This window comes from Camelus dromedarius, chromosome X (genome assembly GCF_036321535.1).
Source record: "Camelus dromedarius isolate mCamDro1 chromosome X, mCamDro1.pat, whole genome shotgun sequence".
NCBI classification, from domain to species: domain Eukaryota; kingdom Metazoa; phylum Chordata; class Mammalia; order Artiodactyla; family Camelidae; genus Camelus; species Camelus dromedarius.
This window is the reverse complement of record NC_087472.1, coordinates 98273938-98346026: the sequence shown is the minus strand read 5'-3', so window position 1 is coordinate 98346026 and position 72089 is coordinate 98273938. Positions and strand designations below refer to the sequence as shown.

At 38.3% G+C, this 72089-nt stretch overlaps 2 protein-coding genes and 2 pseudogenes across 5 annotated transcripts; all 4 read left to right on the top strand.

The window, feature by feature from the left end:
- Window positions 1-22231: 22231 nt before the first annotated feature.
- On the top strand, window positions 22232-22668 carry LOC105095319 (large ribosomal subunit protein uL24-like; annotated as a pseudogene).
- A 3087-nt stretch (window positions 22669-25755) lies between these two features.
- MBTPS2 (membrane bound transcription factor peptidase, site 2) lies at window positions 25756-63186 on the top strand. 4 transcript variants are annotated; one of them, XM_064483325.1, is made up of 12 exons: window positions 25761-25977; window positions 28917-29065; window positions 31740-31959; window positions 39243-39346; window positions 41035-41162; window positions 48352-48470; window positions 49381-49561; window positions 52403-52497; window positions 52865-53060; window positions 54894-54969; window positions 56065-56283; window positions 62683-63186. In XM_064483325.1, exons 1-12 carry the CDS (start codon window positions 25903-25905, stop codon window positions 62717-62719), a joined length of 1599 nt encoding a protein of 532 aa, XP_064339395.1. In that variant the 5' UTR covers window positions 25761-25902; the 3' UTR covers window positions 62720-63186. The 4 variants fall into 4 exon arrangements, 2 of the variants coding, with proteins under 2 accessions (XP_064339395.1, XP_031301578.1); XR_004134541.2 differs by lacking the exon at window positions 62683-63186 and adding an exon at window positions 58522-58969 and having other exon boundaries at window positions 25762-25977; window positions 56065-56689; XM_031445718.2 differs by lacking the exon at window positions 62683-63186 and having other exon boundaries at window positions 25762-25977; window positions 56065-56824.
- Window positions 30371-31062, top strand: LOC116150789 (glycine cleavage system H protein, mitochondrial-like; annotated as a pseudogene).
- On the top strand, window positions 42950-45327 carry YY2 (YY2 transcription factor). The gene has a single exon (XM_031445719.2). It carries the CDS (start codon window positions 43177-43179, stop codon window positions 44338-44340), a length of 1164 nt encoding a protein of 387 aa, XP_031301579.2. The 5' UTR covers window positions 42950-43176; the 3' UTR covers window positions 44341-45327.
- Window positions 63187-72089: the final 8903 nt, after the last annotated feature.

Sequence of the window (72089 nt, the reverse complement as noted above, 5' to 3'; positions counted from 1 at the left end):
CAATCTCCTTCTTTATAAAATAAGAGAATTAAGTGACAATTCATAAAGAATGTTTAGCACAGTGTCTGGTGCATAGCAGAAACTCAAAAATATTAGACTAAAAATGCATGTCTGTTTAACTGAATGGAACTGTAAAGGGATTGGTAGTTGAATCTATAAAATGAACGCTTGTACTTCTCTGAGCAATCCGAGCCTAACGTCTACGTGGAGTTCAGAAGGAAATATTTGCCCCCAGAGAATCCATCGTAGCTGAGATGTATAATGAACTCTTTGGGGGAGGTGAACTTCCTTTGCTTCAGACTCAGCCTCTGAGGGGAGAGATGTGAACTGTTTTCACTGCGGAGTCCCTTCCGTCCCCTCCTTCTGGATAAAGGCGAACTACTGTGCAGAGGCTGGTGGGTGGCACTGGGCCTACTGAGGGGTATTGATTTGTTCTTTCCAGGAAGAAATGCACATTATTCATTTTTTAATAGGCTGTCTTGTTCTGGAAGGCAACTCCTGTGACTTTGAAATAACTCAGTTGTGTGGTTTAGGTGCTGGCTGCTTTGGAGGGGAGGTGTGCTGTTTTGATTAAGTGGGTACACAGGAGAGCTCTGTTCTGCGGCCCATGATTAATGGAGGAAATGTCCTTAGTCCTGCTCTCTGCCTGTTCCTCGCAAAACTCATGGTGCACAGTCTCCCCAGAGCTCATTATGGCTGATAACTTCTTCTATGGCCCTGTCTTCCCCCAGACAGTCAAATGTGTCATTCTACACAGTCTTTTGAAAGGTTCCTGGTCCAGGATCATTTTGCCTGGCACTGATCGCTTTTCCAAACATTTCGAATCACTGTATTATTTTGTGTTCACAATGTCAACCTCGTGAGGTAACATACAGACCTATTTCACTGCCGAGAAAACTAAGGCACAGGCAGTAGAAAACGGAGGACGGAAAGGAGGAGTTCGCCAGCCTGAAGAAGGAGGAGCTGCGGACGCATTTAGGACCTAATTAATCATTTAATTAATTAGTTAAGTAATACTACGCAGCAGATGGTGCTTTTTCTACTAAGAAAAAGGCAGGGGAAAAGTAGATATATTGAAACACTGGGCATCTAAATCAGATACTTAGGAACTCTTTCCCAAAATATACTAGCACAATTGTATGGAATAGGGATTCCAAAAAGTTGTGCTAAATATAATTTGCTTCTATATTCATGAATTTATTCAGGAAATATCTCTATAAATATCTCCTGCATGCCTCTTAACTGCAAGGCATACTGGGGAAATGGAAAAATGAAGGAAAAAGCATGTGACCTCAAGAAGTTTACCAGACAGTGGAGGAGATTTTAAGGTACACAAATAAAACGAAATATGGAAAGTGACTAGGTTTTCAGAGGAGAGAGAAGACTGTGGGAGCAGCAAGCAATCCCAGGGAGAGTTTCATAAAAGTCATCTCTGAGCCTAGAGGAGCTCCGATTTGCACAAAGTGGGAGGGTGTGAGACCCCACCAGAGAAAGGGGCTGGCCTAAAAAAACACATCAGATGCCGGAAGGCACAGGACTTTCTGCAGCTGAACCCATTCCTCTTGCGGCCTGTTTTAGAATGCCTGAGGGAAGGAACACGAGCTAAATTCTCTCATAATGTACATTCTCTCTGCTTGGCTTATGCATTGTGAAAATTCAAAGCAGCATTCGGGTGCTTTCTGGAAGCACTGCTGCGATTCTCTGTAGCAGGGATGTGGCAGAGGAACCTTTCCTAATATCTGGATACTCTTTTTAGTATAAATTAGTCGCAATAAACCTGACAGATAGGGCCTGATTGGGCTTTGCAACTTCTGACCCCAGAAATAATTTGATCTAGAAGGCCACTTCGAAAACCACCTGAGGTTTCCAGCCAAGCAGGTTTTGTACCATCCAGGATTTATGTAGCGTCGCTCAGTGTGCCCGAACGTGCAGAGCTGTACAGTTCTGGCTGAGCGCTCGGCTCCCCAGGATTTGTCCGGGGCATCTGTTCTCCTGGCTGTCTTCACTAGATGACCTTTTCTATTGTTGCCCCTGCCCCAGGGATGAACCTGGAGATGAGGGTGTGAACTCCTTTCCCAGCAGGCTGTACGGCAGGGGATTAGGCTGCCACCTGCTTTGTGCCCTCATGGAATTACTGACCGCAATGGCAATGGCCTGGAATGGCCTCTGTAGTTATCTTTAAGCCAAGTAGTTGAGAATTAGTCATCACCTAGAATTCAGTATGTGTGTCTCTTGGCCTCCTAAAAGAAAATTTGCTTGGTACAGATGCAATATACTTACCCTTGGGTGCAATCTGGCATAAAAACATACTGTTTTGTAGTAGTTGTTCATATCACAGTCCAGGGTGGTGGGTCATCCTGACCTTTAGCTGCTCACTTTAGTCTCCAAAAGGAAAGTGCTTTGGAGACCCTTTCCCACTGGAAAGCTTAGGTCAGGGTCTGCCCTTATCTACATACCCTCCCCCACCAGCCAAAAGCCATCAGTGCTTTCTCCCTGTAACAGCAGGAGGGATAGAAGAGGCTTTCTAGCTTGGGGGGAAATGCCCACAGGATCAAGGCTTGTCTGTTTCCCGGGCCCATATTGCTTCCTGGACAGCTAGTGTGGCCTCTGACCCCCACTGTCCCTGTCACTTGGTTCCTGTGGATTCTCTGGTTCTTTACTACATGGCCACCCTTTGACCCTCTGCATCTGGCCTTCCTGGCTGCTCAGTCTTCCTGTCTGCTCTGCTCCACCCTCCCTGGAGCTCTTGCAGTCTTTCTACAAAGGGACACTTCACCTGGCTGCTTCTGGCTTCACTGTGGGCCTAACTGAATCTCAGCATCTTATAGGAGAACATCATGACTCCTCTCTTCCAGCAATTTCTTCTTGCACTTGGCTCTGATCCTTGCCTCAGCCCTCTGGATGTGGCTGGATGTGGCTACGTGTCCTGTCTTGGCAAACCCTTACTGCCTGTGTGGGTACTACTGACACCGTGTCAACATGTAAAAACCACATGACTCAGCAGGCCCACTCCTAGGTATATACCCCAAAGAACTGAAAGCAGAGACTCAAACAGATCTCTGTGCACAAATGTTTGTAGCAGAACTATTCGTAATAGCCAAAAGGTGGGAACAGCCCAAGTGTCTATCGGCAGATAAATGGGTAAACACAAGGTGACCTTACCATACAATGGAACATTATTCAGCCATAAAAAGGAATGAAATCTGACAGATGCCACAACATGGATGAACCTTTAAAACATTATGCTAAGTGAAAGAAGTCAGACATAAAAGGACAAATGTATGATTCTACTTATGTGAAATAACTAGAATAGGTAAATTCATAGAACGAGAGCAGAATAGAGGTTACCAAGGGCTGCAGGAAGGAAAGAACAAGGAGCTATTGTTTAATGGGTACAGAGTTTCTATTGGGGATGATGAAAATGTTTAGGGTGTAGATCATGGTGATGGGTGCACAGTATCCTGAATATAATTAATGCCAGTGAATTGTACACTTGCAAACGGTTAACATGACCAATATTATGTTACATATATTTTGCCATAACTTTAAAACCTGTTTTAAAAAAAAGCAGTCTCCACGGACATAGAAAACAAACTTATGGTTACCAAAGGAGAAAGGGCGGGGAAGGGATAAATTAGGAGCTGGGGATTAACAGATACACACTGCTATATATACAGTAGAAAAACAACAAGGACCTACTGTACAGCACAGGGAACTATATTCAATATCTCATAATAACATAATAGAAAAGATATGAAAAAGAATTTATGTGTGTGTATAACTGAATCACTTTGTTGTACACCTGGAACTAACATTGAAAATCAACTACACTGCAATAAAAAACAAAATTAGAAAAAAAAAGTGGTCTCCATCACCAGCACAATCTGAGTTACCCCAAATGGGCTTTGTTTTTTTGGTGCCCTGCACCCGCTGTGCATTTCAGGACATCTGTGGACCATAACTGGCGCATGGAAACGCTCAGATATGAAAAACAGATGAGCTTACATAAGGATAATTGACTGTACACTAAAGGCCTTGCCATTTCCAGCAGAGTTTATTCAGCAGGACTGCCACGGTCCTGCAGAGTTACAAAGACAAATACAGTCATAAGGAAAAGAGTCAGGGCCTGCGTTCCTTACAACAGTGAAGAGAAGGAGCAGAGTACATTGAAAAAGGGATAAGGCACCTTGCATTACAACGTGGCAACACAGAGCTTGTGCCTCCACCCCCATTCCTCAAGCTTCTTCCTTGGATCAGCACAATCATGGGAGAAATTTCATCCCTGAACAGCCATTCTTTCCCTGGCACTGGTGCTTCCCCAAGAAGGCAGTGTCTCTGGAATTTATCCAAGAGCAAAACAGATTTTTAGGGATCAAAGACTTAATTCACAGGAAAAGCAAGGTTTACAGCTGGGAAGAATTACTGGTTAGTGCTATTTTTCTTCTCCTTTCTGTAATTTATTTCTGGTGTGTTAGAAAACCCTGGGAGGAAAATTAATGTGATTTTTGAAAAATTAAGATGGGCTCCAGTGAAATTTTCATTAATACTCCCCAAACCTCAAATTTAGAACGACACTGTGAATAGTTATGGAAAGGTCCCTCAATGTTCTAAGTAATTTCTTTAAGGTGTACTCTATAATTTTTATTGTGTCTCTAAGTTTGCAATTCACTTCCTAGAATATGTAAATAGCAGTGTCAGTCAAAGGCTCGCTGCTCCATTTTGTACACGGCAAATAGAAGCCCAGAAAGGATCAGTAGCAGCCTAGTTTGGTTTGTTTGTGGAAGAGACAGGACTAGAGCCAAATCCTCCTCAGTCTTAAAATCCAGGCCTCTTTTCCAAAATACCACGCTGAACAGATGCAGTGCAGGGATTAAGATCAGGTTTCTTGGCCAAGGTCAAAATGAAGTCAGTAGCATGAGAAATTCGAAGGAGCAGGGCACTGAGAACCCAGATTTTCAGCACTGAGAGGAGCTGTTTCTGGGCCTTAACTTTCCAGGTCGTATGAGTCCCAGCAGCTATGCTGGGATGTCACCCTGGCCAAAGGTTTATCAGGGAGGTATGCAGAAGACAGAACTGGGCAAGCCTGGAACTAAGGGAGCTGGTCTTGCCTTGGGTGGCCTGTAGTTCAAATCACAATGTTCCAAATAAAAGGAAAGTCTTGGATCTGGAAGGACATCAGCACAGAAAGGGTGCGATTCAGTGAATGGGACACCACGGCGAGAATGGCCAGATTCTGCACCTGAGTGTAGGTAAGCGGAGCACCCTTGGGTCTTGGTTAGTGGCTGAGGATAGTCAACTCCAGCACCTTGGAGAGAGGGAAATTCAAGAGCTGGGAAGGCTACCAACACCTGGTCAAACAAGGGCCCAACTCAGAGCCAAAGGATATGCAAATCAGGAGAAAAGACAGCAGTTCAGGTACACAAACTAGACACACAGACTGAAAGTTAAGGTATCATTTGGAAATGCTTCTGGCTGTAAGTGACAGGAAAACAGCTAACAGTGGCTTACATCTGAAGAGCATCTACTGTTTAAAATAGAGTCCAGAGGTAAGCAGTCCAGGATTCATTCAGCAGCTCATTAAGGACATAGAGATTTCAGGTTTTTCCATCCTTCCCCTCTACCATTCCTCAGCATATTGGCTTTTTTGCCCTTGGACTTGCTATCTAATGGTCACAAAATGGTTATCACAGCTGTAAGCATCATATCCTCACATAAATGTCCCCTAAGGCAGAAAGCAGGGGAAAATATTTTTCTGAAGAGTTCTCCTTATGTCTCCTTGGCCAGAGCTGTATCACCTGACTACCCACAAGAACACGTGGTGTTTGACTTTGCACTTCTACAGTGTGAGGTAGGCAAAGGATAAAGAGGAATGGTTCTAGGATAACCAGCCAACAGTATCTGTCACATTGTGGCAGGGAGACTGCAGTTTGATGGAATATACTGGGGTCCAAGTTCTCCCCACTCAGCAGCACCCCAGATTCCAGGCTTGGGCAGCCAGACAACTCCAGATCCCCATTTCCAACAAGGCTGGGGCTTCTAACACTCCTGTTCAGATGGGTCAGGGCCTGTACAGGACTAAAACGTTGGTTGAAGGTCTTTAGCACAGACAAATGTTTTTGGAACAATCCTCTTAACCTCAAACTGTGTGCATGAAATACTCTCTTCATATAAGAAATAATGGTGAAGTCCATCATCATCCCCTTCCAGGAGCTTAGCTGCTGCTACCTGTTCACTGTCCATCCTTGCATCGATGTCAGGAACTCCTGCCCTGGCCCCAGTCAGGTGATGGGGGTGCCATTACCATGCTGGGGCTACCAGGCCCTACCCAGCAACAAAGTTTAGTGAAACTGCCCCTAAAATGCTGGTCTCCTCAGTTGTCCCTGAGGAAGCCAGGGCCTCAAATTAGTTCCAGTGATAGGCTTTCTAGGTGTCCTGGCAACTGAATGTCCTGATAAACCAGATAGACCCTTTCCTGACAGATGCAATTCCAAATCACAGCAAATGTCACCAGAAGCAATGACAGCTAACCAGTGATAGCTGACACTTAGGTAGCATTTACTATGCGCCAGGAACAGCATGCTCTGTGCCCTTTAGATGCCCAAACTCATTTAATCGTCATAACGACCTTATAAGTGTACTACTCATTTTCTGTACAAGGAAACTGAGACACAGAAAGGTTAAGGAACTTGCTCAAAGGCACACAGCTCATAAATGGCAGAACCAGGATTTGAAGCAGGGCAGCCTGGCCCCGGAATCCATGCTCTTAAGCACTATGCTGTCTCTTATCCAAGTAAACTTTGCAGTCCTTTGAACCAAACATGGCAAAAATGCAGCTCACAGAGGCAGTAGGAAGCACGTGGGTAAAGAAGGAATGCTGGGCACTGTCATTCATTCAGTCCTTGGCCCCCAGTGTCTGGTGCCTTTCCCTAGTGCTGTGGTGGAAGGTCGTGGTGGCACCCATCGGGCAGTGACGACCACTTCATCTGGACATGACACACTGTGTTAGTTAGAAGCCCAAATGGAGAGTGTCTAATCCAAATATTTGTGAAAAGAGTAGTCCCCATGGCTGGGCTGCTCCGGGCCAGGCAAGATCAGACATGGCGTATGTTAGGATAGAGCTGTCACTTGGATTATACTTAACATTCCCACGTGATGGAGTCTTCATGAACTTCTAACAGTACATAAACAAAACATCTTATTTCTTATGCAGTTACTTCAGAGAGATTTTATGGCTGCCTGCCCAGTGCTGCCGAGAAATAGCTTTGGTCTTAACTGCTGGAGTCAGGAGGTGTCGATATTTGAAACACAAAGCTTGCTCCTGTCTGTTTTAATTGCTTTGTGCCTTTCTCGTCCGTGAAGTACCAAATATAAAATTCATTTTAAGAAGGCTTTTTATACATCTTGATTTCCTTCAGGGCTCCTTTTAAACGTTACTCCTGACTTCTTAAAATATATAAAATTTGGGTTAAAATATGAGGACTGTTTAATGACCTAGGGTTTTGAAGTTGTAATAATGAAAGTGAATCACCCTCTGACTTTGGGGACACCTTTAGGTAACTCGGCCTCTGACAAGGGGAATTACCAAAATTCTAAAAGCTCAGAAATAGTATTTTATCTAAATTGGGTGTTTGGGATTTGCTTCTGGATAATGTGTGAGTCACAAGGCAGGTGTACAATATTTTCAGCCAAAGAGTGACTCTCTGATGACATAATTCAATTCTAGGGTCACCATTACCTCACCTTAAGCTGATTCACTTTAATGACACACATGGGTGACATTAATGACACAACGTGATAAGTAATAACCAATGACTACCCTAATTCAACCTCTGTGATAATTTAAAATTGATTATGAAACAATGAGCAATATAGAATACATAAAAAGTTTTGGACTGCTAGGATGGAAATTGAAATGTAATGTTTAAGATAGAGTCCCAAAGCCACCATCTCAAAATTTCCTTCTGCCCCTGACTAGGGATTAGGAACGGCCTCCTGAGAGATGGTGGGCCACATGGTATCAGGTAAGGAAGAACCTTCTAAGGCTCGGGTACAGAGCTAACTCTCAAGATTGGCCCTACACCAAAGTATAAAGTCAGGAAATTTGGCCTGTCTGCAATCCCCCACTCCCTTTCTTGGCCTGGCCCTCTTCTCCTCACCCTCCTACCTCTCTCCCTTGCTTTCTCTCTAGTGGAGGAAGGGATAGTCAGGAAAGGCTTCAAGGTCACTCTCTCTTTTCTAAATTCCTGGCTCTGATGCTTCAGTTAACCAGATTGATTAGATCCATTCAGATCTAACCTAGACTCATAGGAGATGATTTTGTAGCAGCATTCCAAATCAATAGCTTGAATGGAAATGTAGTTTCCAGGCAGGCCAATGGATAAGACATTCCCTCACTTGCAAGTCAGCTTGCTTATAAGGCAGAAGGAAATTGCAATAGTCAGGATAGGCTAGGTTAGCCTGTGGTAAAAACAAGTCCAAAACGTCTGTGGCTTACAACTGGCAAAGGCTATGTCTCCTCATACTACATGTCTAGCACAGGACTGCTCCAAGTCCTAGTCACTAAGGCTGGTGAGGTAAAAGGAAAAGAGACCATGAACCACAGGGGAAGGGTACTGAAGGGAGAGAAGAAAAGAGAATATTAGGGGAGCAGTAATATAATCTACCACAAGTACATGAAATTATTTCTCAGAAGAGCCCTAGAATTAGAGTCAAAAAGCAAGGTTTCCTTACCAGCTATGCTGCGTAACCAGCTCTTGACCTTGGCCAAGTCACTTCACCTCTCTGAGCTTCACTTTCACAATCAGGAAAGTAAAGGACTGAATTCCATGGCTCTCAAGGTGCCTTCCAGCTTAGAGACCAGAAGTTCCTGCCAGCTAGAATAGGGACCCTCTCACTAGCCAGGGTCTGGAGCACACCACCACATGGTGTGAATACTGTCATTCTTTTTTTTTTTTCTTTTTTTCAGTTTTATTATGTAGAATTATTACAGTTCGACTGCACATACACATTATATTGCATGTAAATACATATATACAGTATATTGCACTTTTTTTTAGTTTTCATATATGTACTAATTATGGTTTCTAAAAACAGATTAGATCTCTAGCTTTTTAAACTTACATAGTTATCAAAGGAATAAAGCCAACTACAAAATAAGAATCAACAGAATGTGGTAATCTAATCATAAAGGAGAGTCAAATGTGTTTATACATATTCAAGGAATCAAAATAATAATTAGTTCATTTGTGTCCTTATTATTATTATTATTAATTAGATTCTTCATATAAATAATGTCATATGGCATTTTTCTTTCTCTTCCAGCCCACTTCACTTAGAATGACAGTCTTCAGGTCTATCCATGTTGCTGCAAATGGCATTTTTATTCTTTTTTATGGCTGAGTAGTATTCCATTGTGTATATATACCACATCTTCTTTATCCAGTCATCTGTCGATGGACATTTGGGTTGTTTCCATGTCTTAGCTATCGTAAATAGTGCTGCGATGAACATTATCATTCTTTCTTTTTAATAGTCACCTGAATATTTTTCAGGTGAACACTTGTTCTGTTTACTTTGACTCCCTTGATTTTCCAAATGTATACTTGAATTGCTTTTCGAAGTTGTGCATATTTCTTTATGAATACAAGAGTCTCCATTCCCTGTGGACCCCAAAACAATTTCTGGGAAGGGGTGGGGGCGGGGCGGGGCATCCTGGACGGTACCGAGGAATAAGAGAAGCACTAAAGCTGATGTGTTAAGAACTGAGGCAAATTGACCTTTGGCTCTAGCTTGGAGCTATTCTCCTCCTTTCTTCTCACACGAATTTTTTTTTTTAGCAAATGTCAAATATTTCTTTGTCAAAATTTTCTGAATCTATGGTCTCACTGCCACATCAATTTCAACAGAAAACATTCTCCCAAGGCCCAAGTTGACAGCACATAACCAAGTACTGGAGGACCTTGTTCTAAAAGTCATCCACCCTCCCACCAACAGGAATTTCTCAAGCATCCTGTTGACCCTGCCCCTCATTCTCAGCCTGACTCTCACCCTAGTCCTTGCTAACTCGCTGACTTGCTTTCTCACCCTCTACTTCCCCTTCTCCTCTTTCCTGTCTTCACTCACTCCAGGGATTCCTATCCATTTCTATGTAGGCGATTTTGCCTGTATCTTTGTTGTCTCCTTTCACTGTGTCCACGTGCTTCATCTTCCATCTTCCATCTCCCAAGCAGCCTCCCAAAGGATTTAGAGCCTTCCCTAAATGCTGGTAGCAGATGATCTAATTAAATTTTCACCCTGCTGTACAATCTTAAAAAGAATCACTTGGTAGAGGTACAAATACTCCTGCTGGGGTGAGTTGGACCAACATTAGTAACCGTGATTTCCTGTCAGTGATCTTAGCCTCTCAGTATCTAGGAACTGGACTTCCTGTCTGTTTTGGATCTCTTTGCTGTAAACAACATGCTCCAAAATTGAGGGATTTAAGTAACCCCTTCTTTCTCTTTCACCCATCCCTTGGTTGACTGAGCTCAGCTGGGTGGTTCTCCTGCTCCACATGATGTCCTGTGGGACCACAGTCATTTGGGGATCCAGCTGGTCTGAAACATTCAAGATGGCTCACTCACATGGCTGGCAGGAACTGCTGGCCTTCCCCTGGGATCCCAACTGGGGCTGTCTACCAGCATACCTCAGGTCTCCTTTCTGTGGCCTCCCTATGTGGCTCAGGCTGCTCGCAGTATAGTGCCTGGGTTATGAGAGGGAGTGTCTCCAGGAAAAGCAACCCCAGAGGACAAAGCATAAGCTGCCAGTTCTCTTAATGACGGGGCTCAGAATTCCCAGAATGTCAGCATGAAGCCAGTTGAAAGGCAAGCTCAGATTCACAGGGAAGGGAAATAAGTTCTACCTGACGTAGACGTAAAGACTAGCGTGTGCATGGAATTCCTGGGGCCATCTTTGGAGACTGTAACACACTATCTATACTTCCTAGACACTTAGTGCCTGCTTCCCCATTATCTGCTGCAGGTCACTGTGCTAACTAGATTTTGGAAAATCTTTTGATTAGCTTATACAGGCCTGCCATACTGACATTTTAGATCTTGGGCTATCCAAAGATAATCATATTCTACTAGTCCTTTCCTTCTAAGCCAACCTTTTGGGTTGAAATTTTCTTTGTAAAGCTCCTAGAATATGTTTTCTTTCTGCTTCGGTTCTTATTTTTAGACCCCGACTGTATTTTTCAGCATCCAGTATGAAAATAGAACCCAGGCCAGTTATTTTAACAGGGAAAATTTAATATACGGGTTTAGTAAAGCAAGTGTTGGAGGGTTGGAAAAGCCAGATGGGGACACTGAGGTAAAACAAAGACAGTAACTGCAAGAAGTAGGTACCAGCCCCAAGGCTGAGGAAATACAGGAAAGAAGTCAGAGTGCTGGAGCCTCGAAGCTCAGAGGAGGGGCCCCATGGAGCTGGGTCCAAGACCTCCAAGGGGGCAGTTACTTGGCTGGTGCTGGGGTCTAGACACGGGAGAAGACAGCCTCGTGGAGCTGAGGAGAGCATGACGAGCTGGCTCTAGGAGGGCTATAAACAGCCTGGAAAGTGGAACCAATTGGTGCTGGAAGCCATTGCTACTGATAAAGTGAAGTGTAGTCACCAGCTGATGCCAGACACGGAAGGAACAGTCCCTCCTCCGTCTTCCAGCTTTGCAGTCTGTCTCCAGTGACCCCACAGGCAGAGCCTAACAGGGACAGCTGGCAAAGTGGAAATGTTTGCAGAACCCCCGCCCCAGCATCACAAGGAAGAGTTTGAAATTGAGAAACAATGGCTTAATAACCTTGTGCACTGCTTTACTCTGAGTGACAGGGATTTTATTGAGTTATTTTATTTCCATGAAGGATGTTTATAATATCATTCATGGAGATTAGCGGTGGGGAGAGGAGCACAGGAATGGTTAGATCTGTGAGTGAAAATGTACTTTAATCTACACCCCAAGGGCAGTTAGTGAATACCAAAGGGCTCTAATCTGTCATCCACATTCCAGGGTAGCTATGCCAACATGGCCATCTGAATCTTCCCTGGGGCTTTTATATTAACTTAAGGGGTGTTAGGAATAATGTCTCATTGGTAAAATGAGTCATGTTCAAGACATGTGATGGGCTGGAAAGAATGCGTGAGCCTCACAGCTCTTGCATAGTGAGAAAATAAGAATCCAGTGTACCCAGCAGGCTAACCTGTAGGCACAGTGTTCTGTTCAAACTGGTGTCCTGCTTCCTTTGTTACCCCCAAAAGGTAAAGACCCCGGTTCTTGTCACACCCGAAAGACAAGTTTGCAGTTGGGAGACGGTGCGTTGTGTAGCTAAAGACTTCAAGGATTTATTTAAAAGGAAAGAAAAAATACACACCCAAGAATGGGAGGTGGGCTGGCCCAAGGGAAGAAAAGCAGCGATTTTTGTCTCCCCTTTTTCTTATACCCTTGCTTAGAGGTGGTCTCTTGATTGATTGATTGATTGATTGACGGCTCTTGTCCCTGGAGTGCTTAGTCATGTTTGGCCCCTTTGCGCATGTCCTTAACCATGGTGCACACAGAAAAACCCATTGGAGGGGGGTGTGGCGGGAGCCTAAACTGCAATGCTAATTATAATACAATGAGCATTGGTCATGTCTGGTTAAGTCCTTTCTGCTACCGCCCAAGTCATGGCTGTTGGGTTTTAACCAGTTGCTTTTTGTATTTTGTTTATGCTGCCACTCATTTAGAAGAAGTGGAGTCCCTTTATGATGGAGGCAGGCATAATACCATCTTCCGGACCATCCTTTCTCTCCTCCACCCATCTGTCCAGTGCCCCCACTTATCTAACTACTTAACTCCTTCATAAAGGACAATGGGGCCTGATCTGACTAAAAGGCCTGCTCATCTGACTTCAGAAGGGTGCTGAATCCACCCTAGATTAAACCTTTGAGGCCAGGGTGCCTGTCTGGGGACTGCTGGCTCTAAGCACTTGTATGTTTGGCAGAATTCGGTCTGCGATGTGCTTTTACAGTAATATCCCACCTGGCTGTAGGGGAGGAGATCCATGACCCTCATCTGTCTCTGATCATCAAGTCTTTTCCTACATTAATCCAAGAACCTGGCGATGTCTGAGCAGCTATGCTGGCTTAGCTTCACTTACAAGAGCTCTAAGAATGCTAGTAAGAGAACCCCAAGGAGAAAGTCATATTTAGGGGGCTGAGTCAGAACAGCATGGTCAGTACACTTTCCAGGGCATGTCTCCAGAACTTAGGAAATGTGAGTGTTGAGAAGCCATTTCCTCATGCTGAAGTGTGATCCTCCAGTAACGCAGATCTTGGAATAGTCCCCTCCCTCCAGCCCTCTCGCCCTCGCTGTCACTCCTCACCCAGGCCCTGCCTGGTGAGGGCACCTCTCTCTCGCCACCAGAACAATTCCCACCTGCTCTTGGAGGGTTCACTGTCCTGTGGGGGAGGAAATGGGCAGAGGGGAAGTCCCCAGGGCCATTGTCAAGTAGCTATGCTAAGAGTTCATGGCAGCTTTTGAAATAATTGGGAGATGAAGGGTCACAACACAAAAGATGGGAAGAGGCTAAGCATACAATCTAGAGTTCACATCCCTGCTCCAGCATGTAAGGTAAAGTTTCCAAAGTCTCTTCATAACCATCTGCCATCACTGCCAAACACACACACAAATACACACACTTCCCAAACGGATTACTGATCTTATTTGAGAAACAATCAATTCAGTGTTGCCAATCAGGCCCTTAAGTTAGCCAGAAAAATTGGACCACATTTTTATGTAAGAAATTCAGAAAATAAAAAAATCAATAAATGCACGAGTATATACTGTGACCTAGAATGATTTGGGCCTCTGAGGGAAATGGAAGCTATTTGGCACCTTCAGTTGTGATTTCTGTTCTACTGTTTTGCCAGGACGGGAATTTTCCAAGGCATTCGTGCAGTTCATTAAATATGTTATTATGCTGGCTTATGTTTCTCTTTCAATTTAAGAACTCAGCTCTTCGAAAACATTTGCCTGAAATGAGTCCAAGTAGTTTAGGCCTCAGAAGCAAATCCATTTTCACTAATAAAAGACTAATTCTCTAAATAAGCAAGATGGTTTTTCTTAAATGAGAATCTAATTGTGAAATCCTATATCCTTAAATCTAGCAAATTACTAGCAGAGACATTTCTAAGCCTCTGTAACTTGGATCGGATTTCTCATCATCAGAAAAAGGAATAATTTCTCTATCATCAGAATTTGAAATGAGCTGCAAGAACAGGGGCCTCAGCTGGCAATTACCTCTCAAAGTAAACAAATCCATATGCTGGGACCCTGGAAAATTTGGGTCTCTTCCATGACTTTTCCCATCCCCTCCATGCACACTCCGGCCCTCCCACCCCACACCACCCTCCAGTCAGTCACTTTCAAATCCTTAATCGGCCTTCTTGTCTGCTCTTTATTGGGGACTAGGAATGGCTCCTGTCTTTAATGAAATTTTCCTCAAATTCCAGAGACAAAACATTTACTGTTCGTATTTCATGCAGAGCAGCTAGTCAGGTGTGACTGATGGACTCTCCCAGCCCTCAAGCCAGATTGCATATATTGACACACTCTAAAAAGGGAAATTAGCACGTAACATCTGGGTCTCTTCACCCAGAAATGCATCGATTAAAAATTAGTCTCATGGCTGTAAACAAATAACTTGGAGCAGTGTCTCTTACAGAGGCAGAGCCTACTACTCCCTCCTGGGGGAGATGCCTTCGTCCCTTGGCATCCAGTCAGCCACAAGAGCTGATCACTATTCCAGCGGCATCCCTTGAATTGTTGCAAACATTAGCAGCCCTGTTCTGTCTTTTTTATTATAGCCACAGGGTAAAGTCTCTCTTCAAATTCCTACGGTCACCTGTAGGCTGTCTTGCAGTGTAGTCTGTGGATGACAAAAGTCTAACAAAGGGGAGATTTGTGTAATGAAAATAAACAACGGAGAGGACTTTGAAAAATGCAAAGGCTATGCACACATTTCATTGCCATGAGTCTTTTGGATGTGCCTGTATAATAGACTACAAAATACATTAGTTTAAGCGGATCCTCAAACCAAATTGTATTCTCGGTTGTTTGTCCTTGCTCAAACATACATTCATTACATAAAAACAAAATGAGTACTGCCTATAAGCAAGGCATTAACTACTTTATGTTCTGGGGCCAGAATGGTGAAATAGAGTCATGGTTTCCAACCTTGTGAAGGTCATAACCTATCAGGGAAGATGGTCAATTAAATAAGAAAAAACCATGTCTTGTGCTAAAGGTTCTGATGAAATCAAGTGCTGAAGCTTTAGCAATACAAGGAACAAGTCAGTCCTGCAGGAGGTGACATTTACACTGATGGCTGGGAGAGGTGGATACCCTGGAGTGACTGGGGACAGGAAGACAGAGGGCGGGGAAGGAAAAGGAAGAGTGCAGCGGGACAAAGCAAAAGCATGGTGAAGACTTGAAAGTGAAAGATGGCGTGCCCCACTACTGAACCCAGAAGATGAGTGGTAGAATAGGCAAATAAAATTTGTTAAAAAAAAAAACACAGCAAGTAGTGCTAAATAAATTAAAATTTGCCTGGCTCTTCTTATAAAGCTGGTTGCAGTACTACAGTGCTGGCACACTGATTATAATTTGGGGCTACATCTCCACGACAAGAGATGAGGGAAAATTTCACATGTGTTTGAACAATCTGGTCTTCCAATGAACCACAAAGTAATAAATCATTCTGTCAGTGTTGTATCCACCTTTACATCTCCTCCAACTAACCACTAATTAAGCAGTTTCAAAATAAAATTACATGGCATTGAATAAAACGTAAGCACAAGCAGGTAAACAACATCACCATAGATCACCATTCTTGTCAAGTTCAGTCTGTGTACATTTACCGAGGTTATACAGCTTATTGGAACAGAGTAGCCGTTTTCAATGAGTGGTGACATCAGAATCACCTGATAGAATGAGAACAACAATCTCTTACAACTTTCTACACCCACCTAACCAGAAGGGGAAGGCCTCTCATATTTGTTTAAATCTCTTAGTTCCTACTAAAATTAGTACGTGGCTTCCAGTTTTTTGTTTTTCTTTTGAGGTATCTATCTTCTTCAGATATCTGGTTATTTTGGCCTATGAGTCATATTCCCATGGAGGGACTGACTACTCGGCCTCGTGATATCTACGGGTAATGGTTGAAGGCCAGCCCCTAATCTGGGTCAGCTCTAAAGTTCACAAAAAGGAGGATTCCCTGTATACAAGCCCTCGTGCAAGGCACTAACTGTATTACATGCTGGAGACAGGATGGTGAAATAGTCACCTGTTTACTCTTGTTCCACTAAGTGAATTCTCAGGTCAGGGGTACACCTTGAACCCACTTGGAGAAGGCAGTGTCTGTCAGCTATGAGGGTCTGCAGGGAGTGAGGTGACTGTCTTGAGATCAGGCTGTCCACCCTGGCTTCAGCCACTCTGCACCCCAGGAGCACCTAGGCTCTACTTAAATTACTCCTCTGCCACCCCCGCCCCCACCTACAACCACAGTTTGGTCTGGCTTAAGAAAGAGTGTGTCCCTCAGAAGTCCTCCATTTGCTTTTGCCAAGAGCCCTGAAAGTGTCCTAGCCTAGGGCCATTTCTTATACTTAATTTCTCAGCTCGGGGTTGCCAAACCACACGGGTATTGTAAATTCAGACTGAAAAGCACCTGAGGAAAGGTGGTGGTTTTTAATTCCCGTGGAGATTTTGTATATATGTGTATATGTATGTGTATATGTTAAATAATATACACATACACACACACACACACACTTTTTTTTCCAAAGTTCAGACAAAGGCAGACAAGCTTTGTTTTCTACCTCAGCTGATGGATGGATTTGCTTTCTACCCCACTGTAGCCCAAACAGGGTCACAGGTTGTACAAGGTTCTTAGTTCCAATTCCTCAACTTGTCTATGCCCAGAGCTTTTTCTCTGAACCCCAAAAGCTGTTAAAACCCAAGCCGAAAGATAGGAGTACTTGGTTACAAAGATGGGAATAGTCTCTTCCTCTTCTAAGGGAAATAAAGTATCAGCAGCCGTTTGCCATGTGGAACTGTAAGTCTGGCTCTGATTTTGGCCCTTAAGTATTTCCCTTACCATCCTAACTGTGTGTTTAAAAGGATGCTTGCCTTATTTTATCCAGCACTTCTAGGCAGATAAAAGGGATAAAAAAGAATAAAAGTAGCAGAAGGGCTTGCAGATTATCCAAATGCCACATGGCCCTAAGGGAGGTCCTATCGAAGCCTAGGGAGCACGTAAACATGAATATGTCTATACTCCATCCTCAGAGGGTTCCAGCCCTGCATCCAGCAAGGGGCCAGGATCAGATGTATTTTGAAGATGAATGCCCCCTCCCCTAGTCAAGTGATTCTGGTGCATGTATCTGCTTAAGGACCACTGGAACAGAAAATAGCAAGCTTGGATCCTCATATCATACAAGGAGACTTTCATTGATTGATCTATGTTGCATTAGTTTCTGGTCTACAGCAGAGTGATTCAGTGTTTTTTATATATATTCTTTTTCACATTCTTTTTCATTATAGGTTATTACAAGATATTGAATATGGTTCCCTGTGTTATACAGTAGGTCCTTGTTGTTGATCTGTATCATATATAGTAGTGTGTATCTGTTAATCCCAAACTCCGAATTTTCCCCTTTGGGAACTGTAAGTTTGTTTTCTATGTCTGTGAGTCTGTTTCTGTTTTGTAAATAAGTTCATTTGTGTCATTTTTTTAGATTCCACATATAAGTGATGTCATATGATATTTGTCTTCCTCCATCTGACTTACTTCACTTAGTATGATAATCTCTGGGTCCAAACATGTTGCTGCAAATGGCATTATTTCATTCTTTTTTATGGCTGAGTAGTATTCTGTTGTATATATATACTACATCTTCTTTATCCATTCATCTGTCTAATGGACATTAGGTGTTCCGTGTTTTGGCTACCATAAATAGTGCCTCTATGAACATTGTGGTGCATGGATCTTTTCGAATTAGAGTTTTCTCCAGATATATGCCCAGGTAGTGGGATTGCTGGATCATATGGTAACTCTGTTTTTTGTTTTTTAAGGAATCTCTGTGCTGTTTTCTATAGTGGCTGCACCAAATTACATTCCCACCAATAGTGTAGGAGGGTTCCCTTTTCTCCACAGCCTCTCCAGCATTTATCGTTTGTGGACTTTTGAATGATGCCCATTCTAACTGGTGTGAGGTGATACCTCATAGTGGTTTTGATTTGCATTTCTCTGATAATTAGCGATATTTAGCATCTTCTCATGTGCCTATTGGCCATCTGTATGTCTTCATTGAAGAAATGTCTATTTAAGACTTCTGCACATTTTTGGATTGGGTTGTTTATTTTCTTGTTATTAAGTTATATGATCTATTTGTATATTCTGGAAATTAAGCCCTTGTCAGTTGCATCATTTGCAAATATTTTCTCCCAGCCCATAGGTTGGTTGTCTTTTTGTTTTGTTTATGGTTTCTTTTGCTGTGCAAAAGCTTAGAAGTTTAATTAGGTGTCATGTTTTAATTTTTCCTTTTATTTCTATTGCCTTGGGAGACTGACCTAGGAAAACACTGCTATGATTTATGTCAGAGAATGTTTTGCCTGTGTTCTCTTCTAGGAGATTTATGGTGCCTTGTCTTATGTTTAAGTCTTTAAGCCACTTTGAGTTTATTTTTGTGTATGGTCTGAGGGAGTGTTCTAACTTCATTGATTTACATGCGGCTGTCCAGCTTTCTCAACATTACTTGCCAAAGAGACTATCTTTTCATGGAGACTTTATATGTTGTAGGAATATATTCTTTGCCTATTTTTCAAAAGAAATGAAACCTTTATTGGCATCCACAAAGATAAAATGCTTTTGCTACAGAGGATTCCTTTTTGATGGTTAGTTCTTTTTATAACTAATCGGATGCAGAAGACTTTATTATATAGTGGAGAATTCCATTTTCCGAAAGGGTAAGAAAAATAGATGTTTGTGTCATGCTTCCTGCATGACAACTCGTTGGTCAGATTTTTGCTGGGCTCTGAGAACATTTTAAAACTTGTACATCATTTGCTTTGTCCTGTCAATATGCTGAAAACCAGTGTCAGAGATTTTGACCTTTGGCAGTGTTTCAGCTGACTGGATAATAATTCAGCAATTTTTAATTGTGTCACTGGAAAGATAACTAAAAAAGTAGATGAAAATCATCTACTCTAACTCTAGAGCCTGTATGCTTAAAATAAAATTTCATGGCCCTTAAATTTAATAAACTAAAAAGCAAAAACATAAGTAAGAAACCTACTTAAGGAACACTCTAGGATCAAAATGTTTAACACCAAGTTTTATTGGCTCACCCTCTCCAAATATATCCCAAATCCAATTTACCTGTTGTTGCCTTCACCACTCACTGGGACATTGCAATAAGGGACCTCAGTGGCTCGCATGGCACAGTGTTGGTCTTGGGATGAGCAGTATGGGCATCACCTGGGAACTGGTTAGACATGCAGATTCTCTGCGCCCCAGCTCCCAGACCTGCTGACTCAGAAAGTCTGGGGGTTGGCCTGGCGAGCTGTGTTTTAATAAGCCCTCCAGAGGACTTTGATGCACACTCAACTTTAACAACTGGCCTAACAGAAAGATGCATTCATCCAGTCTCCTGACAGCTTTGCCGACTTCAGACAGTCTCTACTGAACCATCCATCTTTTAAGAGTCATTATTCCATCTTTATGGAATGAAATTTCACCTTCAAGGACACAGTAATCTTCTCCAGTTCTTCTCAGATATGTGCTTCCCTCAACACCTGAACTGGATCTGCACAAATCCAAAACCTCAGGCCTCCTGTGACCCTGATAATTTCCAGTGCTTCATGTACCCAGTCTATGCATAGACTCTTTAATACTGAAGTGGGGGGGGGGAGGTATAGCTCAGTGGTAGAGTGCCTGCCTAGCATATGCAAAGTCCTGGGTTCAATCCCCAGTACCTCCATTAAAATAAATAAATAAATAAATCTAATTACCACCTCCCCCCCAAAAAAATTGAAGCAGAGTTTAACAACAAAAATAATTTGAAAAGCTTTCTAATGTCAGCTTGTGCCCCTCAAATAACATTAAAGGTGACTAAAATTAAAGGACTGAAAATATCAAGTACCTTTATGTCAGTAATATATCAATAAAGCCAGGAAAAAATTTTAACTTCAAAAATGTCAAGTTCAGACAAGGACATGGAGCAACCAGAACTCTCTTGCATTGCGGGTGGGAATATACATTAGTACATCTGCTTTGAAAAGCTATTTGGCAGCAAATACTAAAGACACAGATATGTCCAATCTGTGACCCAGTAATTCCACACCTGGACATATACCCAACAGAAATGAGAGATAACCTCCACCAGCGCATATATACAAGAATGTTCATAGCACTGTTATTCATAATAGTCAAACACTGTAAACTCCAAAATGTTCATCAAGCACAAAACAGATAATTTGTGAAATACTACACAGTGGTAAAAAAAAAATGCTTTGCTACCTACAACATTATTGATCAATTTTACAGATGTAATGTTGAGTGAAAGAAGGCAGACACAAAGGAGTACATATTGTACAACTCCATTTTTATGACTTTAATAGACAAAAACTAATCTGTGGTGATAGAAACCAGAAGCGTGATTCCTTCTGAGGAAGAAGCTATCAGAGCTATCAACATAATGCATCCTGGGGGGAGGGTATAGCTCAGTGGTAGAGCACTGCTTAGCATGCATGAGGTCCTGGGTTCAATCCCCAGTACTTCCATTAAATATATAAATAAACAAATAAACCTAATTACCTCCCCCTACCAAAAAAATGCATTCTGATTGAAGAACTATTAATAGGATGGAAAATCAGTTTCAAAACATGTCAATCATTAATCTAGAACAAAGTTAAGAGTGATTGAAGAATCATAAGCATACAATGTTTTGTTCTGACAGGCTTCAGTACTGCAATCTGAAAGCAATTATAACTGTCTATAAGCAGAAAGATAGTGCAAAGTACCACTGCATCGGACTTTTCAAAGTCAAAGACAAAAATACATGATGTCCAAAGGTTTTGGAATTCCCTTGTCATTTATTTAACAAGATGTTTATACAAGATGAAATAGCAGCCACTACTATTTAAAAAGTCATCTTGAGCAAAGCCAAAATAATATGCCTTTTATATGAAAACAATATATCTTAACTTACTTAAACTGCTTGCAGAAAAATCTTTGCTTGCTGGAACCTGAGAAAGAAGTAAACAAACTGATGCTTTCAGAGTACAAGTATTTCTTACATGATAGCAGCTGAAAAGATTCTTTTCATTCTACTCCAGGAGGGTGCTGATACTGGTGTACCCGAAATGAAACTGAAGTGCAGATGGAAAAACTAAGATGACTGGTTTCTTGAAAGCCAGTTATATTGCTCCTTTGTCACAATTTTAGAACCAAGGTTCAAGGACAGATTTTATTCATATGACAAAAATACACATATGGAATAAAAAATATAAGTGAGGACAACATTTTCAGAAAAGATTCAAAAAAAAACTTGGGTCTGCTCGCCTCGTGCAGTAAAGACAATCTACTACACCGGGTTGTGGTGAAGGAAAGTGCAGTATTTATTGTAAAGGCGCCAGTACAAGGACGGGTGTCTTGTGCTCTAGAACCTCGAACTCCCCAAAGAGTTTCAGCAAAACATTTTAAAAGCCGGGGGGGGGGGGGGGGGCGTGGTCCGCAGGGTGTGTGATCAGCTGGTGCACAGTCCTCTGATTGGTTGATGGTGAGGTAACGGGCGGTGTCACAGGGGTTAATATTATCAGTCCTTAGGCTCCAGGAGGCCTGGGGGCTTTGTGCTCATGGTCATCAAGGAGTTAACATCTTCCATTTGGTGGGAGTTTTCACAGCTGTAAAACAACTCAGGAAATGTGCATCAGATAAGAAGAGCTACATACAGCAGACGATAACGGGAGAGGTCTGTCCTAGGAAAGCCCCATAGGGTCCTGCTCAGTTACATTTTCTTCAGCTAGTACCGAAAGCTTCCATTTGTGGAACTGCTTCAACCAAGCTGCACCATCATCAACAACCACACCAAAACTAGGACTTAATAAAGATGAGAGCAGCATGTGGATCTCTTCCCTTTTGCAGCCATCGCCGAAACACCAGTGGCCAAAATGAAATTCAATCCCTCTGTGACTTCTGCCCAAAGCGAGAACTGTAAAAGGCATTTCATTGTACCTTCCCAGATTTGCAGGAAGATTATGTCTTATCCTCTTTCCAAAGAGCTGAGAGAGAAGTACAATGTTCAATCTCTGTCCATCTGAAAGGATGATGAAGTTCAGGTTGTAAGAGGACACTACAAAGGGCAGCAGCTTGGCACAGTGGTCCAGGTTTACAGGAAGAAATGTGTCATCTACACTGGACGAGTGCAGCAGGAAGGGCTAATGGCATGACTGTCCATGTGGGCATTCACCCCAGGAAGCTGGTTATCACTAGACTAAAACTGGACAAAGACTGCAAAAAGACCCTCGAATGGAAAGCCAAATCTCCCCAAGTAGAAAAGGAAAAAGGCAAATATAAGGAAGAAACAATTGAGAAGACCCAGGAATAAAGTAATCTTGTATACAACTTTCATTAAAAACTGTTAAAATGAAAAAAAAAATAGAGATGAAACTTTATTTTAGTCAGTTCTCACTAAAGAGAAAGGAAAGCTTAATAATTTTGTGGCAACATCAGTGTTAGCAGTATCCCAACATGGCAGCACTATCCAAACATTATCTGCTACTCCGCCCTCCATAGATGAAAGAGAGCATCTGTTGAAGTGGTAGATGACACTACTGTTTATTTCCAGGTATATTCTTCTCTACTTCTAGGTATACAAAGGATTATACTCTTTCTGCCCTTTAAGTTAGGCACAGCTACTTGACCACTTTTGGCTCATGAAACATGGGTGGAAGTAACATGTGCATGTCTGGGCCATAGCATTTTGCTGCCAATGGGAATCACTCCACTCCAGTACTCTTTCTCTGCGGCAGTGAACCCTGAGCCTCACTTTAAGATGTGGGCATGATAAAATGGTGGAATCTCCATCAGTCTACCAACGCATGTTGGATATGCAGCACAAACAAAAAATAAATCTTTGTCATTTTAAACCAGTGGGATTTTAGGGCTTGTCTCCCAAGTATAACGTAGCTGGTATAATTTAGTGTCATAAGCGTAGAGTATGATGACCCCAGAAACAAACTATCAGCTTACATTGATGAGAAATAAATACTCCTGAATGGAAAGTTAAACTTTAAAAATCTGAATACTAAATTTTAATAATAAAATTATGATATTTTTAAATTCATAATATCTAATTTTTATATTTCATGTTGATTCTGGTATCTCAGAAGTTTATTTTATAATGGTGATATTCTGCTTAAGCCAAATATTGAGTTTTAACATGTAGCTATTTTGCATTCAGCCAAAATTTATCTTGGTGCCCCTTGAAAAATATATACTAAATAAAAATAATATGAATAAAAGCTTGACTATGTGTCCTTTATTTAAAATAGTTACTTGGCAGAAACCTGAAACTATCTGTAAACTAGGTCACATTTATTCTAAGGAAGAATACCCTGATCTTCTGGAATTCAAGTATTTTTTGCTGCCACCTTGCATCCTCTATCTTGTCTCTTCTGCTGCCACCAGCTGGCTTCCACTACTGATAGATTCCAGAAACTAGCAGGATTCTATTCAGTGTTTTGTTTTGACTGCTGGGTCCTTGATGAGAACACCAAGTCAGTTGAATAACTAAAATTTTAGGTTGGAAACAGAAAAACACAGTCAACTCATGGCCTACATATTTTGGGTAATCAGACAGCCACATAGTAACTGGTATTTGTCCCAGCAATTGGTCCAGACAAGCCTTCAGGCTAACAAAAGAGAAGACATTTTAATTCTTAAGTTAATATTCTCATCCTAGGAAAAAACAGCGTTAAAAACTGGAGTCATTATACAAAAGCAAACAAAGATCAGTTCAAATACAATAGTCTTAATGTAGTTTTAAGCTTTAATAACTTCAGAAGTACAAACTCTACACAAAACGTCACTTGAAAAATAAAATTATTTAAATTTATTTCCTGCTTATTTGGTCTTGGGAATTTTTGAACAATAAATATATTTCAACTTTTGTTTCAGTCAATGTTTGCCATCCTCAGTTAGGGAGACTAAAAAATTTGAAATTTAAAATTATTCAAAATTCACCAAATAAATAAATGTAAAAGAAATTTGAATAAACATTCAAGTGATTTATTTTGCAAGTTTGTAGCATTTATGCTCCTGAAATTATCAACCTAAAACTGCACTAAGACTTTTGGGACACCTGTACATGAAAAACTGGAGTCACAGGGTGCTTGAATATAAATTTTTATAATTTACACCCAGCTATGCCCAAAATAAATTGAAACATTTCATAACAACACATATACACATATGCCAGAGGATATAAGACTGAGGCATAAAGTTTCTTTAAGCTAGAGAGATATGGTGCTAAATTTTTAAAACTTTAGGAAAAGTATGGGAGTATGAGATAAATTAGTAGCAGTATCTGTAATACAGGTTTCTGGTGTTATACTACACCTTTACTTTGGAGGAGGTTGAGGGTGCATTTTTATTTGAGATACTTGTTCTTAAGATAGTATTATGTTCTGGATATTTAGTATTAATTTTATTATTGCTAGTGATGCTTTTCCAGAAAAGTTAAAACAAATAACTTTTAAAGGCTTGGACATGAAGAGAATTTTTTTTTAACTCCATAAATATTAGTTTCCCTTCCCGTTAGAGATAGCAAGTTCAATGGTTCTCAATCTTGGCTGCACAATGGAATGACCTAAGGAGATTAAAAAATACTGATGCCTGGGGTCCCATTCTCAGATTCTGATTCAACTGGTCTAGGCTACAGAATGGGCATTAGGAATTTTTAAAGCTCCCTGGTGATCCTAATGTTAACAGCCAATGTTGAGAACCACTACTCCAAGTCAATGTATAATCAAGCACACGTCAACATAAAAACATGTACAGATGTTCAGAACTCCATTTTTTTAACCATAGCACCCATCTCAAAGTTTATGTTGGAGTTTAAGAACCTAATTTAAAGCTCAAAAATATATTGAACGAAATAAGCCGGACACAAGAGTATTTTATATGACCCTATTTACATAAAGCTTTTAAAAATTAAAACGGGGGAGGGGGAATTAACTGGGAAGGGACGCGAAGGAAATTTCTGAGATGGAAATGTTCTCTATTTTGATTAGGGTACACAGATATATAGTTATCAAAACTCATCGAAACGGACAGCTGAGCTGTGTGTTATGTTTTCGCTAAATGTAAATTACACATCAATAAAAAGAACGAATAAATGTAATTAACTTAAATCTGGATATCTATGACAGCGTCTGGGTGGCGGAGATGATTATTACTTCAGATGACCCCAAACCCTCATTAGATTAAAAAGGAACAGCAACCCCCAGACCAGAACCGGAGAGAACAGACCGGACAGCAGGGAGGGCCAAAGCCTAAGAAATCGCTAGAGGCCTGGCAGCCGCAGTCGAGCTGATACCTAGACAGCGGCGCCCGAGTGTCCCGAGAAAATAAGCCCCCGCGCCCTCTTCCGGTCCACACAAGCGGTCCGTGTGTTCCACCGGAAGGATCCGGAAGGGAACGACGCCACTACGAGAAAGGAGCCGGTGGCCGCTTGGTTCCTGCGCAGATGTTGGGGCTATAGGCGCCGCGCGGTCGGCTGGTTGTGGCTCGCAGGGAGGACACCCGGGCTCGCCTTCCCCACGCTGCCTCCGCCTCTGCCATGATTCCGGTGTCGCTGGTGGTGGTGGTGGTGGGCGGCTGGACTGCCGTCTACCTGACCGACTTGGTGCTAAAGGTGAGGGCCTCGGGCCGAAGCCCCAAGCCCGCGGCGCCCAGGGCCGGGGCGCAAGGCCCGAGGCCTTTTCTCTGCCCCTGCCTCGTGCCTCCCAAGCTGGAAGCCATGCGGCGGGTACCCACGTGCGGCCTTCCGCGTGGCGCGCTGTCCCGTGGAGTAAATAAAGCGCGGCGGGCCGCGGGAGGGGTGTGGCGGCCTGCGCAGCTGCCGCAGTCGAATTGCGCGGGCGGTGCAGGTCCCGCAGCCTTCGGGTCCTGCCCGGGAGGCGCCGGTAGTGGGCTCAGGAGGGCCGGGGCCCTGCCAAACCCCGCGGCATTGCACCAGGGAGGAAATGAAAATGTCCGCTTGGGAAAGGCATTGTTTGCCCTCGTTGTCCTTAAGGCCACGACCCTCCACAGACTTGGTATTGGAATGAATCTAAATCAAGCTGTGATTTAGATCAGTGGTCTCAAACTTTAAAGTGCGTACGATCATCTGGGATTCCGGTTAAAATGCACATTCTGATTCTGCCGGTTTGGGGGTGGGGCCTAAACTTATGCATTTCTAACCAGTTCCCAAGTGCTACCAGTGGTGCTAGTCTACACACCGTACTTCAAAGTAGCATACTCAAGTAGCGAGGATTTAGGTAACTAGTTTCTGACTACTCGTATTCTAATTTGCACTCTGAACCCTGCTTCTTCACACCAACCCCCGTTAGTCCCCCACCTCTCCCCGACACACACACCCCACCCCACACACACCCCCCCTCGGTGCGCTGTCCATTCTTAAGTTATTTGGGAAGGGTAGCAAATACGAACAATTGTCTGACCGCATGCTTCAAGCAGTCTTTTGGAATTAAATATTGGTGGTGGGAATATTGTATGTGTGGAATAAAATCATATAAATTCTCAAATGTTTAATAAAAATTACAGTTATGAATAGCAAAACCCTTATGTTATGAATACTGTTTTAAATAGAATACTGTAGTTTAGTATTGTTTTAGGTTTAACAGTAAAATGAAAGGATACTTATGGTGCTTTATTGCATTTAAACTTGCAAAGTGAGGAGAGTATACAGTAGAGTCCTTAGAGCAAGAGCTGGTCTCTGCCACTTCCTAAGGACCACTTTCTTGCGTCCTTGGGCAAATTACTCTCTGTGCCTCCATTTTTTCTTCTTTAAAATAGGGGTAATCTCCTGAGATGATAGAGAGGATTACATTCATTCATCCATATAGAGCCTTGCTACTCAACCTGAGATTCAAAGACCAGCAGTACTTACATCATCTGGGAGCTTGTCAGAAACGTAGAATTCAGGCCTCATTCCTGACCTGCAGAATCAGAATCTGCATCCTCATAAAATTCCCAGCTGCTTCCTCTGCACATACTTGGCATGGTGTTTAGCATGTCATAAGCAGTACAGGCCATTGCTTATTTAAACAGTGATTTTGTTGTTTAGAAGAAACAAAGCCATATGATTTCTTCATGTTGCATATGTGACAGAAATCCAAAATAAACCGAATTTTTCAAACCTTCATAGTCTCTGGTCCGGTGTGTGAAGTGATCAGGCTTTTTGGTTTAAATTAGTTATTGTGATCATGAGAAATGCTTGTTAAGTGAACAGTTTCCATCAGGATGTCACTTAAATTTCCATACAACCCCTAGCTCCTTCGGAGAGCATTATTCCTTAAACAAAAGACCTAACTCTCATTCAGAGTATCTGCCTGGGAATGGAGAGACCTCTAGATTTTTTAGGAGCCTGCACCTTCTCTGCATCCATCATGGTCTGCTCTTCCACCCTTAGTTTGTCTAGGATTTCCTCAGTAAGAGGTGTGTCACTTTCCAAGTTCTGGAAAACAAACAGGTTTTAAAAGCTTTACCTGAAGACTGAGAGCAGAGAACATTATAGATCTAAAGGCAAACAGATACCTATATTCAGACTCAGGTCATTTTTTATGACTGATAGGGCTGAAATATCCTTCTAAAGACAAAATTTTCTCAAACAGATGAACATCTGTATAACAAAATACTTACTGTGCTAAAACTGAGGTAAAAGAGGTCGGTGGCAGTAAAGATATATAACAGGCTTGCGTTATCCAAAATCCTACATTACTCAAAGACTTCAAACTTCCCTAAAGATAAAACTCTTGTTAGGCTATGTATAAGCAGCTATCCCCCCCAACCCTGAAGAATGTAAGAAATTACTGAGACCAAGATGAGGTTAGATAAGTTTTGTACTTTTACATGATCAAATTCAGCCAAATTTCTTAGGGTTGTTGCTTAGAAGAGTATAGAAAGCCCTGATTCCAACTAACCCATTCCCTCTGTTGGACTGGCTGGGGATCTTTTTAAATTACAGCACAAGACCTATGGTAACAAGCCTTCTAGACCTGTGCTGCCCACTATGGTAGCCACTAGCACATGTGGCCATCTAGCATTTGAGACAGGGCTAGTCTGAATTGAGATGTGCTATAAGGGTAAAGCTGACACTGAATTTCAGAGACTCTGCATAAGTAAATGAACAGATTGTGAAGTATTTCAATAATTATATTTATTACATGTTGAATGACTATCTTGGATCATTTGAGTTTAAAATGTATTTAAGTTAATCTCTTTTTGTTTGCTTTTTTAACCTCAGCTATTAGAGATTTTAAAATTACATATGTGGCTTACATTTGTAGCTCACATTATATTTCTGTTGGACAATGCTGTTCTAAGCAAAAGGTCAGCAAACTTTTTTGTGGCCCAGGGGCCATAGTTTGCCAAACCCTAACCTCAGCAGACCAGCTAGTCCAAGACACTTAGTTTAATATCCTGAAGAATAAACATAAAGCTTTAAAATTATAAGCATTTGGTCAGTCACTATCTTGCTTTCCTGTAGAAAATACTTCTTTTTTTCTTTTCTTAATCATTATAAATTGTTCTTCAAAATTGAGTGATGTGGAACTTTTCTTTCTCTCTTAGTCATCTGTGTACTTTAAGCATTCTTATGAAGACTGGCTGGAAAACAACGGATTGAGCATCTCCCCTTTTCACATAAGATGGCAGACTGCTATTTTCAATCGTGCCTTTTACAGTTGGGGACGGCGGAAAGCGAGGATGCTTTACCAGTGGTATTCTTTGTTTTCTCTTTTTGGTTTAGATTAGTCATTGTGATCATGAGAAATGCTTCTTAAGTGAACTATTTCCATCATTTTCAATTTACTGAGTTTTCAAATGTTGGCAATATAAAAACTTTCTGACTTTATATAAATTTATGGGATTGCTTCATTGTGTTTTTGCATATATTCAAAATCAGGGCTGTGTCTTGTTCTGGGTGGTGGATACATGCATGGGTGCACATATGTAAAAATTCAGTGCACTATACACTTAAGACTTGTGCATTTTCCTGTGTAAGTTATACACCAATAGAAAAGCAAAAAACATATGGAGCATTTTCCACCAGGAAAATAATCCTGGAAAGTTCTCTCCCCCATCATCACACATAGAAACAAGGGCCCTGGGTGTCATAGGACTCCCAGAAGTCTTTAGGCTTTCCCCTATACTTCTGTAATACTCCTCCAGGGGAAGGATATTAAAAATATTTAACATTCAGTAAGGTGTATGAGGGAAAGTGGCCAGCAAGATTGCAGCAGCAGGGTCCTGGAGCCCCCTGGCCATGCCAGACATATCCCTTTAGTTTAAAAAAAAATTTTAAATCAGTTTATGGTGTTTATGGTTGGGGATTTACAGTGATCTCTGGCACACCCTAGAAACTGATAGGTTCTGTAGTTGACAGAATTTCTAGTAACGGAGTAGGAGGCCTTTGTCTAAATAACTTTTTGTTAAAAATTGAGCTTCAAGTGCAGTAGAGCTAGATGTAAACAAATAGATCATTAAAAGCAGAAAATGTAACAATAAAGCAAACAAACTAGAGAGAAATAATAAAGATAAGAACAGAAATCAGTGAAATAGAAAGTATACGGTAGAGAAAATCAGCAAAAGCCAAAAGTTGGTCTTTGAAAAGATTAATAAAATTGATAAACCCTTACCGTGACTGATCAAGGAAAAAAGAAGACAAAATTACTAAAAATCAGAATTGAGAAAAAAGAACATTACTATAGATTCTGTGGACTCATTTTTAAAAATATGAACCTATGGTGAACAGTGCTGTTGCCTATTATAAATTCGACAATTTAGATGAAATGGACAAGTTTCTTGAAAAACATAACTTATCAAAAAGTTAGAAAATATAATAGATTATTTCCAACTATAGAAGGGTAACTTCTAATTATTAAAACAGTAGAAGAAACTATGAAGTCTTACCATATTAATATTTAAGCTTATTACATAATTTAGCTAAAATAAAATGCAAACAATTGAATTGGTAGATGAAAAAGAATGGATGTCTCTGATGTCAAAAGAGCTTTCATAACTACATGAGAATAAGATCAAAACAATGCTATGTAGGCACCCCTGCGAACACGGCGCTAGCCACAGGGAGCGTGCGGGCCGCGGTCTGCAGCCTGCGCGCCGTCTCTGCGCCCGCCGCACCCTGCGGGCTGCAGGCACGCGCCGGCCCGGCTCTGCTCTCCGTGCGTAAATTAACAAACATGAATGGATAACGACAGAAAACGGTGTTGCAACAGTGGGAATCAGTAATTTTGCACAGGAAGCGTTGGGAGATGATGTTTACTGTAGTCTGCCTGAAGTTGGGACAAAATTGAACAGACAAGAGGAGTCTGGTGCTTTGGAAAGTGTGAAAGCTGCTAGTGAACTCTATTCTCCTCTATCAGGAGAAGTTACTGGAATTAATGAAGCTCTAGCAGAAAATCCAGGACTTGTTAACAAATCTTGTTATGAAGGTGGTTGGCTGATCAAGATGACACTCAGTAATCCTTCAGAACTAGATGAACTAATGAGTGAAGAAGAATATAAGCAATACATAAAATCTACTGAAGAGTGAAAATGGAACCCTTAAATAAACTAGTTTGAAACAACTTAATCTAGCAGAGTTGTCTTAAATAAGTGGTGGACAGATTTTTAAAAAGCAGCTTTTAGTAAAAGAAACTACTTGAAACAATGTTACCAGAAGAAAAATACCCCTTAACTAATGGCATCAGATAAATACTATGCATCTTTTTCACAGCACCCTATGATTTTTAGGGTAGGCTCCAGTTACAACATTCAGAATTCCTGAAATTATCTGTGGTAAAATTAGTTACAGTTAGAAAAAGTATGTAATTCAAGGGTAACATTGTCATCTTAAGCCTTATATAATATTGTAACTTGCTTACATCCATCCCTGGATTTGGGTGAAAATACTTAACTGAGAAAAGTTTTTGTTAGTTATACCGTGTCAGACGAAGAACAAACAATACTATCTTAATTTTGCAATATACTGTGTTTGCTGGTGCTATTTTTATACAGTGAAGCAACAGCCTTGCAGGAAAATAAGAAACAGTTTAATAAAACACTCAACTTCTCAAAAAACAAAAACAAACAAACAAACAAACAAACTGCTATGTAAGTGAGCAAAAAATACGAGAGGAAACAAACTTTTTATTGGGAACAATCTTCAGCCTGTTCAGTTTTGAGAGAATTGCAATTTCCAGAATTTAAGAACTACTTAGAGAGACTGGTGCCTGTGCTTCAGTCAAATATCTGAAGTACAGGTAGGACAAAGAAGCAGAGTTATTGAAATTTTTGGACACTGTTTTGAAGCTATGAAATGTGGCTGGTTGATAAATTTGTTAGTCCATGGATTGTGAGGAATTGTACATTTATGTAACGTTTTCCTCTTGACAGGTTCAATTTTGGAATGGTGTTTGGCGTAATTGCCATGTTCAGCTCTTTTTTTCTACTGGGGAAAACGCTGATGCAGACTTTAGCACAAATGATGGCTGACTCTCCCTCTTCCTCTTCCTCTTCCTCTTCTTCCTCTTCCTCCTCTTCTTCCTCCTCTTCATCCTCTTCCTCTTCCTCCTCCTCTTCCTCACTTCACAACGAACAGGTGCTGCAAGTCGTGGTAAGTGCCTTCTTGTTGCTTTAAGTAGCTTTGTTGAAACATCTATTTCCTCTGGATAGCGTTAACTCCTATCCATAATATAAATATGAAAGTAAATTAAAAGTCTCACAATATCTCAAATTACTTTCTTAAACAAAATCATTAGTAAGAATATAGCAAAGAATTGTTACAATATATAGTAGTAATAGTAGAAGTAGTAATAGAACAAATGGACCACTCCAGGTATTTGATTTAATTCATGTTGTCTTCTTGAGGTGTTAAATGATTGTTACTGTGAAAGAATAAGCATGCCGATTTAAGATATCTATGATGTATAAATAAATTGCATCTTAATCCTATGCAAAGTGTTCCCCTTTTCTCTTCATGGCTTTCAGACTCTAACCAATAATACCCTTTCAATTAAAGGTAAAAGACGTTTTGAATGGTCACTGTCATTTCTTGATGTGAAGAATAATGTGCTGAGTTGTACTACTTTGACTGTAAGCTATTTATACTAATTCCTGCTTTAAGTACAATTTGTAGACCTATACCGTATCAATTCATGTCTCCAGAGTTTGAAGGGGTGCTTTATCACTCACTAACTTATTTTAAATTTTTTACATTAATAGTTTCCATTTCCATGAGTCATTGACATTGTTTTTAATCATGTTCTTATTAATGGAATGGACTATTTGAGTTAGTGACAGATTTTCTTTTTAACTGAAGTATAGTTGATTTACAGTATTGTGTTAGTTTCAGGTATACAGCCTAGTGATTCAGTATTTTTGTAGATTATATTCCATTGTAAGTTATTACAAGATGAGTATAATTCCCTATGCTATACAGTGTATCCTTGTTGATTACCTGCTTTATATGTAGTAGTTTATATCTGTTAATACCCCTAATTTGTCCCTCCCCCCTTCCTTTTACCCTTTAGTAAGCACAAGTTTCTGTGTCTGAGTCTGTTTCTGCTTTGCATATACATTCATTTGTATTATTTTTTAGATTCTACATATAAGTGATATCATACAATGTTTTGTCTTTTTCTGTCTGACTTATTTCACTAAGCATAATGCTCTCTAGGTTCATCCATGTTGCTGCAGATAGTAGTATTTCATTCTTTTTTATGGCTCAGTAATGTTCCATTGTGTGTGTGTGTGTGTGTGTGTGTGTGTGTGTGTGTGTGTGCGTGTTCGCGTGCGCGTGTATACATCACATTTTCTTAATCCAGTCATCTTTTTTTTTTTTTCCAGTCGTCTGTTGATAAACACTTAGGTTGTATCCATGTCTTGGCTATTGTAAATAGTCCTGCTATAAACTCTGGGGTGCATGTATCTTTTCGAATTAGTGTTTTTGGGGTTTTTTTGGCTATATACCCAGGAGTGGAATTGCTGGATCACATGGTAGTTCTGTTTTTAGTTTTTTTAAGGAACCTCCATACTGTTTTCCCTAGTGGCTGCACCAGTTTACATTCCCACCAACAGTGTACCAGGATTCCCTTTTCTCCACATCCTCTCCAGCATTTCTTATTTGTAGACATTTTAATGATGGCCATTCTGACTGGTGTGATGTGATACCTCATTGTGGTTTTGATTTGCATTTCTCTGATAGTTAGCAATACTGAACATCTTTTCATGTGCCTGTTAGCCATCTGTATGTCTTTTTGGAAAAATGTTTACTCAAGGGTGAGAGTTGTTCGTTGTTTTTTTTTTTAGCTCATCTCTTTGTGGCCTCTACTAACTGGATCACTGTGGGAAAATTACAAGTCATTTGTAGAGAAAAATAAAGAATCTCTCCTATAGTAATAGCTCTTTCTTAGAGGTTAAAAGGATTCAGGTGGGTAAGGCCTCAGAAGAGATGATTTATTTCTTCAGCAGTCATTTATGGAGTGTATTCTGCCTACTGGCCTTGTGCTGAGTCTTGCATATTTGGGAAACAATATCCAATCCTAGCATTCATAGAGCTTTCAGTCTAGAGGGAGAGCTGCTATGATTGTACTACAGTTGGACAGAGTACAAAGTTGCAGAAACAAAGAGAAGGCATGCTGAAGTGTGCCTGGCACTGGGAAGAGAGTAGAGAAGAAGGGAAGGGTGAAGAGAGTCCACATACCCTGGGAAAGGAAGATGGCTGTTGAGCATGCCAGTAACAGAGGGAGCATATAACATGGAAAGGCAGAGGGAATAATAATACTAATAATTAAATCTAGTTAATATACAGTGTTTCCCATGTGAAGTTTTTGTACCTATTTTATTCTTATAGCAATCTGGAGGTAAGTATTATTATTATCCCTGATTCACAGATGAGAAAACCAAGGCACAGAGATGTTAAGTCACTTGCCTGCAGTCACTTCTAGTAAATGGTGGGTCCATCACTCACCCACCACTGACCTCAGAACCTATGCACATTATGCTCTACTTTCTTAAGAAAGACCAACAATTCCTCAAGGAATTCTCAAGTAACTTTGACCTGTGTCTAAGAGGTGTATGGTAAAGGTATACAGTGTAGGAGATAAGATTGGAGATAATAGGTAGGGTCTGGATTATGAAGGGCCATTCTAAGAAGTTTTGATTTTTTTCTGTAGATAACGTGTCTGTTCAAAATGGACTGGAGTAGGGTTTCACTGAAGATGGGGAGACCATTTAAGAGGGCATTTGGAATAATTCATGTTAGAAGCAATAAAGATCTAAACTAAATTAGTGGTAAGAAGAATTGAAGGGGCTAGATTTAGCGGATCTTTTAGAGTAGAGTTCTCAGACCTCAGTGATTAATTGAATGTGATGCTGGAGAGAGAAGGAAGAATTTAGGGTGACTCTCAGGCTGCATGATTGGTTATTGTTTGCCAGTAGAAAAAGAAGCAGGCTTGCAGGAAATATCACTGGCCTGTCTGCCTGCTAGGATTAGAATGGCAAAATTGGGGGCAGGGGCAAGTAGTTTTTCTTTTTTAGTGTAACAAGTTTTTTTAATTAATTTTTTATTTGATAAACTTGACGTTAGAATTTGTAAATTTAAGATGTACAGCGTGTTACTTTGTTACATTTATATATTGTAATATGATTGCCCCTGGAGCAATAGTTACCAAATTATGTCATAATAGTACAGTATTTTTTACTATACACATTATACTGTGCATTAGATCTCTGTGGCTTATCTACTACTCATTTCAACTTGTACCCTTAGACACTGTCACTCTTAACCCCCCATCTCCTGGTAACCACCATTTTACTGCTTTTCAACAACAGGTTTGACTTTTTTAGATTCTACATATAAATGATATCATACAGTACTTGTCTTTCTCTGACTATTTCACTTTGCATAATGTGTTTAAGGTCTATCCATGTTGTTGCCAATGGCAGGATATCTTCCTTTCTCATGGCTGAATAATATTCCATTGTGTATATATATGTGCCACATTGTTTTTATCCATTCATCTTTTAGTGGGCATTTGGATTGTTTCCATAATCTTGGCTATCATGAATAATGCTGTGATAAGCATGGATGTGCATATATCTTGTCAAAATCCTGTTTTCATTTCCTTTGGTTATATACCCAGAAGTGGAATTGATGAATCATATGTTAGATCTATTTTTAGTTTTTTGAGGAACCTTCATGTTGCTTTCTATAGTGGTTGAACTAATTTATATTTCCACCAACAGTGTATAAGGGCTCCCTTTCCACCACATCCTCGCCACTACCTGTGCTGTCTCTTTTGTTTTTGACAATAGCCATTTTAACAGGTGTGAGGTGGTGTCTCATTGTGGTTTTGATTGACATTTCCCTGATGATTAGTGATGTTGAGCACCTTTTCCCGTGCCTTTTGGCCATTTTGATGTCCCCTTTGGAAAAATGTCTAATTAGTTCTTCTGGCCATTTTTTAATCAGATTGTTTCGGAGTTTTATTTGTTTATTATTAAGTTGTGTTGGTTCTTTATATATTTTGGATATTCACCCCTTATCCAATATATGGTTTGCAGAAATTTTTCTCCCATTCTGTAGGCTGCTATTGATTGTTTCTTTTGCTGTGTAGAAGCTTTTGAGTTTGATGTAGTCCCATTTTTTGATTTTTTGCTACTTTTGTTTTTTGTGCTTTTGGTGTTATATCTAAAAAAAAAAATCGTTGCCTGAATGGCAAAGTGTTGTTTAGAGAATAAATTATTTCTTCTGTTTGCTTTTCAGCTTATTCATAGAGCTCACAAAAATATTGACTCTGTTAGGAGAGCCAAGCTTTGGAACCATTAAGAAGTCAGCTGCCTTCTGTAGTCTACCCTGCATATTTTTGTATAAGTTTATTTTATCTCCTGACATGAGCTCTTGCAGCTTGGAGAACATACTTTCTGTTTACTCTATAATTCCCTACAGCTTCATTCAGTATTAATTCTCAAAAACCTGGCACTCTGTGTTATTGAGAGATCAGTATTCTGGTACATCTAATACCCTGTGTGATCATGGCCAAAACAGATGGGCAGTTGAGTATGGTTGCCAGCAAATAAGACCTACCATCTGTTGGTATAGTCACACACTCACATCCTTACCTTATCTCATTATTACATCCATTGAAATAATAAAGAGAAGGAATCAGTATCCTATTGGATCAAGCCTACTGATTTATTTGAAATAAAGGTAAGGTAACCTGGATACTTTGTAATATAGAGGGAATTTGTGAGAATTAATCTTAAGTTTAGAGAGAGGTCAGAGAAAAGGAAACTACAGATTTGAATAGACAGGTGACTGACAACATGGGAATGGAGCAGATGTGTAGAAAAAGGTACAGTGATGTTCTTGAAAAGAACTGCTTAGTAGGGTCTGGGTAAAGAGAACTTCACATAATGAGCATCATAAAAATGTCCATAGCCTTTGACCATTTACTTCCATATCTGGAACTCTAGCTTAAGGGAACACTTCCAAATATAGAAAAAATAGTATTCATCAACTCTATCCTAATTTTTATTATTATGAAGAATTGGAAACAACCACAATATATAATTGGAGAAATGGTTAAATTAGGGGATTCTCAGTGAATGAAATAGTATGCATACATTAAAAATAATGACTTTGAAAACTAGTTCCATAGCTAGAGAAAGGACACTTGGAATTAATGAATTTAGAAAGCCATTCAAGCAGCATGGTTTGGATCTCCTCTTCAGTTACTAAAAAAGGCTTAAAAGTGAAATTCCTTTGTTATACACAAAAATAAATTCCAATTGAATTACAATTAAAACATGAAATCATAAAAGACCCTAAAAGAAAAACAAGTAGGTTTCTGCTTATATGAACACAGAATGGGAAAGACATATGCATAATACTAATGGCAGGAACCATGAATATTGATAGATTTGACTACATAAAATTTTGTATATCAAAAAACTAGAAATAAAAGGCAAAATGATGAGAATACATCTGTGACATGTATCACAGAGGACTGATAATTGATATTTGAAATGATCTTACAGACAATAAGAAAAACATGAATATTCTAGGAGAAAAAATAGGCAAGTCATGAATAGGCTACTCACAAAAGATCTATCGGTGGTCAAAAAGTAGCAGGAAAGTTCAGCTTAATAATCATCAAAGAACTATAAATCAAACAATATGATGCTTTCTATTCCTCTCAAATTGCAGATTTGAATAAAATGAGCTTGCCCAAGGTTATGGAAGGGTCTTTCAGAGAACAGTTTGATATGTATCAAAGTCCTTTAAATTTTGTGTATAATAGTATTTGTTACCCTCTCTGTTAGGCATAATGTTAAACAATTGACAAGGATTATCTCTTGTAATCTTCAGAATTACCCTTTCATGTAAATATCATTATTTCCATTTTTATGATGAGGAAATTGAAGTGTTGGAGGAATAATCCAAACTTCCTCAACATCCCTTAGCTAGTTATTGATGGAGCCAAAACAACAAATCCACGTGATGTGTCTCCAGAGCCTGAACCAACCATACTTGTCTAAGTTTATTCCCCCCAAATATTTGTGTATATATATCCAAATATGTTTATCACAGTATTTATAAGAATAGAAACCTTTAAAACAATTAAATGCCCAACAGTATATTCCGTGGAATACAATGCAGCTATTAAAAATCATTTTGAACCAGAAAATACTCATGGGAAAATGTTTGTGATATTATTAAGTGAAAGGGGCAGGTTTCAGAACCATATTTATAATAAAAGTATAATTTTTATGTGTACATGAGAAGGCTGGAAGGACATATATTAAAACACTGAGAACTGTTTTTTGTTTTGTGTTTGTGGAGCAGGATTATAGGTTTCTACTTTTCTTTGAGTTTTCCAGTTTCCCTACTTTAAACATATTTTATAATTAATTTAAAATAACAATTAATAAAAGAAAGGACTTTCCTCCAGAAGGATACCTTTAGGGTCCCACTGCCTGGATTGTGAGAAATAGATGCTCAGTAAGTAAGTGGATAATGATGCCTGGTGTCCCCACTTAGCCTAATTTATAGAATCTCTTTTTAACAGATGACATAACTTGGTAATGATTATTTACCTTACAGGAAGATTCTTAAGTAGCTAAAAATATTTTACTGTGCAGCCCTTACAATAGCAAACTTACATGCACAACAGTCAGGAGCACATGATTGCAAGGCTTCTTTATTGGCCCTTAACATGTCTGTATGGTCCAAATGCCTTACTTTCTGCATTAAATTTCAATTTTAATATAATATTTATATATCACTTTGATACCATTTTGCTGACCAGTGTATTAGACAGACTGATGAAATAGAGGGCATGGTGCTCCCATACTAGTAAGGCACTTTATTACACTGCCTTTAATTATCAGCTCTCATACAACTGGATAATACTAAAATGAAACTCATTGAGGAGGGGTGGGGACATCCTGTATTACTCGCATAAGTACTTAGAACCTTGCAATAACACTTCAGAGGAAGGACTAGGAATTGTAATAAGAATTCCCAGACCAGGCTTCCAGCCCTTGAGGGTGGATCAGCTGCTGACTCCTTCACTGTCACTCTGCCTTCCCTGGCACTTGGCCAGGGTCCATAATTCTTTCCCATGGTAAAGACTTCAGGAAGCTAACGTTTCAACTTTTTAACCTGGTGTTTCCTGTTCTCTTTAGACTGGTGTGCTTAGTTCAAAAACCACCTCATTCAAAAAACTGACTGGTGTTTTTATTTTTATTGTGATAGAAATTGAGAAGTGGATCATTGGTATTCATATTATTTTTAGTTTACAGAACATTCAGTTTGGAAGTTTAAGTTTTAATACAGAGTGAACATCGTGGTCTCTTGGTACCCAAGTGTGTATTCATTGTGTCTATGAACAGGTTCCTGGTATAAATTTACCCGTCAACCAACTGACCTACTTCTTTGCTGCAGTCCTCATTAGTGGTGTCGTACATGAAATTGGACATGGAATAGCAGCTATCAGGTAATGATATTTACCTGTCTCTTTCTACTCCATACAAAGATGCTTTTCATTTAGTTGGACTTACTACTAAAATCTGCTATATTTGATACTTTTTCTTTCTGTGGATGCTGCCCAGTGCATATCTACCATTATTATTTTAAGGTGCCTTCTCTTTTATAGAGGAGATTAATATATTGATGAATATGCCCAGTTAACTATGCACATCTATAATCTGGATCTTTCTATCCTTTGTCCTTTGCCAGCATGGTTATATCCTCATGGTGCTTCAGTATTTTCATCTAATCCTGAAACCTAATCTTTCTATTCATCATTGGATCAGAATAACCACTGCACTCAAAGCCTACCTACCTGCCTTCTTAGTACTTTCTTTGGCTCATCATCTGAAATACTTTCCTGCTTCTACTCATGGCCTCTGCTGGCTACAGCAAGAACACTGAAAGCTCTGGGTTCGTTAACAAATGTAGCCTATCTAGAAAACCAAGCGGAAGAAGATAAGGGAGGATGAGACCTGGGACTTGGTACAAGTATCATGCCCTGTTCTTGTCTTGACTACCCAAATGTATCATTGTAATTATACCTGAGCATTTTAAAGTCTCCTAAACCTGAAAATTGTGATGGAGGAGAAAGTGAATCACGATTCTCCTTTATTCCCACTGCTATAATGAACCCACATACTGATGGGAATGTGTTTTATCCTTTGGGTGTGTGGATCAGATAAAAGGTTTTAGAGGAGAAGATTTAATCACTTCTTATTACTTTCCAGTTGCTTATGAACAAGAGTCTATTGACTGGCAATAAACCCTCATCTTGACAGAGCATATACTGTTACACAGGTTTGCCGTGTGGTGGTTTAAGTGGACGGCTACTTTTTTTTTTTAATCTTTCATCTTTGTTTTCACTTTTTTAGCACTTCAGCTTTTAGGGTTTTACATATACAAAGCATTGTTTTTAACAGTTTAATCACAATATGTTTGTGAAATAATTTGGGTAATTTTTTACAAAATCCCAACTGCCAAGAAAAGGTGAATTATACAGTCATCTTATATATTTAATGCTAACTGACAGCACAGTATATTTAGGTGATGCTTTTTTTAGAGTAGCTGTTCGGTCTTACGAGGCTATTAAGTGTAATTCCATTTTAAAGAATGAATAGTTCTCTCAAGGACAATCTGAGCATTATGCATTTTTAAATGTACTTATTTTAACATTCAACTGGCATACACTTAGATAAACCTCTATCTTTATAATAGCTAAAACAAATATAAATATCTAGATAATTTACTTGAATTCTATTTTCTACTGTGTCCTTCTCTGAAAATAATTCAGAGTAAACGATAAAAGTGTTTTTCATTTAGTTGCTCATAGAGATATTAACTATTTCTTCATATATGTGACTGATTTCAAATTATTTTCTCAGCATGTCAGTTTCTAAAAATTTTGAAGTTTTATGTCTATTTCAGAGTGCCCCTTTTTACAAAATATAGTTTCACTGATAACCAAATCTATATGCTATTATAAAATTACAATGAAATAAATATATATCATATATGACTTTTTGTCTGTTCAGAGAGACTTGTTTTTTAAGTCAGAATTTGAATTACAGTTGGAAGTTTTAAGATTACATGCATTATTAATTTGAAAAAATGCAATACTAGTAGTAAATTCCTTTTTCTTATATGATTTCTTAGGGAACAAGTTCGATTTAATGGCTTTGGGATTTTTCTCTTCATTATTTATCCTGGAGCATTTGTTGATCTGTTCACCACTCATTTGCAACTTATATCACCAGTCCAGCAGCTAAGGATATTTTGTGCAGGTAACAGACTTTAATTTCTTTGTTAATCTGTGTGTTTAGTGGTTTTATGGGAAGTACTTCTATCACAAATGAAAATACCTCACCTTTTGGTTGATAAATTCAGCTTGTAAGTCTCTCAGAAGTAGTAGAGCAAAATAATTTCCACTCCAGTTTCTTCTTTTTTTAACATGAATTATTTTAAAATGACCAGAACATATCATGAAAATATGACTAAAGCATTACATTAGACATGAGGCCAGTTAATAATCATAGGGAGTGTAATCCACAATGAAAATGTAATCGTTGAGTCTCTTACTGAATGAAGTAATAAGCCATCAAAACAAAAATGGAAAAAGTACAAGTTAAAAACACAAATGTAATAAAGGAGGCTCTTCTCATTTGTCAACACATGGCACATAGGTATGAAAAAGTTTATTGAAGCTCTAATTAGCAAGATAAAAAAATCAGTAGTTATGTCGGACCCTCTACCATGATAATTTCTTTTCAAGTGTCCATGAAATTTATAAAAATTGACTAATTTGATTCAAAACCATAATTTCAGTATGTTTAAAAATGGTAGTGAAATAATGTGTAAAGTTTTGCTAAAAGGAAAATTCACTGTCTTAGGCTGTTGTTATGAAATAAGAAATAAATCAGTTAAGCAGTCAAGTGAAGAAGTGAGAAAAGAACTATAAAGTAGGTAGGCAATGATGTATTTAGTATGGGTATAGGCAGAAAATAATAAATTAGAAAAAAGAAAAATAGGGCTGTTAAATCCAAGAGTTCTTTGAAGAACAGAAAAGATTAAACAATGGAGAAAGCATCTACGGACAGAACTAGCAATCAGATTGGGGAATGACAACTGATACAGAGAAAATTAAAACAATTATAAAAGTGTTTTTTGTTCATCTCTGCAAAAACTTCTCAAAAAGCTGGATAATTTTTTAATAGCCTAAATTAATCCCAGAGGAGACAGAAAAAAAGTTCTAAACAGGGTAATTAGGAGAAATTAAGAAAGTTAAGAAATTAAGAAGGAGAAATTAAGAAAGTTAAAGAATGTTCATAGGTGGAATTCTTTCATATCTTGAAGGAAAGGATTTTTCTTTTTAATTCCAATTTGGTACAAGCTTTCCAGGTCACGTAGAGAAGGAAAGTAAGATTTTTTTTTTAAAGCCAGTGTAACACTGATAAAGCATCTTGTAAAGCACAAAAAAAATTCTACAGCTGATGTATCTAAACAATGCAAGGATGGCTCAACATTAGGAAATCTTATTTGCATGTGGTAAACGTTGCCCTTAGGGGGAAAAAATCCTCATCTCAGCAGATACTGAAATGAGTATTTAAGAAAATTCAACCTCCATTAATGGCTAAAAAACAAAAATGTGTAGTAAAAGTAGAAATGGCTGGATACGTCCTAATGGTATGACACTTAGAACCATTCCTATTAAAAGACAAGACAAGCAATCCCACTATCAGTGATACTATTATTAAATGGTATGTAAATGTGGGTCAGTGTAATTACATAAGAAGAAAAAAGCATAAACATTAGAAAGGAGTAGGCTCCCCCACCACCCTCCCACATATTGTTATACCTGGTGGCGGGTAGGGGAAGGACAAGAAAATCAATGTAAATGAAATACAGAAAAATTCTGTAGAGCCTGGTTACCGATTTCAAAAAAACAATAGCTTGGCACACTGAGCGAAGAGGTGCACAGGGGCGGGGCGGCTCGCGCCTGCACAGGCGCATGAACCGGGGCGCGCGCTCGGCTAGGGCGCCCCAGCGGGGGTGGGGGGGCGCATGCGCAGGGTGCCCAGAAGCGCATGCGCAAGGCGCACCCAGAAACACCCGCGTCTGTCTGCGGCGTCTTCCGGCGTCTTCCCGCGTCTTCCGCGTCTTCCGCGTCTTTCTCGTCCACCACCACAACCGCCCGCACCTTTCTCTGGAGCTCGTGGTTTTCCTACAGCCTTTCTTTTCCACGGCCTTCTGGTCACTCAGTCGCTGCTCAGTAGCCAGAGCCTCTGAAGAGCCGTCAGCATGGCCTCAAACGACACTTTCTACATCACCACAGAAAACTCGGAGATGTCTACAAATATTGTGGAGCTGCGCCAGATCCATATGGAGACTATCCCTGTGGAGACCATCCCTGTGGAGACCATCCCTGTGGAGACAATCCCTGTGGAGACCATGGCGTTGGAATCGATCGAGGGGTGTGAGGATATCAGCGGCAGTTGGGTCCACGGCGGTCACCACCAGCTGCCTCTGATGGCGCTGCAGCCTCTCGTTATCAGCAGCCCAAACCCAGGGGACCACGACCAGGAAATGATCATGGTGCAAACGCAGGAGGAGGTGGTGGGCTATTTCGAGTCCGATAACCTGCAGGCCGGCAATGTGGAGAACCAGATACTCATCCCGGTCGACGATGACGCCTTCCAGCAGACCTTGGCTTCCCTGGCAGCCTCTGCATCGTCCTCGGCCCACAGCCACAGCCGGACCCGCAGCAGCCAAGGCAAGAAGCCCAGCGGTAAAAAGAGTTGCGCCGGCAGCAAGGCCGAGGCGGCAAGCAGCTCCAAGGTAGTCACCAAGAAGTGGGAGCAGAAGCAGGTGTCGATCAAAACCCTGGAGGGCGAGTTCTCTGTCACCATGTGGTCTGCCAACAATAACACAGACCTTAAGACTGGACAGACTGAGGAGCACCCGGCTCCCAATTTTTCAGAGAACATGACCGAGAAGAAACTTCCTCCTGAAGGAATCCCTGGCGTCGACTTCTCAGATCCCAAACAACTGGCAGAATTTACTCGAATGAAGCCCCAAAATACCAAAGACGAGACTCCGAGAACAATAGCTTGCCCTCACAAAGGCTGCATGAAGATGTTCAGGGATAACTCTGCAATGAGAAAACATCTGCACACCCATGGTCCCAGAGTCCACGTATGTGCAGAGTGTGGCAAAGCTTTTGTTGAGAGCTCGAAACTAAAACGACATCAACTGGTGCATACTGGAGAGAAACCTTTTCAGTGCACCTTCGAAGGCTGCGGAAAACGCTTTTCCCTAGATTTCAATTTGCGTACACACGTGCGAATCCATACGGGAGAGAAGCCCTTCGTGTGCCCCTTCGATTGTTGCAATAGGAAGTTTGCTCAGTCAACCAACCTGAAGTCTCATATCTTAACACACGTTAAGAATAAGAAGAGCCAGTGAAACGGAGAGAAGACCCTGCTCAAGCTCAAAAAGCATCTTCCAGGAATGTGATTGGAAATAAAAATGCCTTTTTCGTATAATGTTTCTAGGAAAGAATTTTTTTTAATGATTCTTATACATCTAAGGGTCAGGTTTTGATAGAGTAGTAAAAGTAAAATTAAAAGGTTAAAAAAATAATTCTTTATATGAAATAATACTGTTAAGATGCTCTGTCTTGTTCTGAAATACCGTTTGAAAAACGTGTTTTTGTAATGTTTGGTCCCAACAGGAGGATAATTCATGAACCTCACTCACATCAAAAGACAGTTCTTTATACAACTGTATGAAAAATGGGACTTCTCTTCACATTCTTTTAAATATGAAGTTCACATATTGCTTACAGTTTTTTTAAAGTTCTGTATTTTCTAAATGTTCATGTTTATACTTTTAGGAATATGTTTAGTAATTCTTGATACGGTTTTTCTGGAGGTTGATAACTTTGCAGATTGGTTTTAAAAGAATGAATGGTTACATGCATACTTAAAGTATTTACTGTTTAAAAACGTTATATAGTCTTTTTGCTATCTTAATTTTGGTTATATTCTTTGATATTGACACATTTTGCATACTATCTTTTAGCTGCTTTGGATTATGTAGTATTGAATATTAGATGTGTGATGTAATAGTCAATTTAAACCTAGTTTCGTCTTTTTATTGCCCCCAAATACTGCCAGGTGCTGTTGTTTAGTATGATTTCTTTGCCTGTTGAGCTAGAGAGTGGTGCTCAGTTGTAGAATATATTGTGTATGTATTGACCTTTTAACACTTGGTACGTACATCACTTGTAATAGAAAAAGCAAAAATAAAATAGCTGTTCTAAAGAAAGAAAAAAAAAAGCTTGCCTATATAAATGCTATAGCTAGAAGATAGAGAAAATGAGGTTGGGGGTTGCCACTGGCATCTGGTGGATAGAGGCCAGGGATGCTGCTAAACATTTTACAATGCAAAAGACAGTTCCCCATAACAAAGAATTACCTGGCCCCAAATGCCAGTAGTCCTACTGTTGAGAAACCCTGCTCTAAAGAAAGTAAGAATTGTAACAAATATTTATTTAGTATACTTACACATAAATCATTAATGAACAAAAGGTTGTTTAAATAAGGAAAGAAAGGCACGGCCATTGCCACTTAGCCACCATGGGCAAATCTGGAATCTAGCAGGGAGGTCTGATAGCAGTTGCATCCCTGAGCAGATAGGAGGCTTCCCAGAGAGTCAAAGAATCAGTGCTGCTGTGTGCCCCTCTAACTGTTGCTTGGATGGGAAAAGTCAGGGTTGTATGGTGGTATCCTGATAATGGAGAAAGAAGGTGCAAGCTTTTAGGCAGTCCTAGTGGATTGTTCCATCCTGAGGAGTTGAGGGGAAAGGTGAATATAGTACATGGTAATGGTGGCAAATCTATTCAGTGGGGATGGATTATTTTGTGAAATTGTATTGAGACTAACAGAAGGAGGTGGGGGACACGGGGTTGGGGGACAGTGTGGTATAGCTGTATTCCTAAATTAGTTTCACTAAATTCCAGTGGGTGAAAGAATTAGTTTTTTTGTTTTAATTTTTTTTAATGATGCTATGAAAGCAGTACAAGAAAACAGGTGTCATCTATAATCTTGAACTGCCAAGAAAACACAGGTGAGTGTCTTTTATAATATTATGCTTGGGAAAAGCTTAATACAAAAGAACCATTTGACCGCACCAAAATTTAAAATGTCTATATAGGCAAAACTATAAACCAAGCCAAGCAACAAGCTAGAGGGAAGAAGTTATAATATCTCTTAAACAAGACCAAATTTCTCAATGTATATATTACAACCAATAATACATATAAATTAGTTTTAAAAAAAGACAACCCAGTCAAAAAATGTAAACTGACAATGGATAGAAGTAGGCAATTCTTACACAAAAGAAATACAGGGGAAGAGTATAGCTCAAGTGGCATAATGCATGCTTAGCATGCATGAAGCCCTGGGTTCAATCCCCAGTACCTCCTCAATAAGTAAACTTAATTACCTCCCCCCAAAAAATAAATAAATAAATAAATAAAAGATGTTAAGAAATACAAATAGCTATTTAATAAACATGAAAAATATACAAGCTCACTCATAATTAAGTCGAAATCAAGACAAAGACTTGACTCTTCACCTAGCAGATGGTAAAGTCAAAAATTATGATAGCGTCCAGTGTTTAGAGGATGGCTAAACATATGCCAGTTATGAGAACACAATGCAGATTCACTGGAGGTCAATTTTAATGCACATAGTTTTTGACCGAGCAGTTCCCTTTCTGTGTGGTTTTCCATACCCTCACAGATGCATACTTAATTAGATGCGTAACAATATGAGCAAAGCTGTTCGTTGCAGTACTGTATGAAAAAGTTAAAACAGCCTAAGTGGTCATTAGTAGGGAACCTTACGAATAAGTAAGTATGTTTTTTTAAAAACTGGATGACTCTGGTGGATATAAGAAATGGGTTGGATATGAATGTGTGGATAAAGAAAAGATCCAAAATATGTAAATAGAAAAGCAAAATACAGTTTCTGGTAAATAGCTTGATGCCATTGGTGTTTTTAGAAAATCTCTCTGTGTATAGAGCAGAAGAGATTTTTTGCCCAATGTGTCCTGGACTAGAGGAACATCTTACAGTGTGAATATGGTACATGGAACATGTATTAGCTAAATATCTGGCTGCTGTAATAGCTAAAAATAATGGTGACTTAAACAGTCATAAAACACTGCAAATGTAAGTAGTTCAGCGCTGATAGGATCATTCTATGATTTGAGGGACTCAGGCTCTTTCTGTGTTAGCTGTGCTATTCCCAACATGCAGCTTCTATGTCATGGAGTCAGATTTAGCTCCATCATAGCTACATTCCAGCCAGTATGACAATCCCTATCACGTCCACTAACATTCTGTTGGCCAAAACGCAGTCATATGGCCATACTAACCTTCCTGAGAGTCTGGGAGATGTATTTAAGTTACATTTCTGTCACTGTAGAACATTGGTTCTTAACCACTGGTGCTGTCATCCTCCTGGGGATGTTCAGAATGTGTGGGTTGGGGTGAGCATTGGTTGTCTTGGTGACTAGAGAGCACTAGTGGCATTCAGAGGATGGAGTCAGGAATGCTATATATCCTGTATTGTAAGGGACAGACCTACAGAACTAATAGCACTGCTCAAAAAGCTGATAGTGCCCTCACTCTGCCCCATGAGAAAAACTGCTGTAGAAGAAGGGAAGGATGGAGCGTAGGGGGTTATCTAGTGAACACCTGGCTCTGGAGGGGAGGGTGGGGAGCTCTGGTATGTAGCATTTGCTGATTCCTGTGATGTAAATATTCCTACCCTGGCCAATTTCAAGGCACCAAGCTGAAGTCCCTGAAGGAGGAGTTAGTGAAAGATGCACAGTCAGCTGTGGCAAGCAGGCTCCAGTGCACCGTGGGGTTCCCCTAATCATTTCTGTATATGTGGTGGAGAGTTATAGTCAATGTAAGATGCATACGTCAGTTGAACAAGAATGTTTTTTACTTCATCTTAACTTTTATTTGGTAGCTCTGAAGTTCCTTTCAAAGATCACAAGTATGTTTCAAATAATATGTATGCATTTTCTGAAAACCGGGTGTAGTAAGTAGAAGATACTCTATTAATTATATATGTATTTATATACACACATACCTCTCTATATGTAATAGAGGTATATATGTAAGACTGTAGATTCTAATAGTGTTAAATCATATTAGCATGTAGTCTTCCTAGTGTTATATTAACATGCTCATTTAGATTTCAGTATCTGAAATGGAAGAAGCCTCTTAACTGTACATCTGTCTGCTGTACTACTAATAAGTAAATCTATCTACCTCACAGCTTCTTCTGGTTACTTTACTATTTGATCCAAATGCCTAGGTGCTATGAAGTACAGATACTTGGAATGGTATCTCTCCTGCCCCTGGTTAAGCTTATTCCTTTTTTTCTCTTTTTTCAGGTATCTGGCATAATTTCGTCCTTGCACTCCTGGGTATTTTAGCTCTTGTTCTCCTCCCTGTAATCCTCTTGCCGTTTTACTACACTGGAGTCGGGGTGCTTATCACTGAAGTTGCTGAGGTAAATAATAGATTATTTGGGGTATTCTTTCACCAGATTTTGTGATGTCATACTTAGCATTTTATGTCAGGAACTTTTACTCAAGTTCTTCTCGTATACAGAATGCTCAGTTTGTCCTGAAGAAATTATTGTAATCCTTTTAAATAGAAGAAATAGTTTAGTGAAGCACATTGGCTGTTTTAAAATGCTGAAAATAGTTTCTGTTCTGAGTTACAAAGATAATATCAAGATTTTCTACCTGTAGTTTATTGATAAAATGCATCATTTACCTTTACTGTTTATTTTTATAACTCTGCTTTTGAATCAAATGTCTTTACTCCTAAGAAATAAGAAAGATGAGGCCTAGGCTAGCCAGCCAGAACATTTTGTGGGAGTTTGTTAATGTCTTCAACTCTGTATTTCACTCCCGTAGACTCTGGTGGTATCAAGTGTTCTGTTCACACTTTGGGAAGAGGAAAATCACCTCTGTGAGCAACTGGCTCACACATTCATTATGCTGATAGTGTGTGCATATTTGGGACTGTGTTTAGATAAGGACTTGTCTCATAATTTTATCCACTGACGATACAGGAAAATGAAGTAGTCCTGATGACTACTTTCACAAAAAAAATTTTAATTAGCAGTTTGGAAAAAACTTTATCATTTTAATCTTAACTGTTAGCAAGTGGGTTTTGTTTGTTTTTCACTTGCAAAAAATTAAAAATCTTAGCAAAGTAGGAAAATAACTAATTGCTGGGTATTATTTTGTTTATTTTCTAGGACTATAAATCTTAGATTCAGAGCTGGATTATTTTCTGCGTTATTCAAAATATTCTGTTTAATTAGCTCATTGTCTTTAACTGTTATTTGCTCAGATTAAGCATAGTTTGTCTTCACACATTATCTGATTTGGTTCTGCTCTCTTCCCAAGGACTCACCTGCCATTGGACCCCGAGGCCTTTTTGTGGGAGACCTTGTCACCCATCTACAGGATTGTCCTGTTACTAATGTACAAGATTGGAATGAATGTCTAGATACCATCGCCTATGAGCCCCAAATTGGTTACTGTATAAGTGCATCAACTTTACAGCAGTTAAGCTTCCCAGTTAGAGGTGTGTATATTTTCTCAATATAATAGAATGCTTCAAGCAGCAGTACTTTCCATTCACTAATACTTAGATCAACTCTATAGATTTATTTTGTTCTAACTTCTTTTAAACAGGTCAGTAAAATAATGATAGACCTAAACTAGTAAACATTCTTCTTGGTAAGTTAGATACCAGTATATATGTTTTGTTTATTATATATTGTTACTGAACTTCTAGCTAATTTCATATTTGATTTCTAGAACTCTAGTATCTAATTCTTTCAGCATTTAAAAAACACTTGTGTTTAAGTCAGCATTCAAGCTCAACCATAACCAGCTAAATTCCAGTATTTAAATATCCTTGTGCTGTATGGATGGTGGCATGTCCAGAGCTATTTGGGATAGAGTTATTTTATGTGGCAGGAATCCAGAGGAAGTCATCTTGGTGTCCGAAAATACCCCCTTAAGTCAGATCTGTTGTTCTGTGTAGTAGGAGACAGGGTGAAGCAGGTTTATTCTCAGAAGCTGCCAAATTTATTTTTAGTTCTTCCAGCTTTGAAAAATCCGTCTCCCAACTCTTTATACAAAATCGTGGGGTCCCAAGTTATTGAAAGTATTGGAAAGTACATGTTAATGCTCACAGACTACATCTTTAAGTCAAGAAATGCCTGGGTGCGTATACACATCTACTGGGTTAAAAAAATATGATTAATTATCAGAAATAATGTTACTAAAGTACTGTGTGCAACAGTGGCAAAGTAGTAAGAATTGATTTAAAAATTTTTAAGTGAAACCTTCCATGTATAACTCATTTTTAAGAACTTTTTATTGTAAAAATTTTTCAAATATACATAAATGCCAAGAGAGTAGTATAAATGAAACCTCATGAATCCTTTTCCTAGCTTCAGCAGTTGTCAACATTTTGCCAGTTTTTTCATCCAACCTGCCTACCTTTGACAGAATTATTTTACAGCACATCCCAGGCATCCTGTCATTTCATCCATAAACTTTAGCATATCTTTAATAGATGATGACCTTTTAAACATGACCACAGTACTGTTACCGCACCTAACAAAATTAGCAATAATTCCTAATATCTAGTTGGTATGCACTCTCCTTTTTTTTTTTTAATTTTTATTTTGTTTTGTTTTTACCACTTTAATTATTTTGGGGGGGGGTTGGTGGAGGTAATTAGGTTTATTTATTTTATTTTATTTTATTTTATTTTTGTGTTTTTTAGTGGAGATACTGGGGATTGAACCAAGGACCTTGTGCATGCTAAGCATGCACTCTCTCACTGAGCTATACCCTCCCCCATCTTCCCTAGTTTTTTAATAATTTAAGTTGGATGGTCAATCTTTTAAGTTCCTTTTTAAAAAAATTTTTATTGAAGTGTAGTTGATTTACAATGTTAGTTTCAGATGTACAGCAAAGCAATTCAATTATATATGTACATACATATATATACTTTTTCTTTTCAGATTTTAAGTTTCTTTTAAGCTATAATAATTGCCCCTGACTTTCTTATATATTATTTATTTAAGAAACTGACTTATTTGTCAAATTTCCCATATTCTGGATTTGTCTAGTTATATGTTATCCACAAGATATCATTAACATGCTCAGGTGTCTCCCAAATTTCCTGTACTTGGTGGTTAGGTCTAGAGGCTTGATTAGACGCAGAATCCACTTTTGGCGGGGGCAAAAATACTTTATGGCTAGCACTCAGTACTTCATATGACACCTCATCTTTTTCCATGTATTACATCTTTTCAGTTGGGTATGTAATCCATGGTGTGTTCTTCTGTAAGAAAAATAATCATTATTTCATGCTCCTTAAGTCCTATATTATTTTCCTTAGGTTTCTCTAAATTTGGTATAATCTGTATTGAATTACAAAAGCCAAAATGACATAGTAATCAAATAAAGTTCTCTCTAACAGGATTGCTTTATTAGGATATCTGCATTTCAGATGTTTAAGGTTTGTCTTTTTCCTGTCAGAATGGAAGTGAAATTTTTCTTGAAATACTCTGCAACCCTTTCCTTATTAACTTTTTGAATATTTCACCATTATGGATCAAGTGCTGTATTTTGAAGATATTTGTTTAAAAACCTGAAGCGTATATTACTCTTTCCACGCTAAAAAAAAAAAAAAATCAATCCCAGAATAATTCTTCTTCAATATCTATTTCATCCTTAGCTGTCCCAGATACAAGTGCAGTCTACCAAGAAACTTGGAAAAAAAAAAAATGAGTAATGGGAATAAATAGTTGTCCTGTTTCTGTTGCCTTCCAAAAATGGTAACTGGATTACTGGTATGCTTGCAAATATGTGCACATCTATGGGGTCAAATTGGGCTGCCCCGGTTCTGTGGGGAGAGGCCTAAGGTAAGCCTGGAAGTGGGACAGATATTTGATATACTAGGGATGTCTCTTAGGCATCCTCTGGGTCACTCTGCTAACATCACAGCTCAGGAGTTTACCAGTAGTGGTACTGGATCAGCAGCATTAGGGCATCTAATTGTGGTTCATTAAATATTTGTGCTTGACCAGCTGGAGTTATTGCAAAATCTACTGGGACTCTGGAACTCCAGCTTTGTGAGTGGGTAAGTTTATATGAAGACAACTAACCTAGGGTAATTGCTGCTTCTTGATTTCAAATTGGGTATATCTCTTTTTGTAACATAAAATCAAACTCTGCAGCAAGCAGCCAGTAAGCTGAACTCTCAATTATACAGTTGTTTCTGAATTCCTATGCATTTTACTTAATTCGTTTTGTCTTGAAAGCAAAATTCTTATTACAAATGTACTTCTATATAATGGACTTTTTTTTTTATAACGGATTCTCATAAACCATTTCTCTTTAGCATACAAACGGCTAGATGGTTCGACTGAATGCTGTAACAATCACAGCCTTACAGATGTGTGCTTTTCCTATAGAAATAATTTTAATAAGCGTTTGGTAAGTTGTCCCTGAAGCAGTCATGCGTGCCTGATATAATTACTACAAAATAAGCACATAGAACTAAAATGGCATCTATGAAAACATCTCCCTTTTGCTTTGTATCATTTATTAAAATCTTTACATTTCACATGTTATATTTCATCTGAAAATCTTTAAAAATTTTATAGTGGTAATATCTTACTTGGCCAAAGTGGAGTACTTGAATCTAATTTATAGTAGATACACATAAATGGCATTTCCTTTATATGAACTTCGTTCCTAATATACTAGTTGATATGAAAGATATTGAAGACATGTAACTTAGTGTTGTTTTTCTTGTTGCTAAGTCATTTTTAGTATCGAATAATTAATATTTTATCCCTAGCATACCTGTCTACCTGCCCGGAAAGCAATTGAAGCCACCCAAGTTTGTAGAACCAATAAAGACTGTAAAAAAACCTCAAGTTCAAGTTTCTGTATAATACCTTCTTTGGAAACTCATACTCGCTTAATAAAAGTGAAACACCCACCTCAGATTGATATGTTGTATGTAGGACATCCACTGCACCTTCACTATACAGGTGGGTATTATTGTGGTAGACCCCAGAACATCATTAAGATGGCATATATTCTCAATGGTAGAAACTCAGTGCAAATCTTGCATTAATTTTATTTATTATATTTGATCACTTTTCAAAGTCTTGTTAACTTGTTCATATATATTAAATGAAATTTAAGTAGTACAAAAATAATCTGAATTTATAAAGCAAGATGGGGCTGAACCCCATGTCTGCCTACGGAGAGTAATGCATTTTTCCTTCATCTTTTATGTCCAAGTCACGTAGATGATCTCTCAGGTATTCTCTAAGAATTTATTAAATGTATCCAGGCTCCCAAAACAGTAACAAGAGTAGCCTACCCCAAAGAATGCCAGGAATCATAGTGCTAATGACTATGAAGTAATTTGTGTATGACACATGAATTTTATATGAATATAATTTCAAAACTGGGCCAACATAATTGTTTTAACAGTGGCACATGATTGGACTAAATAGATAGCTTCCCCATATGGCTGAAGATCATATAATCTAGCTCATTTTGTTGTACAAGATTTTCTAATGTTCCTTTTTTAATGTTTTATTGAAATATAATTTGCATATCATACAATTCACCTTTTTAAAGTGTACAATTCAGTAGTTTTTAATATATTCAGAGTTGTGCAACTATCACCACAGTCTAGTTCCAGAATATTTTCATAACCCCAAAAAGAAACCCCATACCCTTTAAGAAGTCATTCCTCATTGCTCCTCAACAGACTTCCCCCCTACCCCAGCCAGCCCTTGGAAACCACTAACTACTTTCTGTTTCTTTAAGTTTGCCTGTTCACATTTCATATAAATGAAATATTTTGTGGCTGGCTTCTTTCACTTAGCGTATTTTCAAGGTTCATCCATGTTGTAGCATGTGTCAGTACTTCATTCCTTTTTATGGCCAAATATTTCATTGTATGGACATATTACATTTTCTGTTTTCATCAGTTAATGGACATGTGGGCTTTATGTTACTCTTTAAAAACTTCTGGGGGAGGGTATAGCTCAACTGGAAGAGCACATGCTTAGCATGCATGAGGTCCTGAGTTCAATCCTCAGTACCTCCACTAAAAATAAACAAATAGACCTAATTACCTCCCCCCATAAAAAAAACAAAATAAAATAAAAGCTTCTGTCATTGGTCCATAGTCATATCCTAAGATACAACCTGGGTCATTCTTGTTAGTTTGACACCAAGTGACTCTAGAGTGCAAATATTAAATACATCCTCAACAAATGTAGAAATGTCCCTCTTTAGGGTAATTCAGAAATGTGTGCTGTGAGTTCTAGTTAATTACAAGAGTTTGGGGTTTTTTTTTTTTTAATGTTTTAAAACAAAAACAGGATTATGGAATCCACAGAATGGAAAAGACCTTAAAAATCCCCTAGTCTTAATCCTTGTTTTAACAATGAAGAAAAAACTGAGACCGGAAAGAGATCAAGTGGCATGATAGTTGGAGTGAATGTGATTTTAAGGTAGTACCTCTTCAAAAGGATAAGGACTCTTTTGATGTAAATTCTAGTGTATTTTTTAAGTCAGTCTCTGTATTTCGTAGTCATACTTGGTATATAATTAGTTTGATCTTATTCTCACCTCAAAATAAAAGACACACTGGAAAATGAATTTCCGTATTCCTCTATTTGAATTAGATATTCTACAATTTGACTGCTTTTATATGTGGGGCATATACCCTGCCTGCATATGTTGGGGAAGGGCTTCCTCAGTCAGTTTCATAGGCTAGCCCAATTTTTAGCCATATGGTAAGATTCATAGTGCTTTGCTTATCTGTATAATATTCATTGTTTCTTGTTTTTCGTTTTTAGTGAGCATCACCAGTTTTATCCCACGTTTCAACTTTCTAAGCATAGATCTGCCTGTGGTTGTGGAGACATTTGTCAAGTATCCTTTTTGGTATGAAAAATCTTTTAAAAGTGTGCTACTTGGAACTTGATCAGTCTTACCTGGAATAAAGAGCATGTATAGACCTTACACATATCAATTGCTGATAACTTAAAAAAAAGACTTTAAAGTTGAAAAAGATCATATTATACCTAGGAAGGAAGAAGTCGGAGGAGAGAGGTTGATCAGGAGGAGAGAAAGGGAAGAAACCTAGAATACAAATTGAGAGTTGAATTTATAGGTCTAAAACCTTTTAGTAAGTTTATAAAGGATGAAGACTTCAGCTGCTAATGAGGTGAATTCTCCCTCTCTGAGCCTGTTAGCTCTGACCAAATGGAGAAATGCATAAGGGAGATCAAACTGGTTTTCACTACTAAAATAGCATTCAGAGGGCAAAATCTCATGTGTACTTTAACATGTTATGTTTTCATATAAAAGGTGACATTTTAAACTTATTTTTATATAGAATTTGAATAAACTGAACAGTTTGGAAAGTTTATTTTTGTCACTTTTAGGAAAGAGTTTTCATTTCTTTCCTTAATGATTTGCCAGAAAATGAAATGGAAAACAAATGAGCAAATTAGTAACAAATGAGTTACTAAAAATGTGTACAATCAAGATTGTACTTTGTAGACTGCAGGTTTATCTCAGAAATATTTACACTATAACCTTATAGATGATAGTACAATAGAGTTTAAGGGGCCAAAATCTTTATAAATCTAATATAAGGTATATTTTGTAAGGGTCAAAAAGTAACTTTCCCTTATTTCTTACTCCTTCTGTATTCTTTTCCCTTGTATCATTAAAGGGTTAGAGTTGGGCTTCCTAGGAGTTCATTACAGATTGCCTTGGTTTACAAGTGTTTGGCCTTTATTTTACTAGCCAAGGTTTTTGGACTTCAAAATAATATAAATCATTTGTTTTAAATAGTAGAGATCTAAAAAGGAATGGCCTGTACTGGTGAGCAGAGATTTAAAGAGAGGCAGAGTCACCTGTAATCTCAAATCCAGTCCTAATAAAATATGTGCTTTTGACTCCCAGAAATGTGCTTTGCACTCAGACCTCACAGTAGGCTCCTTAACTGATTTTAACCAGGTACCTGATTTCCCTCTCAGGAGCTCTGGCTATTGTTAATGCAGTGCCCTGCTTTGCTTTGGATGGACAGTGGATTTTAAACTCTTTCCTAGATGCTACTCTTACCTCAGTGATTGGAGACAGCGATGTCAAAGACCTGATAGGATTTTTCATCTTGCTTGGTGGCAGTGTGCTTTTGGCTGCCAATGTGACCCTGGGACTCTGGATGGTTACAGCACGGTAATATTTGCATTCATCTGATAGAATCTCTGAGTTACAGTATACAATATTGAAAACCTTACTTGTTATGACATATAAAGTATTTCCTTAAAATTACATTTTAGCCAAAAACTTTGCTCTTCCTATATCCAGAGTTTCTGAACTCTGGGATGGGGGATAAACAGAAGAAATGAAAGGCATAGTCCCTGATTACATTCTAGTTTTGAAGACTGAACCTACAAACTTCAGATGCTTGTGGAACAATTTCTTAGCAAGTACAAATTTATATTAAACCATTTTTGTGTGACTCCATATCACATGGATATAATGTAAAGGAAAACAGATTGGGTGGGATTAATTGGGAAAACCTTGAAAAAGCATCGTCAATCCAGATTTGAAGGAGACCAGACTTTGGCCAAGTGGAAAGGTGAGCATTTTCTTGGCCTATATTTCTTGTCCTTTGTCTTGTTTGAAAAGTATTTTAAAATTTAATAGTGTATTGTTTTGTACTCTGACAACTGAGTTCTGATTACAAGTAAATTAATAAAATTCTATAAAAGAATCTGCTGACACAAAAGGGAAGATCTTTGTCAAATGATAAACAAAGAAATGAACAAATAGAAAGTAGGGCTTATAAAATCATGAGACATGGTTTGCCCCACAAAAGTTGCCTTTTTGATGATATATTCCCATACCCTCCCTCATTCAGAGTGAGCTACAGGAAGTATCTCTCACCTGCAGCATGTGAGCTGAGGCAGTTAGGGTTGAACCTCAGAACTGAGCCAGGTGAATCTTGTGGCATATCACAAGACAGATCACAGGCCCTTCTGCAGTCCTGGTTACCATTCTCTACAGAGCTTTAAAGCTTGGAAACCTACCGGGGTAGACCTTTTGTCTTGTGCTGCTGAAGCTATCTGGGGCTTAGCTCCTGGGTTCCTGTCTTCAAGAAGCAAGTACCTGAAGCCCTGAACCATACTCTGTCCTCACCAGTGGCTCCCATGTTTCTCTGTGTTGAGTAATTAAATACGTAGTCCTTGTTTTCCATCTTTCCCCTAAGCTACCTCTGTGGGTCCACAAAAGACTTGGTAGTACAGTGAGAATGACTGCATGTGAGTACACATGTGGATCTGCCAGAGCCTGGGAACTGACTCTTGAACCCGAAGGAGCCCCACCTATTTTGAGGTCTTTTGGGACCAGAGATGCAGCCCTGGGAGATCTGGGAATTCAATAGGCCAGCGTGAAGCTATTGGTCTTAGAAGTGTATGAGCATGGTGTTTCTTTGATGAAAAATATGTGCTTCTCTCATACACTCAAGAACATTAACAGTCATGTATCTAACTTCTTAACTAAGTGAGGTATTCCATGGGGGTTCACTTCTTTGAGATCATTGAGTTGCTGTTTAGGCACTAAAACTTTGTAATTTTTAAGGAAACTTTAGATTGCGTTGTAAATCTGCCTGTCTTCTTAAACAGAAATTGTATGTTGAATATAATTTTAACATTTTTTTTGTATGACTCAAGGTCATCAGTTATTATCACTAGTTAAAACCATACAGAGTATCAGTTTTCCTAGGAAAAAGGCATTTGTTCTATTCTTAGGCGGTCAGTCTTTCAGAATTAAAGTATATCAGCAGAGTAATCCTCAGACCTTGTTCAGGTGGTAGAGCTTAGGGAATGCCGTGAAATACATATTAATTCGATTACTGAGTGATTTAGTAATGAAAATGTATATGTGCAGGTCAGTTTTTTTGAAACAGAAAAAATTTTAACATATCAAAGCCTACTTGTTAACTTCTTTTTCTGGGTGGAAAAAAACCCCAAACACCTCGTTTTCTTGTAGCTTTTAAACACTTTGGTCTTTTGCTCCATTGGGTGAGGATTTGGGAACATTGTATTAGGATACTGAGCAGATCAGTCCCATTTTTAGAGAAATGGCCTCATTATATAAGAAAGGAAATGTTACGTGTTGTCTCTTCAGCTGGATTGTGAGCACTTCTAGGGCAAGGACCGTGTCATACTCATCTCTGCATCCCTGGCACAGTGCGTGAGACATCATAAGTACTTAATAAATGTGCTTGAATGGATGGTGATTAGTGTTAGTTATGGATTAGAAAAGCATGTTTCTATTTAAGAAAGCTGTAAAAAGTATTACTGAATATTTACTATAAATATATGTTAACATAAAAAAATAACTTAGAAGGTCTTTGTGTCCCTGGTATGTTATCATCTTTACGAAAATAATCCATTTTGGTTTCTGTAGAGCAATCAGAAGAATGAATTATTTTGAGGATCTGAAGAAAGTGTTCTGTGTTGTCACATTGTTCAGCAGTGAAACTTTTATTTTCAGTGTTCCTATTCTGCGTTGTTTACATTTTTGAGTGTTTTTTAAAGTCATCTATAATCTGTAAAGAATGTATATATTTTCAGCATCTCAGTTTGAAAAGACATGCAGTTAAACTTGACCTTTTGATATTCGTTCTTAAGGTCATTATCTGTCTAAAAGTAAATTGTAAACATGTGGTTCATGGATATGTGGCTCTCAGTCATCAGTTTGTCCAGTAGTATTTATTGAATGTCCACATCATAATGGTGCATAGGTATTTTTTCTATAGATCCTTCAACTGAGCTGTAATTCATTCTTAGGCTCTAACTTGAAGATAACAGTTGCTGGCATTTGATGTTTAGCAATAAAAGAATGTGTACCAGCATTTTCTGTTTTAGCATCTATGTATTGTCTTTTTTTTTTTTAACTTGTATTCTTTTCTGTCAAAGTTGTTCCGTTTATATACAGTACAATCTTAGATGTTTTTAAATTCTTGATTCTAAAAGCAGCCTTCAGTTTTCACTTAAGCAATCTGTATGTGAAAGTTGTTGGCAGGCAATGGAAAGAAGTCTTTTTTAAAAGAAATTCCTGTGCTCTCACTACGTTTTGGAAATAGCCTGTTCATAGATGAAGAAAGAGAACCACCATGTCTCATTTCATTAGTGTCTGACAGAAGTCTTCTCTGGGTTAGTCTATGTTTTTAGGAATTTGTGAAAGAAAGTGTTTCAGCTATGACATTTGGTTCTTCACCCTTTGCCATAGCGCTTCTTCTTTTGTCCCACAGAGCCAGCCTCCTTAAAACACACACACACTCCCTTCCTACCTCCCCCCACCTCTACCTGCCTCCCTTTCCCTCTCCCTCCCTCGCCTTCCCCCTCTTCCTCTCTTTTTAGGTTACTGAGAGCCAGACAAAATATGCTGAGAATTTAGCCCAGTTCCTGATTGGCTAATCCTATTTCACACCTCCTCTTTACCTCTTATCCTATTATACTACAGTTAAGAGCCACAAGACTAGATGACTGATTATCTAACAGCTTTATTAAGATACAATTAAATAACAGAAAGTTCACCTGTTTAAAGTGTGCAATTCAGTACAAACTAATTTTCTTTTAATAACTTGTCAAACAATAGTATATTTATGCTTTAGTGTCGAATATGTGATAAAAGAAAAAAACAGTTATTTCAGAGCTATTTTAACTTTGGAGTGGTTTTCTGCATTGGAATAGAGTTGAATAACACATTTATTTTTAAGGTAAAGCATGTGGATATACTTTATTGCCTTTTTAATCAGTGCATTTGCAAGCTACTTTTGCTGTTTAGGCCACAATAATCCATTGAATAATCCATTGTATATTTTATCAGACCATGGCAAATGAATTCAATGAATTCAATGAGGGGAAGGCCTCTATTTCAGAACCTAATGCTACAATAGATTGTATTCAGGGTAGAGGTAGGGAAAAAATGGCTAAAGGAAGTTGCAATTCTAATTACCAAGCAGATTATATTGTGTAATTTGATTTTCTATTAAAGAAGGAAAAAAACACCCTTACATCTTAGTTTTATTTAGCTAAAGATTGATGGATATTCAATAATTGTCCCTTCTTATTATCTGAATGCTTCTCAGACTTCTACTGAAGTGCTCCTGATGCTGTAGAGAAGGGAAACCCAGAAGTATCTAAGGGTAGAACCCTGTAATTGGCTCTCCATCTTATAAAATTGAATTTCACTTTATCTTAAGTTCATGTGAATTTTACATTCCATTAATCAGGCATCATAAAGTCAGTTCTCTTAAAGATATGAAACTCTAAACTGTAAAATAATTACATGCTAAGAATATTAAGATTTTCATGTCTAAAACATATTGGTAGAAAGTAGTTTATAACAGCTGGTCTGTGGACTAGTGACAGTCTATGTTGGTGTTTTTGGATCCATAGTGAAATAAAGATAATGTATATTATCTCTAATTACAAAATAAAGATAATGTATGTGTGTTGTTAAAAGGTTGCCTGCTGCCCTTTATCAAAGAGCTCTCCTTTATTTGGAGTCTGGAAAGACACTAATTTCACTTAGCACTGCCAGATTGCTCTCCAGAGTGGCTCTCTGTAACTGATACTCCTTCATTGCCAAGGCATGAGGGTTTCATGTTTCGCCACACCCTTAACCTCCACCTAAGTTACCTGACTTCCATATTCTGCCAAATCCCTAAGGTGCAAAATGGCATTACCTTTAAATTTTCATTTCTCATATTATTAATAAAGTCGTACTCCATATATTTGTTTAGCCATTTGGATTTTCATTCTGCCAGTTGCTTATTGATATCCTTTATTCAGTTTTCCATTGAGTGTCCTAAATTTTTCTTATTGATCCGTAAGAAGTTTTTGTGTATTCTAGATTAGGGGTCGACAAACTACAAGCTTGAAGGCCAAATCCTGCTTACCACCGTTTTTTGCTAATAACATTTTATTGGAACACAGCCATATTCATTCATTTATGTATTGTCTATGGTTGCTTTCATGGTACAATAGCAGAATTGAACAGTTACATTAGAGACAATATGGCCCACAAAACCTATGTTTACTATTTATTTACAGAACAACCCATGTTCTAGATATCAATCTTTTGTCCATTTTAGATGTTGCAAATAATTTTTCCCCAACTATCACCCATCTAAATTTTTATTTATGAGGTGCTTTGTTGAACAAGCATCTTCAGTTTGATGTATTCAAATCTATAATTTCTTAACTCACTGTATTTTGTGAATCTTAAAAAGTTCTGTCCTGTCCCAGAGTCACAAATAATACTCTATACTTTCTTCTATTTGATTTAGAGTTGTGCTTTCACAATGAGATCTTTAATTTCTAGAATATATGGTGTGAGGTAGGAAATCTAGGTTTATTTTTCTATGTAGAATGAACTATCTTTAAAATAGACATAATAGTATTTTCCTTTATAAGATTATTGAATAAAACAGTTTACATAAAGTTGTTAATATGGTGCCTGACATTTTCAAGTTACTGTTATTTACTTATTTTTGTATTTATTTTCAGAATACAGAATTATGACATACATTTGCCCTTGTATCTCAGTCCATACTGGTATTAGCTCTTGCCTCCTTTTGGTATGCCTTTTGGCTTCCAATGCCTTGGGGCTAGTTCTGGTTGTCCAGAGTATCTCCTGGAGCCTTAACTCTTTTAAACATTTCTTCACCCAAAGTAAACCTAAAATTATGCTTAGGATGTTGGCTAAGGATTCTGCTCATTGAAACTACTCAAAATAACCTATGTTCACGGGTGTATTCATTGATTGTAACATGGGCATTTAAATCTGGTCTCACCTAGTGAGTTGGATTTGTTGATTTTGCTCCTAAACTGACTTTATTCATTTTAGGAGTGAGTTACCCAGAAGGATCTAAAATATATTTTTTAATGTATTTTTAGATTAAAGTGCCTAGCTTCTGATTAATGAATAGAAAATGAAAAGTGGGGAAGAAAGCATAATCTTTTAAGGTTTTAAGTTTATGTATGTGCCACATTCGTATAGTATTAGTTACAAAATAGGAGATTCAGAATCTTTGTGCTGTTTGCATGTACTGTGTTTCATAATGTATAGGTTACAGCATTAAACAATATGAGACATTGCTCTAAAAAAATCAATCAATCAATCTGGTCTCACCTAAGCTATCATAACCAAGAAGGAGGCACTGTGATGAACCATTATGGGAATTCGGAGTAGGATGAACTTTGAGGACTAAATCAGACAATAGGAAGCTGTCTACTCTGTACATAGTCTGGGATATTGCATCTTGATAATCTTTTTTTTCCAACATATTTTAATTTGCATTTTTTTTAGTTAGAAAAGAGGCTAAACTTTTTTTTATGTCATTCTTTTGTAGATTTTGTATCCACATCCTTTGCCCATATTTCCCTGTAATGTTTATCACCTTGTCATCATTTAGGACTCACATTTTCATCAAGGATTTGCAAACATATTGGCCCATACCTTAGCTTCTTTAACTTTCTTACTTTATTCCTAGCGTTCTTTTCTTCCATTTCATCTACTTTGTTTCCCTCCTTTAATGGCTTCTAATTTTCTTCCTAGGCTTTATGCATCACCAGAAACCTACAATGGGAGGTAGCACTTAGCAATTTACAGAATGTTCACTTCTCCAGTTCGGGGCACCTCCTTTTCTGTTATGGAAATACCTGGGGAAAAGAGGTTGGTAATAAGGAGTTTACTTGGGGGGTAAGGAATTGGAACCGAAAGAGATAGACAATGTAATCTTTTGACCTTTATAGAAAACAGTTTATTTCTTACTAGAAAAGAAATACAGGTTCATTATAGAAAACATGTTAAATGAAAGTAAATTGTAATTGACTGAAAAATAGGATTATATTGTAGTTAATTAGTAAGCTGCTTTTTAAACTTGATAAAATATTCGAAGTATTTTTCAATGTTATTAATATTCTAATATTATTTTAATGGCTATAAATATTGCAGTGTTAAATATGCCATCATTTTCTCAATCTCTATTTCCAGGTTTTCAATGTTATAAGCAAAGCTATGAGGTGTATCCTTATAACTAAATTTTTTTGGCGTATCTATGATTTTTGATAATTCTAGAACCTCTTAAGATAATCCTGAAAGAAAAAATCTTGCTATCTTAAATTGTGAACAGAGTTTTATATTTTTATATATATATATATATATATATATATATATATATATAGACTTGTTGCATTTACTTTTTTTTCTGTTAATTGGGTAAGGAAAAATGGCATCTCATTTTAATTTGCACTTCTTTGATTAGAAAAAAGCTTGAACATTTTTAAATGTAATTATTGGCCATTGTGTTCTTTTTGTTTATCCCCATCCTTTGCCCATTTTTCATGGGAGTGATTATTGTCTTCTTACTGCTTTTCATCATAAGCTCAGCTCTACCATTTGATTTGTTACATGTGAGTATATTAAAACTTCATTTAATTATGCTTATTTTTATATTTTCATATATCATGTTCTGTCAATTTTGCCTTATGCTTTCCACCTTTCATGATATGTTTTGAAAGTCTTCTCAAGACTATCAATATTCACAAACATTTTCTTATGGTTTTGTGATTTCATTTTTCAATCATTCAAATCTTTAACCTGTATGCAATTATTTTGATGTTGGTGCAAAGAAGAGATATAATCTTGTGTTTTGTTATTCCCAAATGATTAACCAATCATCTCAAAGGAGATGGTTTCATCTTAAGAGATATTTCATACCAACCAAGATATAAATTTATATCCTTTGGAGAGAATAGCTGTAATAAGTGAAATTATCCTTATTTAATAAGAGGCAATTATTATTTTACTTTTTCAATTCAGTAATATAATGAACTGAGAGTATATCTCATGTGTTTTAATTGAACAGAGTACTTAAATCATTTCTTTTCCTTAAGGTGTTTTTATTTTTACTGAATAGTGTTTCTCATTCCTAAACAATATAGATTAGCAATCTGGAAATTATCCTTAATATATATCATTACCTAAAGATATTGTTTTCATCACCTTCTTAACTAAAGTATTTTTTGATTCTTAGATTTTCAAACTTCAATTTCTCTCTCTCTGAAATTTTAAATATTAGCTTTAAAGGTTAAAAAAAAATCTGTCTTTGAAATAGATGTCCTGGTTTTAAAGTAGGTATCTTCATCTATTTTAGACATAAAATGATTAAGTATGGAACATTGCATTTCTTGATTACTTGTTAAAATATATGCATTAATTTTAGTCATGACTTTAAATCATGAAAATAAGAGATTTGGATACTATGGATTTGTATTTTATTTCTTGTAAAATTTTAATTTTTCTATTTACAATAAATGATCAGTTTTTAAAAAGTTGGTTAAGTGTGCTTTTTTTCTCCCATTTAAAATGCTTTTCTTCTGAGATCATTGTAGTTGGTTTTTTAACTTGCCAAATTTTAGAGTATGACTCTTGCAAATATACTACTCTAAGAAATGCTTATTGGATTAAAAATATTCCATTTTCCTTGCTCATCCTCATTCTGCAGTCACTAGAACTGATACATATATCCTTTCCTTCATTTAAGAAATATTTATTGTATGCCTACTATGTTCCAGGCAATGTTCTGGGCTCTGGAGACACTGCAGTAAATAAAACAACTTTTCTGTTTTGTATTTTGAAAGGAAAAAATACCATTTATTTTTAAAACAATAAGTATATGCTGAGTACTACTAAATGTTATAGGCATGGGAAGGCAAGAGATTAAGCTAAGAAAGGTAGCAGAGCCAAATCTTAGAAATATGATAAAGAGAATGTGAAGTTTGACATAATCAAAATGAGAAGGCACTGGAAGTTTCAAGCAAGAGAGTGCTATAATCAGAATTGCATTTTGGGTGGATCACCTTGGCTGAAGGTAAAGCATAGATTGGAGAAAAGCAAGTCTGGAGGCAATGAAATTGATCAGGAGACTATTTCAGTAATCTCGGCAAGAGATGATGATGATACAGAATAGAATGGTGGCAGTAGAGATTAAAAGAGAGAAGAGGACCAACTCAAAAGTAGAATCCACTGTATTTGATGGTCACATGTAATTTATGTTCGAGAAAGAGTCAAGAAGACTTCAGATTTCTGGCTTGGACAACTAAATGATGTCAGTGACTTTAATAGAGCTAGGAACATAAGAAAATGAGCAGTTCAGTTTGGAACTCCTGAGTATGAATGCCTGGGAGGACTTCAAGTGGACCATTGGATGTACGGGTCTGGAATTCAGAAGAAATTAGTTGGTCCATGGATGAGCTGATGCACACCAAATATGTAATTGAACCCGTGGGAGTGGATAAATAGTCCAGGGAGAATGTAGAAGAATGGAAAGGAAAGAGAAGGTGTCCTAGAAGAGAGCTCTCAGGAACACCAGCATTTAGGTAAAAAGGAAGAGGAAACAGAAGGAACTTCAGAAAAATTAATAAAACCATAAGAGAGATTTTGGTATTAGAGAAACAAAGTGAAGAGCATGTGTCAAGAAGATGTCAATAATATGAGATGTGGTTGTGCCCATGGGATTTAACAGGAGTTCATAGATGAGAGAGCAGGGCAAACTGAGCCAGGTTGTACTGGATGGAGGGCATGTAGAGACTACAAGTGCAGAAAATGCCCTCAAGAAGTTCTGTTTGGAAGGGGCATTGAGAAAGAGTGTGGGACTTGTTAAAGTATGTAGTGAAAAGTTTTTGTTGTTGTCATTATTTTAGCAGTGGGAAGATCATGGTCATGTTTTTGGTGCTAATGGGAAGAACCTGAGAGAAAGAAAGATAGATCAAGGGAGGAGACGGGATCCACCGCACAAATAGAGCAGTTGCCCTCAGCAGGAGGGAATGACCTCTTGGCACAAAGTGGGGAAAGAAGAAAGATGGGTCCAAGTGTAGTTATCTGTGGGTCTGATGGAGAACCTCAGGTGAAGTTCTCCATCAAAGATCACTTGAGTCTGAAGTTTTTAGAACAGTCTTTTGAGTGAGATGGAGTCCTCACATAGCTGCAAGAAGCAGCTTAGCCAGTCGCACTTCTACATAAAACCTGCCAGCAGAGGCACTTGTGGAACAGGCACAGAGTGCTTAGCTCTGGGATAATAGCATTGAATTTCATGATTTCAAGAATGTTCTGTGTTTACCTACATTCTTAGAAAATACAGGGCTGAAGTTGAAGGGGTCCAGAATAAGGCATTGTGATTTTTTTGCTGAAGGAGTTTGAGTTCCTAAGATCCTCTATCTACCTAAAAGCAGAGCCTCCCGGAAGAACTGTTATCATAAATGGTCTCCCCAGGAACACCTCTAATCTTCTCAAACAAACGTTGTCACAAAACTATCCTATCTCCCACCTATACTCCTAAGGATCCATTTAATCTTTCCAAAGAGTTGATTATTTTTCTTAAGTGCCCTTTCTCCCCAGCTTCTAAGAAGTCATTTGTTCTTCCAGAAGTGCTCCTCTGTCCCTTCCCATCCCCTATTAGGATGGTAGGTAAGCCCTAAATTCTGTCTCCTTGAGTCACATTTCTTTGTGAACTGTGCTATGTATGTAATTAAATCTGTTTTTTTTTTCTCTTCCTTATCTGTCTTTTATCAGTTTAATTTGCAGGCCCCAAGTCATTAACCTAAGAGGGTAGAGGAAAATTTTTGCTATATGGCAGAGTGAAGGGACGTGGTATTCAAAACATACTCTCAGATGGTTCAGAGAGAGAGATTATAAAATAAAGATGGCAGAATGTTAACAATTGTTGAATCTGGATGAAGGGTATGAGGGAGTTCTTTGTACTCTTCTTGAAACTTTTGTTTGAAATTATTTCAAAATAAAATGATTTTTAAAAAAAAAAAAAGAACCAGCTTCTGCATTTATTTCTGCTTTTTCATTTTCTATTTTCATCTGTTTCCAGTATGAACACCTTTTTATTTCACAACTTCCTATGAGTGGAAAGAATGAGGAATTTGAAAGAGCTACTTTTTGGGTTTGGGCAAATTGTATCTCTCTGTCTTAATTTCTTGTTTTTGAGGGTAATACCTTCAAAAATTCTGTAATGTAAACTAAGATAGACACACAGTAGGCACTCTGTAAATGTTATTCCCTACCCTTCCAGGGCCAGTTCAAGTCTCATTGCCCTTATGAAACTTTCCCTTATCATCCCTATGATAACAACTTATTTTGTATCACACCATACATTTAGCTAAGTGGCTTTTTCATACATTACCTCCTTGAATTCTCCCTTACAGTCATTTTCTCTGCTTTATAGGTTGGAACATTTAATGAAGTTAAATGACTTCACTAAATAAAGGGTCAATATCCAAAATACAAACAACTCATACAACATTAAAAAAAAAAATCCAATTTAAAAATGGGCAGAAGTACTGAATAGACATTTTTCCAAAGAAGATATACAGATGGCCAACAGGCACATGAAAAGATGCTCAACACCTCTAATCATCAGAGAAATGCAAATCAAAGCCACAATGATATATCACTGCAATTGTCAGAATGGCTATCATCAAAAAGACCACAAATAACAAATGTTGGTAAGGATGCGAGCAAAAGGGAACCCTCGTATACCGTTGACGGGAATGTAGAATTGGTGCACAACCTCTGTGGAAAACAGTATGGAGGTTCCTCAAAAAACTGAAAATAGAACTACCATACGATCCAGCAATTCCATTCCTGGGTATATATATGAAGAAAATGAAAACACTGATTAGAAAAGCCACATGTGTCCCAATGTTCTTAGTAGCATTATTTACAATTGCCAAAATACGGAAGCAACCTAAGTGCCCATCAACAGACAAAAGGATAAAGATGTGGTATATGTTGTAAAAAAAAAAAAATGAAATTTTCCCATTTGCAGTAACACGGATGGACTTGGAGGGTATTATGCTAAGTGAAATAAGTGAAAGACAAATACTGTATGAAATGACTTATATGGAATCTAAAAAATAAACTAGTAAATATAACAAAAAAGAAACAGACTGACAGATATAGAGAACAAACTAGTGGTTACCAGTGGGGAGGAGGAAGGAAGAAGGGAAAAGATAGAGGTAGGGGATTAAGAGGTACAAACTACTATGTATAAAACAAATAAGCTACAGGGGTATATTGTACAACACAAGGAATATAGCCAATGTTTTATAATACCTATGAGTGGAGTATAACCTTTAAAAATTGTGAATCGCTATGTTGTACACCTGAAACTTATAATATAGATCAACTCTACCTCAATTTTAAAAAAGAATGAATAATAAAGAGAAAAAAATGACTTGGCTAAGACCACACAGTCAGTAGAAATGCAAAGATGAGAACTCAGGGTTCTTTTAGCCCCAAGTCTTGTGTTCTGTACGTTACATCATAATTTTATACTTCTTCTCAAGTGATTTTTTTTTTAGTTGCGGTAAAATATACATAACATAAAATTTACCATTTTAACCATTTTAAGTGTACAGTTCAGTGTCACTGAGTACATTCACATTGTGCAACCATCACCACCATCCATCTCCAGAACTCTCATCTTACAAGACTGTAACGGTACCCTGCAGCCTCTGACAACCACCATTTTACTTCCTGTTTCTATGAGTTTAACTACTCTAAGTACTTCATATAAGTAGACTCATACAGTATTTGTCCTTTTGTGACTGGATTATTTAACTTAGCATGTCTTCAAGGCTCATCCATGTTGTAGCATGTGTCCTCAGGTTTTAAAAACATTTGTGCTCATGACATTCCCCTATGACTTCATGTGTCCTATTTCCCTTCCTGGTTTATGAATTCCTTGAGAGCCGTGATCCTGTACTTACTCTTGGTATGGCCACTCTCATAATAATACTCACCGAGCTATCTTGAGTGGGTGGATACAGGCCACTGTAAAGTAGAAAATGATCCTCTCTTATAGTTGTACATTCCACTTGCACTCCTCCTCTCAGCTATTGGAGACAAGGAGATGGATGAGCATAATTGTACTTTCTACCATTGCAATGGGAGCCACACGTAACTTAAGGCATTTCCCCAGGTTGGAGTATGGCAAGCATGTGAATTTTAGGCATGTAGAGTTAGCTCCCTGCTCACTGTAAAAAATGTATATGCAGTATTCTTTAAAGAAAAGAAAAGATCTTGTCTTTTAGTAATATAAGGTGAGTGAGAATTAGGTAATTTTTTCCACCTCTGAGAAAAATGAAAGTGGCTTGTCATATTATGATAAGAATGAACTTCTCAGATAATTCGTCATCAATCTTTGGTGTTGTCTGAATGTACTGGAGATGCATTTGCCTTGTCATACTATATGATTATTAAATAATTCCTATAAAGAATAAAAAGAAGAAATGGAACAAGAATTATTTGGGGTCCAGGTTTTAGCTTAGCCACCCACTGGTGACTGTCAGAAGTTGAAAGCCTTCAAGTCCCTTCTCACTAACATGCCCAAGCCTCCACCTCTAAGAAGCAGCAGAGCTTCAAGGACAAACCTGGCTTCAGAGCCCAGTGGGGAATGTGGCCAGGTCAGGGGCAGCCCCAGGAAACTCAAAGGTCTTCATCTCTTTGTCTGGCAGGAGCTTCTGCTGGACCACAGTCCGCCAATCTCATTCCTGAAGGAAGATGTTCAAGGAGTATGTCCGAAAATCAGAAGGCACCTGCTTCCAGGAAGAAAGGCTATGCTTCAACCAGCCTAAATCTACTTCAGGCAAGGGAACTCAGAAGAGATGCAACCTGAGAGATTGACTCACGTGTTTTGAACCAGGACCTCCAGCACACTTTGAAGAGTGGTTAGTATGAAGTAACTGGATGCAACCTGAAAAGTAAAGGGGTTGAACATACGAAATGATTTCCCTTTGTATGTCTTTGAAAACACCATTAGCACATTTTTTGAACATGCAAGCTCTGTGGAAATAAGGCAACACCCAGGATTTCAAAGGATCTCCCTTACCAAAGGGAAATCAGCAGGCTTCTATTTTAGGAACTTACTATAACCTTCACCTACTTGCAGTTGTTTTATATAGTATAAAATATTTCTCATACTGAATTGGGTTACATTTTTCATTTTCAAATCGAAACAGGAAATATAGGGAAGAGGTACCTATTCAGAATGCTCATAGAACGTTTGTAATATCACAGATTTTTTAATTGAGGAGCATTCTCCCAAAATATGAGTTGGCGTACACATTTGGTTGCCTACCCAAAAGCCATTGCCCTCTTTTCCCTTCTGGCAGGGCGTGCTTCCCATAAGAGAGGCCAAAAATGCCAGATACTGTCTCTTCCACCCTCATTGCAGGGAGGGCTGACCATATGGCCCACGTCTGGTCAATGAGCATTTCAGCAACAATCCGTTTAGAGCCTTCTAAAAAGTTTAAAAAGATTTTCCATCCTGATGAAAGCAAGATATTCAAGAACTTTCTTTCCTACCTCTTCCTTTCTGTCGTTTCTTAGGCCATGAGAGCTGAGGAGGCCATACTATAGCCATTAAACAGTAGATAAAAGTGAACCACTGAGGATGTCAACATACAAGGATGGAAAGAGTCTGGGTCACTGATGACACTGTTTACGCTGGGACAACCATCTATCTACCTCTCAATTTCTTGTAGGTAAGACAATAAAACTTTCTGTTCCTTATGCCACTTTTAGTTGGATATAGTTATTCACAGCTGAAAACTTCTTAACTGATCCAAGGATATTTTAAGTATAGTCCAGGAAGAAACTATTTTATACCCAATATTACTAATTTTCCCTCAGATATTAGGAGGGCATATTACTGAACATAAATACACGAGAAAATCTTTATAAGACTGGGAATACATGGAGGATCCCAGGATACAGCCCAAGGGTTACCCTTGTGATGTTTCAGGCATTGTACCATGAGAAAGAGTTGATCATAATGTATGAGGAAAGACATACTACTACAGTGGAAATGTATATTGGGAAAAAATTGGGGCTAAATTTATTGGCACAATTATTAGAACACACTCCAAAATTAATTGGTTTCAATTTTAAGGGCAAAGATAAGGCTGCCAATCTTAATTAGTCAAGGCTTTTTTTAAGGATCCCAATTCAAATGTGTCATTTATTCTGATTGTAATGAGGGTTTTAAATTGTCCAATTTGAAATACCATATAAATTCTCCAGATTTAAAGTAGAATTCATAAATGAAGCAGCTTTGAAGTTGTTTCTGTAATACTTAAAAAAAAAAAAACACCTAGATATCTGAACTTGTATTTTTCTTTAAAAAAAAAAGTATTTACTAATAAAGCATTGTTATTCACAGGTAATTACAAAATGAACAAATTCATTATTTTTACCCAGCATTTTGCTAGAAAGCTATCTGCATTAACATTTAAGATTTTACTGTAATTTATATGGAACACACAAATTTGATTTGCAGATTTGGAACACTTTATACTTAACAATTGATGTCCATTTTACTTTTCCATTTATTTGCTAAGACATATATTTTTCTCAAAATGTGTCAAGTTGAAAAATGAAATTAGTATGGAAACATCTGTTAAAGGATGTTAGTGTCCAAGCTCTCCATCTTTTTGCACCTGTCATTCATCTGGACATAACAAGAGCTTATTAAATACAATTCATTTAAATACAATTAATATACCATATGCACCACACCAGTGGTTCTCAAGTGGGATGATTGTGTCCCCCAGGGGACATTTGGCAATGTCTGGACACTTTTGAATATCACAACTGGGGAACTGGCAAGGTGCCACTGGCATCTAGTGGGTAGAGGCCAGGTATCCTGCTAAACATCCCACAATGCACAGGACAGTCCCTCAAAATAAAGAATGATCCGTGCCAAAATGTCCGTGGTTCCAGGGTTGAGAAATTCTGATTTAAAACATAACACAAACTGGTTCTGAAACCAAGTTCCCCTAAAACTGAGTTCCTCTGCTGAGTTTATGAATAACCTATCTATCCAAAAACATTATTCCCTTTTTTGTCCCAGACCTATTCTCCTCAAGATTAAGGAGTATCAAAAAAAGGAG

Excerpts from the sequence above, each read along its gene's own strand:
- MBTPS2 (XM_064483325.1), top strand. The coding sequence starts at position 25,903 with ATGATTCCGGTGTCGCTGGTGGTGGTGGTGGTGGGCGGCTGGACTGCC. Across the intron at positions 31,960-39,242 it reads AACAGGTGCTGCAAGTCGTG|GTTCCTGGTATAAATTTACC; the intron begins GTAAGTGCCTTC and ends GTCTATGAACAG. Across the intron at positions 39,347-41,034 it reads CATGGAATAGCAGCTATCAG|GGAACAAGTTCGATTTAATG; the intron begins GTAATGATATTT and ends ATGATTTCTTAG.
- YY2 (XM_031445719.2), top strand. The coding sequence starts at position 43,177 with ATGGCCTCAAACGACACTTTCTACATCACCACAGAAAACTCGGAGATG.